General features: G+C 29.7%; 4 protein-coding genes and 2 long non-coding RNA genes across 11 annotated transcripts in view; 3 read left to right on the top strand and 3 right to left on the bottom strand.

Moving 5' to 3' along the window:
- Window positions 1-23,684: 23,684 nt before the first annotated feature.
- Window positions 23,685-25,197, top strand: GONST4 (golgi nucleotide sugar transporter 4). Its single transcript, XM_028060362.2, has one exon. It carries the CDS (start codon window positions 23,940-23,942, stop codon window positions 24,990-24,992), a length of 1,053 nt encoding a protein of 350 aa, XP_027916163.1. The 5' UTR covers window positions 23,685-23,939; the 3' UTR covers window positions 24,993-25,197.
- A 4,101-nt stretch (window positions 25,198-29,298) lies between these two features.
- On the bottom strand, window positions 29,299-41,946 carry LOC114176243 (protein argonaute PNH1-like). Of its 4 annotated transcripts, none has more exons than XM_028061213.2 (24): window positions 41,705-41,946; window positions 40,775-40,932; window positions 35,085-35,388; window positions 34,785-34,993; window positions 34,520-34,666; window positions 34,261-34,394; window positions 34,007-34,116; window positions 33,762-33,868; window positions 33,538-33,676; window positions 33,333-33,449; window positions 33,002-33,109; window positions 32,845-32,916; window positions 32,622-32,741; window positions 32,284-32,443; window positions 31,880-32,001; window positions 31,640-31,777; window positions 31,421-31,563; window positions 31,099-31,161; window positions 30,893-30,956; window positions 30,647-30,782; window positions 30,300-30,373; window positions 30,052-30,146; window positions 29,943-29,974; window positions 29,299-29,769 (listed from the first exon to the last, which is right to left on the bottom strand). In XM_028061213.2, the coding sequence occupies exons 3-24, from the start codon at window positions 35,349-35,351 to the stop codon at window positions 29,618-29,620; spliced, it is 2,709 nt and encodes a 902-aa protein (XP_027917014.1). In that variant the 5' UTR covers window positions 35,352-35,388; window positions 40,775-40,932; window positions 41,705-41,946; the 3' UTR covers window positions 29,299-29,617. The 4 variants fall into 4 exon arrangements, with proteins under 4 accessions (XP_027917014.1, XP_027917015.1, XP_085527340.1 ...); XM_028061214.2 differs by having other exon boundaries at window positions 35,085-35,369; XM_085671214.1 differs by having other exon boundaries at window positions 35,085-35,691; window positions 40,775-41,938.
- On the top strand, window positions 29,372-30,011 carry LOC146887989 (uncharacterized). The gene is made up of 2 exons (XR_014993845.1): window positions 29,372-29,513; window positions 29,657-30,011. It is a non-coding gene; the product is annotated as an uncharacterized LOC146887989 (long non-coding RNA).
- A 6,125-nt stretch (window positions 41,947-48,071) lies between the features above and the next one.
- On the bottom strand, window positions 48,072-51,042 carry LOC114177520 (uncharacterized). The gene is made up of 3 exons (XR_003603142.2): window positions 50,602-51,042; window positions 50,456-50,525; window positions 48,072-48,447 (listed from the first exon to the last, which is right to left on the bottom strand). It is a non-coding gene; the product is annotated as an uncharacterized LOC114177520 (long non-coding RNA).
- Window positions 51,043-59,160: 8,118 nt separating this feature from the next.
- LOC114179118 (RNA-binding (RRM/RBD/RNP motifs) family protein) lies at window positions 59,161-63,180 on the top strand. 3 transcript variants are annotated; one of them, XR_003603431.2, is made up of 10 exons: window positions 59,161-59,457; window positions 59,607-59,705; window positions 59,828-60,306; window positions 60,417-60,483; window positions 60,611-60,664; window positions 60,969-61,037; window positions 61,124-61,189; window positions 61,295-61,363; window positions 61,710-61,846; window positions 62,772-63,180. XR_003603431.2 is itself a non-coding variant. In XM_028065339.2 (9 exons), exons 1-9 carry the CDS (start codon window positions 59,347-59,349, stop codon window positions 62,862-62,864), a joined length of 1,107 nt encoding a protein of 368 aa, XP_027921140.1. In that variant the 5' UTR covers window positions 59,161-59,346; the 3' UTR covers window positions 62,865-63,180. The 3 variants fall into 3 exon arrangements, 2 of the variants coding, with proteins under 2 accessions (XP_027921140.1, XP_027921141.1); XM_028065339.2 differs by lacking the exon at window positions 61,710-61,846; XM_028065340.2 differs by lacking the exons at window positions 61,295-61,363; window positions 61,710-61,846.
- A 6,306-nt stretch (window positions 63,181-69,486) lies between these two features.
- The window catches only part of LOC114175700 (Homeodomain-like superfamily protein), a 2,856-nt gene continuing 253 nt past the window's right edge, over window positions 69,487-72,089 (bottom strand). The window contains exons 1-4 of the mRNA XM_028060485.2: window positions 71,787-72,089; window positions 70,845-71,459; window positions 70,485-70,561; window positions 69,487-70,278 (exon numbers count right to left, since the gene is read on the bottom strand). The exon at window positions 71,787-72,089 is cut by the window's right edge and continues 253 nt beyond it. Of these exons, the coding sequence (XP_027916286.1) occupies window positions 69,808-70,278; window positions 70,485-70,561; window positions 70,845-71,459; window positions 71,787-71,976 (1,353 nt within the window). The 5' untranslated portion in view covers window positions 71,977-72,089 and the 3' untranslated portion in view covers window positions 69,487-69,807. The remainder of the gene's footprint in view (window positions 70,279-70,484; window positions 70,562-70,844; window positions 71,460-71,786) is intronic.

The following is a 72,089-nucleotide window of genomic DNA, read 5'->3' as shown; positions in this document are numbered from 1 at the left end:
ATTTTGTCACAGGACTGAAAATTATGGAAAGCATTGAAAGACCACTTAAGTTATATTGTGACAATAAATCAGTTGTATTGTATTCCAACAACAATAGGAGCTCGACTAAGTCGAAGCACATCGACATTAAGTTCCTAGTTGTTAAAGAAAGAGTACAGAGTGGACAGATTTCCATAGAACATTTAGGGACAAACTCCATGATTGCAGATCCTCTAACTAAAGGACTTCCACTTAAGGTCTTTCATGAGCATGTTGCTTACATGAGTGTTTTACAATTTGAGGAATCTGAGGTTTAGTGGGAGATAATCATTTTTATATGTTTTATGTTCTATGTTTAATTTCTTGTATGCATACATTAAACTTTCAGACATATTTGGTTATTTATATATGTTGTTTTAATTTTACACTTTGTACATTAAGTTTTTATATTGATCTCATTAAGTTAAAGTTTGGACCAGTTGAAAATAGATGTGTATATACAGATCACCTTCACATAATTTTTCATGCTACACATTTCATGATGAATCCATGTCATTTGGTTGTGTCAGAATTAATGATCATTGTTGGTTTTAGTTGCGTTTGATGCAATGAAAAATTGGTTTGGTTCTACATACTGATATAATCAATGGACGAGACTTTTGGAGTATGCTCGAGTAATATAATGGCAATTTTGAGCTCATAAAGTCTAACACATTTATAAGGTTGAAGGACATATATATTTGTGACTAGTGGGATTAGGGCCATTATTTATAAAGCCAAATAATAAAGTGATCTGACTAAATTAAAGATTTGGCTAAAGGCATATGTCATGAAAATAAATATTATGTAGAGACCACTTAGTAATTTCTAATTTGATGAGGGGCCAAATTAGAAATACTAAAACTTAAGTAATTCAGTTTATAAATGGTCGTGGTCCTCTTCTGAGAGCACACACAGAGTCATAACATACTCTTCCTGTTCCTTTCTCCCTATCCCCGTCAAGAGAGAAAATCAAAGGGAAATCAATGTGCTCTACAGGAGGAAGATCACTGCGCATATAGGAGTGCTCTAATATTATCATTATGGCCAATTCAGGTACGCTTCCGTTTACTATCTACAACATGATTATCAGTATGGTTATGAGATATTGTTTGAGTTTATGATTGATTATTAGAATCAATATTATGATTTATATTATGTTTATGTACATGAATGTGCGTTTATGTGCGTAAAAGTGTGATTATGTGCATGAAGATGTCAGAATCAATAATAGGATCATATTCTGCGTTTATGCTTTCAATAAAAAATAAATAAATAGAGAAAGCTATAAGCTGACACGTGGCACAGAGTTAACATTGTCCGTGATGCACTAACAAAAATGAGGACCCAATTGGGATGACTTAAAATCTAATGAGCCAATTGAGATTTTGGATAAAAAAACAAGGATGTTCCGAGAGTTTAATCCTAAAATGAATGAGTTACAACAATAAAATCTGGGTCTGGTGGTTGTTAGGAAAGTAAACTTGATAGTAGACTTGTATTGTCTTAAGTCTCAAATCTCTTTCTAATCTCAAGTCTCTACTTTTTCACAAACCTACCAGAGTTTATTTTAAGATTCATTAATAAAAATAATTAAAAAATTATTGTTCTTTTCAATTTATAGTAAGTATTTTTTTCACTAAACTTGAATTATCTTTTTACAAAAACCCAACTTTGAATTATGCTTCAATTAATTTATTATCCACAAAAAGTACTGAACATTAATCTAATTAATAGTTTTGTAGAAAAATTTTCATTTCTAGTCAAAATATATGCAAAAAAAAACTCTAAAAACCTATAAATATAAAATTACCAAAAATAAAACTGGACAAAAGAAATGCATTTCTAATTCTAATACAAATACTAATAAATAGATGAAAACAACACCAACACAACTAGAAAGAAAAAAATATACTAACTAGAAATGAAGATGAAAAGATTGGTACACACTGACAACATGAGATTTAAGGAATGCAATATGCCAAAATCTTAAAAGATAACTCAAATAGAAAAAAAAATAAGGTGAGACAAGAGAAGTCACATAAAGATGAAAGAAGAAAATAGAATCAAAATTGATTATATAATATAAAGATAACTCATCCTTATCTTTTCCATAAACAAAAGTTATAATTTACCAAAAAATGTTTTAACTCATTAAATATAATTTTAATACCAATAAAAATTAACATACACTAATAATAATTTAATTAATTTGTATTCTCACACGTAAACTTATAATTAATTTAATAGAACTATATTAGTAATAAATATTCTTTTTGAGACATTTTTTTTACTTAAACATAATTTTATAATTAATTTGAATTTTTTTTCTTAAATATAATATTATAATTAATTTAATAAAAAATATTAATAGTAAAAAAAGTATTTTTGATGTTTTTTTTTTCTTTAGACACCTAAAGAAAATGACTTTATTTGCTTTATCTTGAGCGGATTATGCCATCCATTTATTTCAACGCACTTTTACTATATGATTTTTTATTGGGATAGACCCAACACTACCTCTCATATATGAATTGTCCATAAAATGTGTGGAAAATGGTAATTCATGTTCAATTTTGAAACTTGATTTTTTTTTTTTAATTATTACAGCAACAATTTTGTAATTACAATTATTAAACCACTTAAAAGCAGTTTTGTGCTGTCCAGAGTTATAGCTGTATTTAAACTAACATTGATTTATTTAAAGAGATTAACTTCAACTTTTTAAAATAGAGGACTAAATTAAATTTTATATACAATAAAAACATAGTTATTTACTTAACCTAAAAGTATCTTTCAATCATATTAAACTCTTTATCTATGTTTATTTTTTAATTGTATATATATCTGATTCAATTTTTAAGTCACTAAAATAACAGGTCAAACATCGTAAACAAAACTAAACTTCTAATATATGTAGTTCAATTATTTGAACCAAAAGTTTCATATTAAATTATTTTTAAGTTATGTTTGTTTTGAAAATGAATTTTCTTATTTTTTTTAAATTATTCATTTAAAAGTTCATACTAAATTACCAATATTTCATCTATTCGTCAGGTATAAATATTTTGTCCATATTTTAAGAGTTTGTAACCTTACCCTCAAACAGATTCTATCTTTCTTAATTTGTAAAGAATAGGATTAAAAAATTATAAAAGAATAAATCAAAATGATACTTAGCTATCTTTAAATCTACCTAAAACTTATCAAAACTGAAAATAAATTTTCCTCGAAGTATCTAGTGGCCAAAATATCATTGAATTAGGTATGGAATTGTCTGTTTCCACAGAGTCGTTTAGGAAAAAGGAACTCCCTATTTAAACTAAATATTACTTTCCTCAATACTTGTTCAAACATATATTATAGGATTTTATTTTTTACAAGTATTTTTCATTTTGTTTGATTTTATTGCACTGTACACCTTGTTATTGGACCGATAAATAGTTTTGTAATTTTGTTCCGATTGAACAGTATTTCCGTAAAGGATTTTGCAGCTTCTGTTTTCTTTTCTCCGTTACGGGTTCTTTTAGCTTCCCTTCTCTATCCGTTCTTTAATATCATTCGTGCAGAGTGCCACCTCGCCGTTGAACTCCGTTACGTGTCCTATTTTTTCTGAGTAAAACAAAACATTCGTGGGGTCCTTTTACGATGTAGTTATGAGTTTTCATGATCCATTCTAGAACTCGAATTATATTTATCTTTCAAAATTATTTCGTACCAAAGTCCATTTTGGATAACAAGATTTTTTCTTAATGGAAAATAATTTTGTAATACTTAAAGGTCAACTGATTTATGAAAAGAAAAATTGACATCTCCCCTCAAGTATACAAATTAGTAGACAATTTACCTACAATAATAATAATGATAATAATAATATTTAAATTGGTAAAAAAAATTGTTTTTTTAGTTATTTTACAATTTCATCTATTTATAATTCAAACTCTATTATTTATGTCTGGATAAAAAGTATAACTATTGTTATGTTATTAGATTATAGGAATAAAATGAGTGTTGTTTGCGGGACGGTGCATCAGCCTGCTAAAATTTGACAGATTAGGTTAGTTAGTTAATCTCCCGTCAAATGAGTAACTAATAAAATTTGTATATTATTAATTGATGTCTTATAAATTTATTTATTTATTTATAATACCAAACAATACTTAGTTGAAGGAAGTACATAAGAGACATAAAAGGGTGAGAAATGTTGGAGACACGTCATGGGTTGTTAAGCTATCCTTGGTATGCCATCATACACCCTTTTTTCTTTTTCCAGATTTAGTTTAAATCACCCTATCCTCCACTCTGTTTTCTACAAAATGGGTATCAGCTTCTTTTTGGCGATAAAGTTTAGTGATAAAAATATCATTGGACAGGACCAAATAACTAATTGGTGAAAAATATGGGTATGCATGGGTTTAGGGTTTGATTTCGGAACAAAAGAGAGAATAGTACTCCTGGTTGGGAATGTTTCTGCTAGAGGAAGAGTGTACCAATGTAGTTGAAGAGACTTACTCACACTTAAGGGAGAAATTGTTTGGAATCTAAGTATGAGTCTAAATCTTACATTGGCTAAAAATGAGATAGTAAAATATTATATAAAAATAAAAACTCATAAATCCATTGTCTTAAAATTTTGAATTGAGAGTGGTGTCAATGTTTGATGTGATTGAGCTCAGGTGATATTATATCTCTCCAGTAAAATCTCTTTGTAAACCTAACGATATGCATGGGTTTAGGGTTTGATTTCGGAACCTTAATCCTTTTACACTGTAGACACAGACTCAAATGTCGTCACTCTTCTTCTCCCACTACCTTCCAAAACCATTCCATGTTACCATAGATTCGATATGTTAACTTTATGAGATTTAGCAAGTGCTTCGTAATATGCCACCTAGGATTTGTTCTCTCGTGTCTGACGCGCACTCATCAACGTTAAGGCGCATTTCTCCACGTGCCTATCTCCTCCCTCCAGAACCTCTAAAGCAATTCACCTTAGCGTTAAAAGCTTCCAATCACTATATATATACCTCACCACCCTCAATCAATTAACCAAGCGAGTTCATATTTTTCTTACATTATTATCCTTTCCATTATAAACCATCCTTTCGCTTTTAATTTTTCTTTTCTGTACGAAGTCAAAATGGGATCTCTGGTTCACAAAACTTCGCATGACGAAGATAATGTTTACTGTGATCAAGAATGGTTTGCGTACCAACTCATGACTATGTTCGAAGCTGACGATGATGATGATAACGATGACGACGGTGATTATGATTATGCCCCTGCAGCTTAAAAGATAAGAGATGTTGGCCACAATTCGTGCTCCTGTCACAAGTTAATCTGCGAATGTATTAAAACCCTAGCTTCTTTATTTAGGACTAAAGTTGAGGAAGAAGAAACATTATATGTATGCCATAGTTTAGAGCGTTCTTAAATGCATTATATATAACCTAATTTATCTTCTTAGCTGAGAATCGAAGGAGCTACGTTAATTGTACCATGATATATAGCATACGTATATGAGAAATTGTTGCAAATATCTCACACCTTACGTTTACATCAATAGTTAGCATTAGTCAGAAATAATTTCAAATGAGATTATCAATTATAATTATATCAATAATTAAATAACTGAATTACCAATTATTTAAGGAATGCTAACATAAATTCAACATTAGTTTAATGCTAATATTAGTAAAAAAAATTGTGCTAGTTTATTATTTAAGAATATAAATGAAGTTTTGTAATCATTTATATATTACAATTGCTAGGTTTTCAAAGAAAATATATATCATAGAAATTTAGAATCAATAAGTTATGAAAAAAAAATTCATATAAAATACTAAGTGTTGGAATTTTTAGGGCTTTTGATAATATGAGATATAAGATATAAGAGATATATGTGATATGTTATACAGAAAAACATGTTTTTGTATTTTATTGATATATCCTATATATAGAGCAAAATATAACAAAATATTAAGTATAAAATATTTAAAATATCTCACTCCTAATCTAAAATAATAACTAATTTCCTAAAACTGAACCATATATTTAAAACTGAAAATTTTTCTAAAAACTAATTTAAATAGAAAAAGATATTAATAAATATTCTCAACACTAAGATACTATTTTCAATCAACATTTTAAGATAATAAAGATAAATAGGTTTATGTGAAATAAAACTCATCTATTTTATCTATTTCTAATCAAAATAAAACTTATCTATCTCTCCTTATACAGTATCTATTTTATCTATTTCTAATCAAAATAAAACTTATAACTCACTTTAATTTAAGTTTTGAACAATAGTTTAATCTTATTTCCGGTATTGAAATTTAAAGCCGTACTGTCATTTTTTTTCCGAGACAAATTTGACGTATTTGGAAGGTTAGGTAGAGAATTTGGCAGCATAAGACAGTTTCCAAATTGATGACCTAATGGGAAATTTGAAGACATCCGAAGCAATTCAATCTATTATGTGACGTGAGATCACCAGCTTTTCCTTGACATGGCCAAATGGAATTGTAAGTTCTAAAAAACATTTATAAATTCATAATTTTAAGATTTTAGATTAAAAATAATATTAATTCTTTATATAAATTACACTTCTATCATATTTAGATTTATGTAATCTTTTTTTAATAAATATCCTAAAAAAACATCAATATGCTGCACAACTTTATGACCAAACGTCATATTTATTATCTCAAGTCATCGTATTGTACAAATTCAAGAGTTAAATGAAGCCATGAAAATTTAAGTTAAATGTATTCTTATTTAAGAGTTATCATGACTTGCCTGAAATAAGTCGTTAATTAAGCAAAAGGTAACTTCTTAGACATGTAGTTTCAAACGCATATTTTTACTGGTATCATATATTATCGATCAATAAAAAAAAAATCAGCTTTGATGAAACTTTTTACGATGCTTATTATTAACAATCTAGTTGTCATATTTATGAATAATATGAATAATAAAAGGCAGAAGGAAAAGTTAATTAATTTGAAGAGATGCTTTTGGTGAAGATAACAGATGATGAAATCGAACTAATTCCCCTTGTCGCCACAGTCCAGTGGCTACAACAGAAAGGCCAAAAAGGGAAAGAAGCTAACACTAAAAAAAATCCACTAATTCACGTAAAGAACGATAAAGATTCCATGCTAATTAATTAATATAAACATGTACCTAAGTAGAGTATTAAAACACAAAGCACAAACCTAAACCAACCCTTGCCACCCTAATCTTACACTTTAAACGACCCTTGTCACCCTCCAAAGCTCCAACAAAACCAACATGTTGCTGAGTTGTGTGAACAAGAATTCCAACGTGGCTGGTCAACACAGCATCACACATCCTTGGACCGGGTCTTCCTCACACCCCAAGCATAAATCCACACACTTCCCTCGTGCCTTCCTCGCGCCAAAACGAGCTCCACACTCACCCTTCCCTTTATATAAACACCACCCACTCTCTTCTCTACTCAAACTCAACACACACCACTACTCATTTATTCTCTACTACCATTCCTCTCCTTCTTCCTCCACCATCTTACAAAAATGTCGTTCACTGCCTGCAACAAACATGCCGACGATGATCATGCAACTCGCATTGAAGAAAGTGGTTTCCACGGGCATGGAGATTTTGTGAGGTTTGTCCCGGTTATCTCTATGGAGGGTGATGACGACGACGACGACGGTAGTTACGACTACGCACCTGCAGCATAAACTATATATGTTCGGTTACCTAGTACTATCCAACTTGTAGCCACTGACATATATACTAGAATGTCTGCTTCAATTCTTAATTATTAGTTTGGTGGAAGCTATCAAATTACAAAATTACGTGTTAGGTTACTTTATGTTGATTAAATATGATGAGAAACGCAGTTCATTATAGTTTATGTTATCCACCATGGTTTTCACCTTCTACTTCAAACACCTGACGTTACTCATTGTCTTATGTATCAGTCAAGATGTCACAAATTAAATTAGATTTTTTTTTTTTCCGTTGAAGGAACTTCCATATTTATTTCTTTCCTTGTTTTCTTTATCATTTCCCTTTTGCTGCTGTTTCAGTGACCGGTCCTTGTCTATTAAATTATTAATTTGAATCCACTGAAGAACCGTCATGTCTTCACTTTTCTCTTGTGATTTCTGCAAGTTTTGGTCCTTCAACTCGTATTTCAGATAAGGCGACCACATGGGCCTGGCCCACCAGACAGAGCCCACTGTGTATACCCAGAAAATAAATGTTAGCTATTTAAGTGGGCTTTAAAACGAAAGAAGGTATATGTATGCATTCTCTCACCTTCAACTAATATAATAGCGAATCAGAAAAATTACGACTTGTACATAATTAATTGTCATATCATACTATATGACAATTTATACTTGAGGATTGCAGGGTGGAGGGTCCAATTAAAACGTGATATGTGAGTTACTGTACAATAAATGCAAGATAGTGAAATAGTAGAATAGAAAGATATGTTCAAAATGTCAGTGCTTTAACAACACAGATCCTATAACTAAATATAATAATCTGCAATACCATTTACTTACCTAAACTTTTTACACCGGGTTATCTTCATTTGTGTTTTTATAATGGAATATTAGTGTTGTGTTGTGATGCTTTGAGGTGGTTTATATCAAACTTCATGTATTTACCTCTGAAATAGACAATGCGTAGAATGATTATATAATGTTTGGTGGGACAATACTGAGAATATTGAATTTCTTTCTTTTTTCTTTTATAAATTTATTTAAGGATGAGCTTGATTTTGTTTGTGGATATACTTGCTTTTGAGATGTGGAAAAAAAGAGAGAGATAGGTCCAGAATAATCATGTTCAATTTAAATAATTTTTTCAAAATCTTATATTGGTGAGTTGAATAAATTCTTTTAGCTGAGTTCGGTTTTATTTAAAAAACTAAAACGTAGTAATTTGATTATACACGTAATAGAGAGCTTGCTTTGTTAAATTTGTAGATTTAACTATGGAATAAGAGTTATTCTCTCACAATAATAAATGGGCGAAGGCACCATTCAACAAAATATATTTTCTAAAAATATAAATTTTTAAAACATTATACGTCTATACCTATCTATATATAAACGGAATTCTTCTTTTTCGTATATATATTTTTCTTTTCAATTTTATCTTTTAAATATCTATTATTTTAAAGTGAAATTATTACATTTCAATTTTTATCTTTCAAATGATAGTTAATCAAAATTTAATTATTTTATCCTTTTATTATTTTAAATTATTATTTATTTCAATTTAGTTTTTTTTAAAATTGAAATGATTATTTACAATAAAAAAAAATACACATGTGTTTTCTACATTTCTACTTTTAGTTGAGTTTCTATCAAACTTGTGTCTACTGAATCTTTAAAGTTTCAAAACTTTTTAATTGAACCTCTCCCGGTTAGATTTTTTGGTTATCTATGTGACTTACATTATAACCTACTTAAATATTGTCACATTGTCACATGATAGATCATTACAAACTACCATAATGACGACGTTTAGAGTCAAAAGATTTGTTATTCTTAAGGCTAATAAAAATTAAAAATATTATAAAATTATATATCTTTATTTCATATTCCATAATTTTATATATTTATAATTTATAATTTCTTTTAGTTTTATAAATTTATAATTTGTATTAGTTTTAATTTTAAGAATAATTTCAGATAACGTGGTATATAAGAAGTACATATCATTGGATAGCAAACAAAAGATTGATTAGTAAGTTTAAAATAATTGTACAAAAGGTAATATGGAGTTCCCCACTCATTTGTTCATTGTTCGCCACCTAGATTGCAGATATGATTTTACTTACTTTTTTGTTCTAGTCAGCCACCTAGTGCAAGCAATAAGGATTGATTTCTGTAACTTATAATCAAATTCATTGTATAATAGAAATACATCCCATTGGATGGCAAAAAAAAAATTGATTAATAAATTTTAAAAAATTGTAGGAGAAGTAATATGCAGCTCCTCACAAATTCGTGGTATATAAGAAATACATCTCATTGGATAACAAACAGAACATTGATTAGTAAGTTTAAAAAAATTGTTGAAAAAGTAATATGATGTTCCCCACTCATTTGTTCATTGTTCCTTACTTAGATTGCAGATATGATTTGTCCTATTTCTTTTGTTCAAGCCAGCCACCTAGTGCAAGCAATAAGGGTTGATTTGTGTAACTTATAATCAAATTCATGGTATAAGGAGTACATCCCATTGCATGACAAAAAAATATTGATTAGTAAATTTTAAAAACTTGTATGAGAAGTAATACGCAGCTCCTCACAAATTCGTGGTATATAAGAATTACATCTCATTGGATAATAAACAGAAGATAGATTAGTAAGTTTTAAAAACAAAAGTACAAAAAAGTAATAAGTAGTTCCCCACTCATTTGTTCGCTATTCGCCATTTAGAGTAAACAGTAAGGGTTGATTTGTGTAAGTTATAATGAAATTCATGGTACATAAGAAGTACAACCCATTGCATGACAAAAATAGATTGATTAGTAAATTTTAAAAAATTATATGAGAAGTAATACGCAGCTTCTCACAAATTCGTGGTATATAAGAAATACATCCCATTGGATAACAAACAGAAGATTGATTAGTAAGTTTAAAAAAATGTACAAAATGTGATATGCAATTCCCACTCATTTGTTCATTATTCGCTACTAAGATCGCAGATCTGATTCTACCTTTTTTTTGTTCACACCAGCCACCTAGTGCAAGCAATCAGGGTTGATTTGTGTAATTTATAATTAAATTCAAGGTACATAAAAAGTACATCCCATTGCATGACAAAAAAAGATTGATTAGTAAATTTTAAAAAATTATACGAGAAGTAATAAGCAGTTTCTCATAAATTCGTGGTATATAAGAAGTACATCCCATTGGATAACAAACAAAAAATTGATTACTAAGCTTAAAAAAAATGTACAAAAACTAATATGCATTCCCCACTCATTTGTTCATATTTCGCAACTTAGATCGCAGTTCTGATTTTATCTATTTTTTTGTTCAAGTCAGCCACCTAGTGCAAGCATTAAGGGTTGATTTGTGAAACTTATAATGAAATTCATGGTATATAAGAAGTACATTCCATTGCATGGCAAAAAAAGATTCATTAGTAAATTTTTAATAATTATACAAGAAGTAATATGCAGCTTCTCACATATTTGTGGTATGTAAGAATTACATCTCATTGGATAACAAACAGAAGATTGATTAGTAAGTTTAAAAAAAATGTACAAAATGTGAGATGGAGTTCCCATTCATTTGTTCATTGTTCGCCACTTAGATTGTAGATATGATTTTACCTATTTTTTTGTTCAAGTCAGCCACCTAGTGCAAACAATAAGGGTTGATTTGTGGATCTTATAATGAAATTCATGGTACAAAAGAAGTACATCCAATTGCATGAAAAAAAAAGATTGATTAGTAAATTTTAAAAAGTTGTACGAGAAGTAATACGCAGCTTCTCACAAATTTGTGGCATATAAGAAGTATATCCCATTGGATGACAAACAAAAGATTGATTTGTAAGTTAAAAAAATTCACAAAAAGTAATATGAAATTCTCTACTTATTTGTTCATTGTTCCCCACTTATATTGCATATGTGATTTGACCTTTTTTTTTTGTTTCAAGCCAGCCACCTAGAGCAAGAAATAATGGTTGATTTGTGCAACTTATAATGAAATTCATGGTACATACGAAGTACATCACATTATTGCATGACAAAAAAAGATTGATTAGCAAAATTTAAAAAATTGTACAATAACTAATACGCAGCTTTTCACCAATTCATGGTATATAAGAAGTACATCCCATTGGATAAAAAGTATAAGATTGATTAGTAAGTTTGAAAAAAAATATACAAAAAGTAATATGTTGTTCCCCAATCATTTGTTCATTGTTCGCCACTTAGACCGCATATCTGGTTTTACCTTTTTTTCTTCAAGTGAGCATCCTTGTGCAAACAATAAGGGTTGATTTATGTAACTTATAATGAAATTCATGGTACATAAGAAGTACATCCCGTTGCATGACAAAAAAAAGATTGATTAATAAATTTGTAAAAAGTGTACGAGAAGTAATAAGTAGCTTCTCAAAGATTCGTGGTATATAAGAAGTACATCCCATTGGATAACAAACAGAAGATTGATTAGTATATTAAAAAAAATGTACCAAATGTGATATGCAGTTCTCATTCATTTGTTCATTGTTCGCCACTTAGATCATAGATATGTTTTTACCTATTTTCTTTGTTCAAACCAACCACTTAGTGCAAACAATAATGGTTGATTTGTAGAACTTATAATGAAATTCATGGTACATAAGAAGTATATCTCATTGCATGATAAAAAAGATTGATTAGTAAATTTTAAAAAATTGATTAGTAAATTTTAAAAAATTGTACGAGAAGTAATACGCAGCTTCTCAAAAATTTGTGACATATAAGAAGTACATCCCATTGGATGACAAACAGAAGATTGATTTGTAAGTTTAAAAAAAATGTACAAAAAGTGATATGCAGTTCCTCACTCATTTGTTCATTGTTCGCCACTTAGATTGCAGATATGATTTGACCTATTATTTTTGTTAAAATCAACCACCTAGTACAAACAATAAGGGTTGATTTGTATAACTTATAATGAAATTTATGGTACATAAAAAATATATCCCATTGGATGACAACAACAAAATTATTTATAAATTTTAAAAAATTGTACGAGATACAGTTCCTCACAAACAACAAATCCTTTACAAAGATCTTGTCATTATGGTAGTATGCAATACATTATGTGACCATATATAAGTAAAGTAACAATATAAAATAACTGTCAAGTCACATAAGTAACTGAAATATTGAACCAGAGACTTAATTGAAAAATTTAGAAAGTTTGAAAGAAAAACATAATGAAAGAAAAATATCATAATGTTATATACTATTTTTTTAATTCAAACTTGTCATAACTGATGCAACTTTTCTTATTATTTTTAATAGATTAACAAGTACAGTTTTAATTTTTTATACCCACATCTTATGATTATTATTAGGAAGATTTTTGTTGTGCTGATGCAATACATGGTACTAGACGATCAACGTGACAGAATTTTATCCATGGAAGAAGACCGCAAGAATTTGAAGACGGATAATGGGATAAGGGTTTTTTAAATATGTTTATATGCATTAATTAATATCTGTCTTTCAACGTTGATTAATTACTTTTCTTTTTTTTATAAAAATACCACTTTAATATTTGAAAAACGAAATCACTTTTAATTTGAAAATTAATATACAGTTCTTCAATTATCGAAAGTTATGATAAAAAAGTTATGCATATAAATGATGTCACATCACATTTAGTAATTTGAAACATATAAAATATAATACTTCATTCAAAACAGATAAACAATCCATGTATAAAATATATTAATAATTATTACGAAAAATAGTATTATAAAAATATATTATTTATAGATTTAAACTAAATCAACAAATTTTATACAAAAATTAATCACTACTAAAGTTCTTTAAGAACTTTCACTGCTTTAATTGATAGTTTCTCATTCTCTAGAATTATCTTTCAACATATGATTTTATTTGCTTTCATCAAATATGTGATCATCGCAACAAAAAAAAAAACACAAAAAAAAACATAAATCACACAAAAGGATAAACTAGTATATGAAAGAGTTAACCTAAAACCAACAAATCATATTTTATATATATATATATATACACACACATGTGTGTGTGTGGAGCACTATGGTCACAGAGGCTATGCCCTTCTTAAAAATTTGAATTTTTTTTATATTATTGGTATTTTAATTTTTTTTATATTATAGATATTTTAGGAGTTATATTACAAATTAATGATGATTAAATCAAATATTATATTTTTTTATAAACATAATAATTAATATTAATAAATAATAAAAATAAAAATAATAAAAAATAAAGAATAAAAATATTTATCAATATATTTTTTATGATTTTTTTCATTATGGCTTGAGTTTTTCATAAATTGTTCTCATATCTCATTCTCACCTGTTTTCTTGTGTTTTTTAAGATAAAATATCTATTATTTTTTCTCTTATTTCTCCTTTGCTCTCTTCCATTCTCGAAGAAGAAAAGAAGAAAATAATTCTTTTGTCTCAGTTGATAGTGAAATATTAGTTTAATAATTTATTTAATGGGTCTCTTTTATATTAATTTTTTATTTTATGAACATAAAAGTGTGTTTTTTTTTATAACCAGATTTTATTTGTGGTTCCATTATATGTCTTGAGTTTCTCACAAATTGTTCTCATCTCTCATTTTCACCTATTTTCTTTTGTTTCTGAAGATAAAAAGATCTATTATTTTTGCTCTCATCTCTCAACCGTTCTCTTCCATTCTCTAAGAATTAAAGAAGAAGGTAATTATCTATTGTCTCACTTGATAGTAAAATATTAGTTTAATCATTTATTTAATGAGCCTATTGTATATTAATTTTTTTATTTTATAAACATAGAAGAAAAAATATTGAACTGTGTGTTTTTTATAACTGAATTTTAAGTGTGGTTTGATTATTATTAAATTTTATTTTGACAATCTTTTAAATATGTGTGATTTCTTTTTTAGTTATCATTATACTAAATTACTAGTGTACACACAGGCGTTGTACGCATTTTTTAAATATAAATGATAGTAGTATTTAATATATTAATATTAATAGTGTAATTTTATTAAGTTAATATATAAAATAAATTTATATTTATTAAAAATAAAGTGAAATGAATAAAGAAATTAATTGTTAATGAATAAAAAAAGGAAAAAAAGAAAAAAAGATTTATAGAAAATAAGTAAAAATAACCATTAATTTAAAAAAATTTAAATAATTATATTGTAAAGGGTATAATTGATATTAAGAAATGTGGACACAAAAGAGGAAATCCTCTTTATATTGTTCTAGATATATTCATTTTTATTGTATTAGTGACAATAATTAAATATATAAAATTTGGATATATTATTTTAGCTCCTATAATAATATTTGGTCAAGATCTGCCCATATATATTTATATTGGTGAATTCATTTTAATACATACAACTATCATTGAATTCTCAAGAAACTACTTAGCATCACACCCCAAATCAGTGACGGAACTAGGATATGACAGGGGGAGCCACGGCTCCCCCATTTTTTTTTTAATTTATTTTATATATATTTATATATTTTTTAAAATTATATTATATATTATTTATATTAAAATTATATTATGAAAAAATATAATAAAAGATAAAATAAAATTTTTTAATAGAGACATTAATTTATAAAAGAGATTAGGGTTTTTTTTCTAACTATAAGATCTTTCCACCATGTAAATTATCATGAAAGTGTGTGAAGAAAGATAAATACAAAGAGATAGGTTGAGAAATAGAGGTTGGAAACACATAGATTGGGATTCATGTATACATTCTTGCATGATCTCTCACAAATCAAGGTTAGTATCTTATTATGATTTATGTATGTTAGTTTATGATTCTTTTTAGGATGTTTCTTCCAAATTAAGTTTATCCCAAATTAATATAAACCCTAATTATGATTTTAGGGATTATTTTATGAAATTGGTATGAACCCTAATTATAATTTTTCCTAAATTATTATAATCCTTAATTATGAAATTTAGGGATTTTGTGTTTTTCGCTACCTATGGTAATTTTTTTTTAAAGTTTTGAATTTATACAGTATTGCTTATTTAATTAAAGTAGTATGAGTTTTGTTATGTTTTGCATTGTGATAATTGTGATTTGTGAATATAAATTTTATTTTTTCTAAATAGGTAAGAGGTGATAAATTTATATTAGAAAGATTATGATAAAAAGTAAAAAAATTCATTCATTTCTTTCAAAGAGGAAGGTTTGTGATGAAGATGAAAAAGAAATGCATTTACGTTAACTAAACTTGAGAAATTTAATAAGAACCAAGAATTTAAGACAATATAAAACAATCCTCTAAAGTTCTCAGAGTTACATATAATGAATTTAACAATTCATTAGAACGTGATCTAGGAAAAACGACATCAAATTTGACAATACCACCAAATCAAATTGATGAGATATAAATGACTTATCTAAAATGGTATTCATGAATTGGTATCATGATATAATAGCAAATGATAGTAATATTTTTTTGAATTCTACTATTATGTGTGTTTGTTATAAGAAGAGGAAATGAAGAGAAAAAAATGAAGAGTTTTTCTTCTAAAGAAAAATTATATATAACAAATCTAATTTGGCCCCCTACAATTTTAGTCCAAGTTCCGCCACTGCCCCAAATCATCAATTCATGAATTAAAACCCCCATTGTCCACCATAACGACAATACCCGACCACATTTTTCACACGCAATCAAACAATTTGAAACGAAAAAAGGATAAACAGGCAATTGGTATGAAAACCTAGTTTCCTTTATCTGTTAATCGTGCTCAACAATTTCTACGACACCAAAAACACCTTTAGTTCTACAATATGCTTTATCCATATCTAGAAACAACACAAGAATGATCAAGACATAATGTTATGATTATTGATAAGCAGAAACTCGTAATGATGATTAAAAAGACGCATACAAGTGAAGAAGACTCACATGTAACAAAAGATATAAATAGACCAAGAAAAAAAAATGCTAAAACTCGACTTACGCGAACGAAGAAATTGATTGGTCCAAATTGAAGACCTCGTCATGAATCCTACAATTTTGGTTCTTCAATCAGACCCGAACAACGAGAAAGAATTATTAGCGATAATTTAGAAAATACTAGAAAAATAATTTTTAAAAATATGATATGTTTTAAAATAATAAAACTCATCAATAACAAAACTATTTTTCTAAAACTTGTTAATATTAAAATAATTAATTCTCACTCTTCTTAAATCATTATAATTTTTAAACTTTCATCTTCTAAATCTTTACACATATAACCCTATTTCATGTAAGTAAATTAAAATAATAATAATAAAGTGTTGTTTGACCGTATGATTTCTTATTAGTCTATTCTTTCACAAATATTTTAAAGCATAAAATAAAGAAATATATATATATATATATATATATATATATATATATATATATATATATATATATTCACTCTCCATTATAATCATTATAAGATTCAAATAAAAAAAAGGTTGTATTAACTATGAAAACTTACAATTAAAGAATTAATCTAGTAAAATTAACGGAATACTTCTAGATATAACTCCAAATGTGCATACTAAATTTATCTTTAAACTCATTGTTTTAGTGCATTAATATATATATATATATATATATATATATATATATATATATATGTGATGAATTATTAATTAGGAGTGACTTGTGGTTCTTAAATTTTAATTTAGTTTTAACTTTACGTAGTGTGCAATTAACTGTTTTGTGTGTTGACACTTTTATGAAGTACAAATTAAGTTTTTTTTTTTTTTTTTACTTGCTTGACATGTGCCATTAATTAAATAAGTGAGTTTGGAGTTGAAACTTGATTGGTTATGCACGAATATAGGCACTTAGGGATGAAGTGTGATCCTTCAACTTTAATTAAGCCTTTTATATAAGTGTGTTAAGTCTTTCTTTAAGTGTTCAATTAAGTGTATTGTGAGTTGGAATGTAATAGGCATTATTATTAACACTCAAGAGTAACATGTATCTTCAAACTTTGATTAAGTCTTTTATTAAATGCTAACTGCTCCTTGAATTTTAATTGAGTTAAATTAAGAATAAAAGTTATACTTTACGTGTTGATTATGTATTTTAATATGTAATACACAATTCTAAGAGTACTTTATCGCAGGAGTTTATGATATCTTCCAAGACTTTTATTTCTACAACTTAGATTCTTACACTTTTGGTTGTTGAGATAAATAATCCTTTTTAAACGAAAAAATAATTTTTTATGTTCATGAGGTAGAATTTTAATTTATTATATCATCTCAGCATAATCTAATAAAAAGATTTTATAAAACACTTGTATTTTAATCTTATGACATGATATATAATCTCTACAATAAAAATGCTGTAAAGCGTAAGTTATGGTTCTCAAACTAAAAAGAAAAAAGACTATATAATCATTATTAGTCTGTAAAACGATATAAATATAAAATCTTTAACATTTAATGTTTGAGTTTTTTTATTCATAATTAAAGTGAGACTTTTAACTCGAACACCTACAAATTATTGATTTTTTTTTTAATGTTTGCAATTTCGTAATATGTCTACGTAAAAGGTTATATAATTATGAATAAAATATAAAAAAATAGAGAAATTTTTTTATAAGTGGTACCCGAGTCCTAGTTTGTTTAGTGTCTTTCTCAAGCAAAAAGAAATATTTTCTATTGTGGTAAGATCTAACTATAGTTAGGGTCAGTGAAATTGTTTTGAGATAAATTAGCACGACAAGAATGTCCTACTATAGTAAAAATCTATAATAAAACTTTATTAACACTTTCTTGAGATATTATTATAAATATAAGTATGAGTTCAAAGTTTCACTTAAGTAAAAATTAAAAAGTTGAGTGGTGTATCGTCAATGATGGATCATCTTCTTTATGACATAGAAGGGTCATGAATCCCTCAATTTATTTTACTATTTATACAAATTAATATATAATTAATATATTTTATTAAATATTTTTAATTTCATACATTTGAGATCAATTTAACAAACGCACAATTTTCTTTATTGTTATCTCTTCAATGTAGTAAACTTGGATTAGATAAAAAGTACATTAATTTTAATTTTATTGCCTTTGTTTGCTTTGTTTGGGAAGTAACTTGACTTCTTTACCAAGATAAGTATAACATTGATTTCACAAAACACAAACAAGATGAGTATTAACTAAAAGTTATTAAAAATATGTTGAAAGTTACAAAAATTATGTACTTAATTTGTCTGATTGATTGATATATATATATATATATATATATATATATATATATATATATATATATATATATATATATATAATTAAATAATATCTCAATTTTTATATTTATATAAATTAATATATAATTTAAACTATTTTTAACTTTTAATATATTTTATATATTTGACGTCCTCAAATATTTTTATACATCTATATAAAATTTTGACACTCTAAAAATATTTGTTGAAGATCTTCTAGAGCCTAACCCAATATTCAAAGATGGATAGAACATTCAAATGGCGATCTAAAGTTTACACATCCAAAAATTGAACTTAAAAAAGTTTTGATTTAAATAGGTATCGTAATATATGAGATGTTTTAAAAAAAGATAAATGCTTTATATTTTGTTATTATCTTTGTATATTTGTTATTATCCTTTAATTGGAATATTCTATAATATTTATGAAAATAGACGATTTATATTTGTATTATTTATAAATAAAATGTTAGGATTTAGAGAGAAAACTATTTTGATCTTAGTGTTATTAACTTCCGAGTCAAAAGAGCTTATCGTATTTTTTTTCTTCTTCAATACAAGGCTTCATAGTTTTTTTACCGGAACAAGTGGTATATGGGAAAAACAAAACCCACAACCAATTAAGGTTTTTTGTTGAAAGTCTTGTGTGAGGTATTTTATGTGACCAATTCGTATTTCAAAAGTGATAAATTTTTTTAGTTTATCTAAGTAATTTTTTTTAACAAAGGTTATATATATATATATATATATATATATATATATATATATATATATATATATATATATATATATATATATAAATAATAGACTAAATTCATTTTTATTTATTTAAAATATTTTATTTTTTTAAATATAAAACATTTGACTTTTCTTTTTTAGATATTTTAACTTAACTAATATGTGACATGTGGATATATGTACGTCTTTTTTTTGGTTTAAAAAAATTAATTTTTATTATATTTGATAGACGTTATATATATATATATATATATATATATATATATATATATATATATATATATATATATATATTTTATCAAATAGTATATATATGTGAATGGGAGTATAGAAAACTTTGATTCAATTTGGTTTTGATTAAGTTTTCTTTTCTTTCAATAGTTGGCTTTCTTTGGGTTGCATGCATTCGAAGTCTAGACAATTGCATGAGAGCTTAGTTGAATAATTAAGGGAATACCTACTTATATATTAGGCTTGTAGATTATTTTATTTTTATTTAAATCTTTTGAACAATTCTATGAACGATCCAATAGTTAAAGGTAAAGAAAGTTGACTTGATTCAATATTTAAAAAAAAAATTGATATCGTGATCTTGAAGCGTTAAAACCCTATAATAATAAACACGTTTGAATTTTAGTTGGTGATTTTGTTGAAACTAAAATTTAGTTATTAGATTATTAGTATTATAAACTGTGGCGATACAATGAGAAGTATTGAATATTATATACGATACAACGTATTTTTTCAATAAAGTTGCATATGTAATTTTATACAATATATATTTATGTTTTCAAATAATTTATATATAAATATTGCCAATATATATATATATATATATATATATATATATATATATATATTTAAATTTCTTAATTAGAGTATATCGGCTTAAACATTAAATTGCAGTTGCAAGTATAATTTATTTTTGCCCGAAATGGACCAATAGCCATATTTAATGACTTTATTCTTGAAATAAATAATTTTGAGAAAGGAAAAACAGACAACAGTTATGTGACCGAAGAATGGTACACCAAAAGACCCGTAAGAATAACTTGGACTATTATTTTAAGGGAAAACTGAAACAAAATACTATAATGTACATCTAAAAATAAAATAAAAAATGTCATAATATATATATATATATATATAATATAATATAACAAAAATTGTAGTGATAGGTCCATTTTTATCAGTATTCATAATCATGATAAAATTATTAAAATAACGAATCTCAATTATTAAAATATTAAAAGAAACTTGGTTTGTAATCAAGACCTCCGACTGAATATGGATATTTATAAATTCCAAAATAATTGAAATATTAAATGAATATGGAGATGCCAACGTATGAAAAACGAAAAGGAGAAGGGGTAGAAGAAAGAAAATGGTGAAAAAGTATTTAACTTTTTAATATATAATTTGTAATTACTAATTAAAAAACATAGAAGTGTTGAATTTTGGGTGGCAATTACTATCCCAGTGGTTGCCAAATCGATACGGCAGACACGACTTCCTACTTAATTTATTTACCACAAGTGGAACCCTAATTTGTTCATAGAAGAAAAAAACAAACCTGAACGATGTCAAAGCAAAGCACTAAAATATAACCTTTTTAGCTGTTCGAGGATATACACGTTTTCAAATTAGTAGATAAATATAAATAAATAAAAAGTAACTCTGAAAATATTTTATATATTTAATATTTATTTTTTATAAGTATATATATATATATATATATATATATATATATATATATATAATTACCATTTAAATACAACTTAGCTTCTTCTATTATAGTTTATATTAAATTACATCTTAATAATAACATATATTAACTTATTTAGAAAAAAGACAAACTATTTTCAAAATTTCAATTTATTGATATTTAATTACTAACTTAAGATAGTGACGTACATTGAAAAAAGGTCGAACATTCTGCTTGAAGATTCATTATACCGATATATATATATATATATATATATATATATATATATATATATATATATATATATATATATATATATATATATATATATATATATATGACTTTAGGGGAGTTTAAAATTGTGGGAAAGTAATAAGATTTTGACAGTAATTATAATGGAATTTAAAACAGTTGACAATTCTAAAAGGGTTCAAATTGCTGGTAGTTGCACACTATTCTAAATTCTCAATAGCATGTAATCAAAATAGTAACTGTAATTTTGTAAATCTCGGGGGAGCTTACTTTTCAGAAATTAGTTTAAATCAGACTACATTTACCAAAAAAAAAAAGTTAAATTGTTAGTAATACATTTAATGAAATTTAAGCCATAAAATACACACACAATAACCTCAGCTAATGTCTTAAAATTATCATATCACCACCAAACGAAATTTAGTAGTAAAAATTTGTAGGTAAAAAAATAAAGAATGATAATTAATAAATAAGTAATAAATTATAAATAGTATACTAAATAATGAGTATTACATAGTAAGTAATAAATAAAAATATAAGTAATTTAAAAACAATTTTAATTAAATAATAATTATAAATAACAAGCAATGAGTTTTAGTTTACATATAATAAATAAAAATGATGAATAGTAAGAAAAAGTATTAAATAAATAATACTAAATAATAATTAATAAGTATCAATAATAATAATCACAGAAATCAATAAATACTAAACAATAGTTAACAAATAATAAAAATTAAATAGTAGATGATAAGCTATAAATAAAAAACTATATGTATAATATAACTAATACATGATGACTGGTAAATAGCAAATAAAAGCAAGAAATAAAAAAATCAACAATATAATAAATCTTTAAAGGTAAATAATAAATTTAAATGTTATGTAGTATAATAAATAAAGAATAATAATAATAATAATAATAATAATTAATATACTACAAATTATAACAAACAATAAAATAATAAAATAAATAATAAATAATAAGTACTGATCATAATAATAAACAATAAATAGTCAGCAGTCAATACTAAAAAAATAAAGTCAACAGCAAATAACCCATAGTCAATATGAATAATACATGCCAAAGAATTAGTTAATAAATTAATAAATTATTAATATTAATAATAAAAAGTAAAATAATAAAAAAATTAAATAATAATTAAGATATAGTAATAATGAAAACCAGAAAAAAATATTAATTAATAAATACTAAGTAATTAGTTTAACAATAGTATAAAAAACTCAACAATAAATATTAATAAACTCTAATTTAAATTTTCTTACCTCTTTACCTCCACCACATCTTGAATCTCTCTATTTCTTTATCCCATTCCATAGGAAACAAATGCTACAGAAAATCTTTAATTTATATAATTTTTTTTTACTAATTCATTCTTGTTTAATCACTAATGTATTTTAAATTTTCCTTTTCCAGTCGCATGCTTTGTCATCGCAAGAATTTTTTTTAAAGAATAATAGAAACTAAAAACAAAATGTTTGGATGAATGAATATTAAAACAATAATATAAAACTATATATTAATTAAAACTATATTTTATTTTTCTTGATATAATATTATTTGATTTATAAAAATTATGTTATAGACGCACTAAAAGGAATCCAAAAAATCTCTTACTCCTACCCGTTACTAATAATCCATTATTATTATTAATTGTATTTTTTATAATTCATTATTTAAATATAAAGAAATTAATAGTAAAATAATAATATTTATTTTTAACTAATTTGTATAAAAAATAATGATAATTAATTATTTTATATTTTTATATTATCAATTTTATTATTTAAATGTTATATATAATTTTACATTATTATACTTTAAATATAATCATGTAATAAATTATTTATTTAAATATAACAATTATTATATTTATTTTCTTATTCGATTGGAAAAATTTAGAAAAAACAAAATAAAATAAAAGGATAAATAGAAGAAGAAAAAGTGTTGTGGATACAGTGAAAGAAAAACAAAATAGGAATTTAGGTATGCAGATATGAAGATCTGTTTCGTTTTGGTCTTTCCCTGCTTCTATGGTACCATACAAAGTCTGAATTGGAAAGAAAGAAATAAGTGTGGCTGAGTGGGTGCAGTAAATAATTGTCCTCTTCCCCCAACACCCTCTGCCACTGCATTCACATTCACACACTCTCTCAGATCTATATATTAGGGCGTCGGTGATCCATTCCCATTCCCACTCGCATTCCATTTCTTCATAATGTCGTTGGGTCGATTGGATTCGTGGAAGCAGCAGTACTACACCACCACCGGCGTGGTGGTGGGTTACGCACTCTGCTCCAGTCTTCTCGCCATTATCAACAAATACGCCATAACCAAATTCAACTACCCAGGCCTCTTAACTGCGCTACAATACCTCACCTCCGCGCTCGGCGTCTACGTCCTGGGGAAGCTAGGGCTTCTCCACCACGACCCCTTCACAATCCCCACCGCAAAGAAATTCTTCCCCGCCGCCCTCGTCTTCTACCTCGCCATATTCACCAACACCAACCTCCTCCGCCACGCCAACGTCGACACCTTCATCGTCTTCCGTTCCCTCACCCCCCTCCTCGTCGCCCTCGCCGACACAGCCTTCCGCGCCCAGCCCTGCCCCTCCAACCTCACCTTCCTCTCCCTCCTCCTCATCCTCGCCTCTGCCATCGGCTACGTCGCCACCGATTCCGGCTTCACCCTCACCGCCTACTCATGGGCCTTCGCCTACCTCATCACCATCACCACCGAGATGGTCTACATCAAACACATGGTCATGAACCTCGGCCTCAACACCTGGGGCTTCGTCTTATACAACAACCTCCTCTCCCTCATGATGGCGCCATTCTTCTGGTTCCTCACCGGGGAAAACGTCCAGGTTCTCGCCGCCCTTAGATCCGGCATCTTTGACCCCGCCGCCTTCTACGCCGTCTCGTTGTCTTGCCTCTTCGGATTGCTCATCAGTTTCTTCGGCTTCGCCGCCAGAAGGGCCGTTTCCGCCACGGCGTTCACCGTCACCGGTGTGGTCAACAAGTTCCTCACCGTGGCGATCAACGTCCTCATTTGGGATAAGCATGCTAGCCCTGTCGGGTTGGTTTGTTTGCTTTTCACCATTGTTGGTGGGGTTCTCTATCAGCAGTCCGTCAGTGGGCCTGTCAGTGCTCCGGCCCAGCCCAAGCAGTTGGATATCGAAAACAGCAAAGGTGGTGGCATTGGCGGCGGCGATGACGATGATGATTTGGCAGGTGAGAGTGATGGGACGGGTAAACTTATCTCTAGATGAGCATTTGTACCATTTGTTTCATGTTCAAGCTGCATTGACTGTATAATTATTGTCTTATTTTAACAACGTTAGGGAAATTTTATGCAATGTGAGAAATTGTTTTCACAATGATGTGGAATTTCAATTTTGCTTGTATACTTCTCCCAGTTTTACTGTTGTTGTGATTTTAATATATGGCTAAATATGGCTGGCTGTTTCATTTCCATGGTCTCCGTCTTCAGTACTTTGCTATCTAGAACGAACTGTGATATTCATCTGTTTCAACTTTCAAAATAGATTACCTGGTCCTTTCTGTTGAATAATGTAATCATCATACTTCCAGACTGATGAGCGATAACTTTAAACTTAGTAAAGCTAGTTATTTCCCCCCAACGACCCCAAGTTATAGATTTAGGCCAGATTTGTCAATCTCTTCTTTTTCTTTAGCAAATTTGCCTCTGTTTGGACCATGTGCTCCGTTAATTACTGGCCTTGAATTGTCTGAAAAACCCGCGTCCTGTTTTCCTTCGGATTTCTGCTCAAGTAATAAGTGGGATTTAGGTCTAGTTTTGATATACTTCTGAACAAGGAAATAAGTAAATAAAGTGAAAAAGGTTCGTATATAATTATAAATTTCATTTTCCTTCTTATTTTTTGAAGTGTTGTTTAAGAAATTTACCTAAGCAGACTCTTAGTCCACCTTTAACCGAGTTAGTTACACCGCTTGTGTGTGATTCAACACAACTTGATGCTAATTACTAAGCTGCAATCCCACAACTGAATGCTCTGTTTGGCTGAGAAAAGAGAAATAGATGAGATATAATATGTTAGTGAAGTGGAAATAAATGAGAAATAAAGAATGATGAAAGAGATAAAAAAAAATGAGCATAAACATGTGAGAAATAGTATAGCCATTCCACCACTTAAAATTATTTCTCTTCATTTTCTTCCTTAGGCATCTTCATTCAATTATTCTCCAAATCAAATCAAGTGTAAGATAAATGGAACCTGCTGAGAAACGGTAAGTAGATGTTAAAACAAAATACAAAGAAGTGTAGTAGAGAAACTCAATCGTTTAAATGTAGATATTGGGAAGCTATATGGCGCATGATTTAGGGACTGTAATGTCTACCTGGGTATTGTACTTTAAATATTTGATCTATTTTGTTCTCCCCTTCAGCTACTGACTCTATCATTAAGTTACTACTAGCATCTGAAATTCTTCTTAGAATGTGTTTTGGTCAATTACTGGCTAATTCAATTGATGATATTCATTTCCAATATCATGCACAACAAAGTCTTTTGGCGAGTGGTTTTTATATGGAGCACCTCTCATGTTGGACAAATCCCCATGTTTGATACACGATGCACTGACTTTTTTATTTTAAAAACAACTTAACACAACTAGCAATCTCTGATTCAAGATATACCAAGTTATTAGAATTAATTATAAATCAAGTGTTAGAAACACTAAAGAGACAGATGTTATTCCATTTTTTTCCGGGGTTGAATTTGTGTTTTGGTGGTGAAAGCTTCTGATACTCAGTTTTGATAGTAGTGTTGAATTATTGAACCCTCATTGGCTGTCTTTTGGACAAGGAACTCTGTTAAGGACTTGTTTCCACCAGTGATTAGTAATATCAGATTACATTGGTGTTGTGGTCCAGAACATCTCATAAAACCTTGGTTTCATGAAATGCTATTCAAATTTCATGATTAATTTGATGAAAAGTAGCTCATTGTTACATGCCACTGCCTATTCCCTTTGGTGTTGCACTGTAACGTGGAAATAACACCACGCAATTCTCAATTGACCCCGAAGGTTTTCTGATAAGAGGCTTCAGCTTCCAATTACTTCTGCTCTGTTATCACTTCTCCTGTAGAGCACGGTTTAGTCTTTGATTTCCATTTTCATAATACCGGACATGGAGATAGCGTCTTCAAACCGCTCTGCTAAATTATTTCGTGCTTTTAAAACCATGGAATTGTATTGTACTACCATGCAAGCCATGTGAATGAAAAACATTAGTGCTGAATCTCTCTGCTCTCAAACAGATCACCACAGAACTTGACTTGCAGTTCCTTCCAAATCACATAGATACTTCATTTCAAGATGAAATGCCTCACAGTCTGATATTTTCACAGATATCAATAATAGTTGCATGTCAATAGCATAACCAGGTTATACATTATAGAATTGGAGGATCTCCATAAATCGCTCACCAGTTTATTTTGGGAGGAGAGCTATGAGATTTCAGCCTCTGAAGTTCAAACAGTGGGTTGTCTTTGAGGAAGGTATTTCTAACATCCCTCTGAGAAAATTGGAATTCTCTAAAATTCAACAACTTAGACTAAACTGTTTGAGCATTACTTAAGGGATTAGGAGGATTGACTGAGAAAATTGGCATCACTATGCCTATCTCTATTCAGTTATTGATTTGCGATTTCCTTCTTGATTATTCTTTTTATTAAACCAGAGATTATTCAGGTCAAAAGTCTAAATTGGTGACCAAATCCTTTTCTATACTTATGATGACGCGTGGTAGTATATTATAAAAGTATCAAATTTTATCATTCGGAGAGTAATTCAAGATTTTATAGATGTATCCATAAAATGTTTTTAAATTTTTGAATAAAATTATTAAAAAAATTACTCTTTAAAACATAGATTAATTAATTAAAGTATAACCTAAAATAATTGCAATAAGATTTTAATTCAAATAGAATTATTCATTTAAAAAAATAAATTTAAATAAATTATACCAAAAAGTATAAATTCAAATAATTCATCTTCTTTGATAACAACTCTAATTCCTAGTCTAAATAAAAAATTATAAAATTAGATTTTAAATAATTCTTCTACTGATAATTTTTTTATTAGTATTTTTTCTTTCGTTACTTAAATTTAAAATATCCAAACAAAATATCCAATAACGAGTAGCAATTAATAAGGTTGCAAATTAAAATATTTGTAATTGTTATCTCTAGCATAAATAAAAAACATTTATATCCATAGCTAATTTTATCTGAGTGTAAATTTTTCTTGTCACCCTTACTAGTAACATGATATAACTTTTTGTTAAAAGAATATAAAATTTACCTATTAGATATATGATAATGTAGCTATTCATTATTGAGATACTAAGATCCTGATTAATCAATTATCAGTCGAAGTTTATTAATATGTTTATCTTGAAAAATATATTGTATTCTCTTATAATTTGACTATTATATGTGACAAACTAATAGATTTATTATTCTTTTTTTCATGTCTTTTTATTATCTTATGGATTGTTACTTTATTATTAGGAGGTTAAAAGCTTATATAAAAATGTAATCATGAAAAGGAGTGACATTTATCTCATACTCATGCCTATTCTATTACATATTATTATTGTTATTTTGATCTCTTATTAACTTAAGTGTAAAAAAAATATTTTACAAGTGAAATTTCATTTGATGCTCAAATATCACCTACCAAAACTAGTTTCTAAGTAGTCCACAACTCAACAATGAAGTTCTAGCCTTTCCAATAACTAATTAAAAAACATTCACATTTAAGCAAGAACAAGTAGGTTGGGTATGAGTTTAAATAAAATGCATAAAATCTTGATTCGATCTTTAATCCCTTCATGTTAAACACAACTTTGTGGCCAAGAGGTTCAACAATAATGTCATGGCTGCCTTCACATTAACGTGGGAGATGCACTCACTCATATAGAAAAGTACAATAGGGATTCAATCATAAGGTTGTGATTAGGTCCACATTGGTGTGGGAGACAAGACACTCATACTAAAAGGTTCGAGGAGAAAGTTGAGTTTGTGTCCACATGAAAACTTGTCAATTTACCTTTTATTGGATATTTGATCTTTGTTTGTTGAACATTGAGTACCTTGAATCTTATTTTGGCGTCATACCTTGAATCTTGAGCATCACTAGATCAACTTCAGCCCTTGAGCAATTATTTAAAAACAAATACAAAAATATGTTTAGCTTGGCTAGTCAAATTGTGAATCTGTAACTTGGCCTTGCACTTTGAACAATTATTTATTAAAATATGAAAGTGTGTTTAATTGTTCTTCAGGCCTTGAGCAATTTATCTAGAGCCCTGACACCTTGAACACCTCTAATAAGCCCACAATAAATAATTTGCACTTTATTTTTAGTTTAACATTAAATAGCATGCTTCAATTGGTTTTCAACAAACAATTTGCACTAGTTTTTTCTTGGTTTAACACTAAAACGTGTGTTTTAATTGCATGCAATAAACAATTTGTATTGATTTCTTCTTTGTTTAACGCTAAATAATGTGTTTCAATTGGACTGTAATAAGTAATTTGCATCAATTTATTCTTGATTTAATACTGAATAATGTGCATCAACCAACCTACAATAAACAATTTGTACTAATTCCTTCTTGGTTTAACATTAAGCAAGGTGCTCCAGTCTACACAATAAGCTTCCCTAAGCACTAGAAAGACTGAAAAACAACCTAGACTTGGTCAAAAAATTCCATGCAGAGAATCATGAATTATGAGCAGGTTAGGTTGTACATCTTGAACTTTCTCACTTCGATTAATTTCAATTTTCTTTTCCTACATATGCTGCTGTTTCTCTACGTGGAAGTCTCTCTATCGGTTCTCGTTCAACAGTAAAACATGACATTCTTCACCTTCTCTTTCAGAGCTGGTAGTGGCCGAACCGACTCATCTTTTGATCTAGCAATCTCATGAACATCTGGTTCCATGTAGAAACGAGCTCTGTATGCTGCCAAGTGAGCATAGTACGCAGGAGGCACTGGACACATAGCATACAAATTATTAATACCCAAATTCCAAGATTTTGTTTTTGTTAAACCAAATGTGTGTATTGTATGAGGAGTTTGAGTGACTCCTATGAAAGATTAAAACAGGTAAATGATGATGCAACTGATACAAGTACATATGTTACGCTAGAGACAAAAGACTTACCTACAGAAACAGACCGTGTACATCTTGCATATCTACAATCAAAATAGTAAGATTATTTCACGATAATAATGGAGCAACAAGTTTTAGATGATTGAGAGAGGTTATTTACGTGTAACACAAGTTGTTGGTCAGAGATTGAATCTCATCGGCAGTGAAATTGTTCTCGTCCCACAGAACATGATAATGAGCTGGTCTACTTGTACCCTGTAAATTGCATTTATGTGAATCTCTTTAACATCTCATTTTTCTTATAATCTACTCCAAGAGAGGAATATCTTATTCTTGTTTCTGTATTGGAACAAAATCAAAGTTCAACCTAACACTAACATATCCCTTTAGTGTAGCCACACGTGATACCTGAATTCCTGCATGACTGCATAAATAGAAATCGAATTCCGTAGGATGACAGATCTTAGAATCCACCACGGTACCTACATTAAAAATCAAAGTTGTTATGTAGTCGGAGAGATATGTTATTTTACATTAAACTTTTACAGCAAATTATAGGAAGACAAGAGAGGGAAAGTGTGTGATAAGATAGGCGATGTGATGGAAAGAGGTAGAGAAAAGAATTGTGTGGAGATTGTTGCATAAATAACATTTCTTTGTCAAGCTATCTTGGTGTATGTCCTGTTGGATTTCACGAACATCCTTAGATTGGTGACATGCTCTAACGATAGAAAATGGAAGTTAAAATTTTTTACCTGGTAAGATATTCCCACTCTTATCAGTGCTGTTTCTGTCGTCATGATTGTTTGAGAAAAGTCTGGTGTGATGCCGTTTTTGAACCACAACAAATGTTACCGGAGGTTGGTAACTCGGTTCCAAAGATGCACAAGCCTACACATTAGCAATGAAAGCATGAAACAAGGTCAGAGTGTGTTTCTAGCTGGCATTTATCGTCCAAGAAAATGTAAATAAATATAACTGCAATCAATATATCCAAGTACCTTACGAATGGCATCAAGCTCATACAACAAAACTTGGTAGAATTGTCCTTCACTTACTCCATCCCTGTAAATATATTTAATGACTATAAATAATATAGACCATCCTCCATTTTTCAACTTGTATGACTGTAATATGTCCAAGTCCCTAGCTTTCTCTGCAAGAACACCTTTTTTTTTTCTCAAATATTAGAACAGACCAACCTTACCTGTAAAATATTATTCTCAATGGTTTTTGTCCGGTTGCTTTCTTAAACGAGAGTAACAGCTCTCTGCAGTAGAACAGAATAGTATGATTCAAGATGGTAGCTGATGTCGAAGAACAATTACAGGTAATCAATGCAAAACCATCAAGTGAAAAAAGCTGGAGCAAGAACCAAGACCTTTCTCATCAGCCAATTTAAACAATGTAAACAAAGACATTTTCAGGCTTAACAAGACAATCAAGTCAATACCAAAACAAAATTTGGAGGCAAGCGTGACCTCCCATTTAATCCAAATATGAAAAATGGTCAGGCTGCTACTAAGTACCTGATCATGCCACCATAAACTACACCATGATGAGGATCCTTCCAACACTTAAAAAGATCTTGAATGAGTTCCTCACGATGAGGCTGAGCACATACTAATCCTGCATACTTTGTTACTTCCGGCCAGTCCTGGGAAGCTACAACCTGAATAACAGTAATCAGAAGACTAAATCTATGGCAAACTATAAGTTATAGCCTATAGGACTTTGGAAATACTTACAGCAGCAATGGATGGACAAGGGTCCTCTCCAGATTCTGGATGAGTCACATCAGCTCCAAAAATTATTGTTGGAATGTCACTAACCAATGGGATCCTCCAACTTAAGGCATCCAAAAGTACTGTGTTCCTTCCTCCCAACTAAAAGTTTATGTAAGAAAGATTAAGTGAAAAATGTAAAAGAGAAAGGTGGGCGAATATTATTGAGTAGCAAGTAACCTCTCTCTTAAGTTAAGAACAGACCTTGACATTGATCTTTAAGGCCACATTTGCCAGATACTGTCTATTGATCTTGAATACGTGTTTTGAAAGACAGCACTGAGAAATCAACCCCAGATCTGTTTCGCAGATTCTTTTGAGATCACCTGAAAGAAGAATTTGATTTTTAAGTGCAAGCATGACTTTATGGAGAAGGTAAAATGCTCAGGCGCTTTTTCTTGGAAAGACAAGGAATGTAGTAGCAAGATACTAGAATCTCTTAGAGTGCAAAAGTTCCAATTTCACATGCATGTAAGACAAAGAAAGCTGATCTAGTAGTGAGGTACTACTAGAACCTCTTAATATATCTATATACACCTCTACCATGGTAGCTATGCTCATGAGCTGATGCTAATGATTGGACATATTAGAGTGACTTGGAATCATACCATACAGAGAGCCGTTATTATCTGGAAGAATGGCAATTAGCAACTCTAGTTCTTTCCCACCAAGTTTATCTCGTACAGCAGAATGTACGTACTTCAAGGCTTTCTTTACCATATCAGGTCTTGCTGTGTATATAGGAATCACAGGGTCTAGACTAAATTCCTGTGAAAAGAAAAAAAAAATGTATACAAGTCTACATGATAAATTGATAATGATATATAGAATAACGAGAAAGAATGGTTATAATTGGAAAAGTGATGTGAATTGCTAGTGCTGCTCAAACAAGCAGTCTCAAATGTAAAACTTCTCAAAATGGTATAACCAAAATTTGAAACTTTACCATGCCTGAGATTTGGCACATTTGAACCAACTGTTGGCAAAACCCGCGAGCAATTTCTTGGATACTTCGTGAGAAATTGATACATGCCCAATATCTTACAGTGCTTCCGTTTATAACTTTCTACATTGAAATAACAAAATAAATTCAGCCTAGAAGTGGGAACGATAATTTTTACTTTAACGTGATCAAATTATAACCATGATTTTTTAATGTATGAGCGAACCTTGTTCATCATGTTCCATTGACCAACTTGTGGCAAGTGTTCTTTCTCTCTTCCAGTGTCGTGATATTTCAACTTAGAAGATAGAAGAGCCAAAATGTACTATCAGCAGAATGCCAAAAGCTAAAAATAATTGACCAATTTAACTATAGGAAATTACCCATGGAGCAGGAAGAACCCGAGCTTCAACTGATGCAAGTTTGCTGTCAATGCTGATACCAAACTCCTTTACATAGGGATTATACTCATAATTATTTTCTTGAATTGTCTGGTAGTACATAGAGAAAGTCATAAATTAATCAAACCAAACCACAATACACATAATTTTTCTGTTTGTAAAGAGAATAAATGACTGAAAAAGAGAACTTAAAACAATTGCAATTTATCACACATGTCACTGCTCTTCAGTTTCCAATTAATTCTGACAAAAATAAAAGTATAAAGAAGAAAATAAAGGTTGGAGAGTGATATCAAGAATCCATGACAATGACCTGTAGAATGTCTGTCTCTTGTTCACGTGGTCTCTGGCATGAGACCTTCAGCAGAGAAGTTATCTGCTTTTCGTTGAGCCCTTTTGTATATCTCTGACCCCCAACTATCTTACATGCCTGGGATAAGATTCACGACGAATTGTTCACTAAAAAATAAAGTACAAAGAAAAAAAAAATGGTTCAATAAATTGAAGGAAGAGCTTACCTCCATAGGCAAATAGTTCACCTTCTTTTGACTTCCTACTTGAAGGCAGGGTAGATGAGAATATATAATTGTATATCCATACATTTCTTGAAAGTAATCAACTACTGATTTCATGTTCATTTTCTCATCGACAGGGAAACTGTTGGGAATAAAAAAGACAACAATTCCTTGAGAGGTAAATCTAAAAAATTCCATTTTCCACTGCAAAAGTTACAAAACCATACTTGAGCTCCCTTGTAGGTTGTGATGTCAATCCTGTAATTCTGTACTTCCTTCGAAAACTTCCTCTATGTGTAACTTCCACTTTCACACCTCTTAAGGCTTTCTTAATCTGCATTAGTGACACCAATGATATTTTGGTCAGATCTGCTTAACTATTTCTCATGGTTTCCACTTATTTCGTTCAACTCGTGAGGATAATAGTGTCTGTAAATACAAAGATTGCTAGCTTCCATAGTAAACTCCATACCTTGACACGATCCGCATCTGACAGTGGCTTTGAGAGCACGTCTTTTCCCAAAATTTGAGCAACAAAGTCAATTACAGGTAGTGGTTCAATAAACGCCATTGATGACATGTCTGAGACAAAGAAGCATAAAAATCAAAAGGAAAAAGAAAAGAAGCGTTTTAGTATTTACTGTTGACAAATTATTATTATGAGTGACAGTATTAAAAAATCTCAGCTTGATAAAGTAAAATTAAAAAAAAAAAAAGAACTCTCACCAATATTAAGGGACAATCCCATCTGAGTAGGCCTAATACTTTGGTAGAAGCCACGCCATGATTCCAGGCCACCACCTAATTGCTGTGGTTTTCTTAAATCCGGAGAATATAGAAACCTCCCAATTGAGACGAAGCTAAACATGCAACAGAAGCAAAATAAGACCCAAGAAACATTGAAACAAGAAGATAGTAGCAATAGCTTCCTTCAGTTTAAGAGGAAGCAATGTATACAATGTTAAAAGAACAACCACAAATGCACCTCTGAGCTGCAAGCTCCCTCAATACAATGTCAATGACAGTAAGCGCCTCTTGCGGGGTGTCCACTTGTTTCCCACTCAGAAGCTCACGTAATTGATGCATGCTGACACGAGCTGCAAACTTTATCACCACTTCAAATTCTCTTTCCCTGGCAAGAGTGATTGAAACTCTTTTTTAATAACTCAAAAGGCAACTTTCAAGCTCCAAAAGTTTGGGGAGCTGTTAGGAACAAAACATCATGACATAGCTAATGGAACAATCATCACCTGGTACCACCAGTACCCTCATCATCCTGGCTCAATACTATGGAGAACTCTTTGGATGCAAAAGGAAGCAAGCCAGCAGTGTAGAGATTTCTTCCTCCATCATAAACAGGAAGCCTCATCCCCAAGTCAGTGTTCCTGTGAAGCCTCACCAACTCAGATACGATGGCTTTGCTTGTTTTACGAGAGGTAACTTCAGGTGTTATTGTAACCTTCACAAAACACACACGATAACCTCAGTAAAGACTCAAATCAAATTATTAGTCTGTCTAGATTGTATGTTTACCAGAGAGGTGGACTTACATTGTAATGGCTCAAGTCAGAAGCTGATATATCTGCCAGAAAATGATTAGCTTTGACCAGACACTTTGTCCCCAGTTGGCCATAGCCAGGTCTGGCAGGAAACACAAGACTTTTGCAAGCAGAGGAAACCAATTGTGAGTCAAGTCCTGTTTCTTGTAATTTATCTTGTTTGCATTGGCTTCTTCTTCTTCTATCTTTTCTTCTAAGGTCTTTTGATCTGTGCAGGGCCCTCCTAGATTTCACTTGATCCTCCGCTGGATCCTTCATTGCACTTGCCAAATAGTTCTGAAGAAAATAAGGAAGTCTGAAAAAAGTGGAGTTGGAGGAGCAAGAGGTGAGAGATTAGAACAAGGGATAAACTAAAAGGTTTATGGCAAAGCAGGTTCCACGTTTTTACTGAGAACCATAACTCGGCTTATATGCACTTGTCTTGAAGGAAGACAAGTGTTAAAGAAAGTACAAGAGTGGGAAAGGCATGAAGAGGCCTTGTAACGGCTGAAAGCTGAAAAGAAGGGAAAATAAAAAATAAAAAAAGAAGAAAGGTATGGCATGGCATCAAATCTCGACAGTGTTTCATCTTCCCCTAGGCGCTGTACATTCTCTGAAACTGAAAGTGAAAAGATGGGGAGAAAAATAAAGTGACGTGCATACATGCAAAAGAACCAACAATCTCCTATAAAATTCTAATAACCATAGTTGCTCCCATTGGAACAGTGTGATGGCCTAATTTTGACTTACCACTCTCTCATGTTTATGGGCACATACAATAATAAAAAAACTTTGCCCTCAAGTCCCCAACACCAACACCACCACCATCTCCACTTTCCTTAAAAAAATGTAATGTTCCATAAGCTGAGAAGCACATGAAAGAAAGAAAAAAAAAATGGTTGGGGTGGAGTGTAGTTAATTATTTGTGGGGGAGTCGAAAGGGGGTTTAATTTTTGTGGTCCCAAAAGGATGTTTGAATTTTACCCTACTCCAAGTTGTTGGCAGGAGAGTTTGTAAGATTGCATGTATAAATACCCTTTTCAGCGAGCACAAAGGAGCTTTAACTCCTTCCCAAGTTGAATTACAACGACAGAACGGGACCCTAAAGCAGATTGAGTAAGCACACCACAGCACAGCACAGCACAGAACAGAAGGAGGGTAGCAGTAGCAGAGACAAGAGGCATAAAAAACAGGAACAAGGAAGGAGTCAAAACAAAATTTGAAGCTTGGTTGTGCTTGGATATCCGGACAGTATGCATGAACATGCCATAATGGCTGCCTGCCAAATGCCAAATGCCAATGTCAGTTGTACGTGCACCCCAAGGGTAAATGCTGCAAAAAACAAATAAATTCGATTTTCGCCCTTTTTCTCTTTGTTTTTCGATGGGGTGATGGGGGAACTAGGGATACCCAAGAATGGTACAACTGATAGTAACTCTCTTCAACTATTTCGGATCATTACAAACACACCAAGAACAATCATGTGTCCTGTCCCTTTCACTGGCTTCACACGACAGATACAACATCTATATATAAAATCAATAACTCCTTCCCTAACAAAAAATGTTCATCATAAATCAACAACACCACCCATGTGAACACTTCCATGCCCCATATTAATTCCTGAACCAAACCTCACTGTATGGCAACCAGCAAAGGTTTCAGATTTTGTTCCTATGACAACATTATTGCTGCTGCTGCTGCTGAGGAGAGAAAAGAGAATTAATGTTGTTATTGGATGTATTGGTAAGACGCATTAATTTTCATACTCATGTTCTTCTGTCTGACTGCTTCTTTGGTCAATGTGATTTGATTTCTTTCGATTTTGTCACATCTAAGCTGTAAAATTTCCCTCTGCCCATGCCCACCATGCCCAGGGCCCCCTCCTCCAACCTTCTTCCTCTCTAATTCTCTCTTATTGTTGCCTCAACTTCACTTCTCATTTTATTCATCTAATCAAACCAACCAAACCAGAGAGGTAGAAGATCCTAGTAATTTTCAACCATCGTCAAACAAAATTCAAAGCTTATAAAAGTGTTTAGACAAAACTATTTCCTACCAGGTCATGTACTAAAAAATCCACAAAAACAGAAACCTTCGCCAGAGACCTACTGCACCCTACAAACAAACCCCAAACCACACCTCTCTTACCTACAATCGTTTTCACCATGTCACGTGACCAACTGACCATTAGACAAAAGACATGATTTACATGTAACTCATACTTACCACAACCATGTCTTCATGTAATTGCTGTTATTAAATGCATTATTATCTCTCTCTTTGGATGGATGCTTTTGTAATAACGTTCGGCTTTAGAAATATCTGACAACAAATTAAAATTATTTTTTGCGTTCATTAACGATAAGTAAAGGATTATTTTCTCAAAAGATTGAGATTTATTTAAACAGTTGACTATTTCGATAATTTTTTTTCACCTATATTTATTTAGATTCGAATTTCTAAATACATATTTGAAAAACAAAAATTATACGTCAGTTATATCATCTTATATTGATTTGTCATTGCTATGAAAATATTTGAATATGACAATTAAGGTTATTTTATCTACTTTTGTATACTTTACCAAGGTTATTCTTATTCTTTTTCTCATATAATCTAATCAACATTTGTCCTATCACACGTGAACAAAACTAACCTCGTCATCTTCTATCATTTTGCAATACATTCTCAACCTAACATATAATTACACGTCAATATTTTGTTTTAGTAAACAATCACTCTGGCCACTAAAGGTGGCAGATGTAATTATACCAGTTCCTAAAATAAAAATGTTAAATAAATTCCTAAACTAGATTACCATCATTTTAATTCCTAAACATAAGATAAAGTAATTAACTTCCCGTTATTTCTCAGAAAAAGAATATGCTCTTTCCTGAAAAAAATAATATGGTTTGAACACTGAAAGTAATGGTTGTAATGAAGTAGATTTTTCCACTTTGGTTACTGGATTTGTTTCTGTGTTTGGCTATGTAAATTTGTGATGTTTAAACTTGAAAAAGTAAAGAAAATTGAAAAGGGAACCGTACTTTGACAGTGGAAATGCTAAAAAAGAAGAAATATATATTAATTTAATAAGAAAAATGGAAAGTGAGTTGTGAAAGTGTCACTATCGTATGATATTTTGTATATATGATATTTTGCATTGTTTGCCTGATCGAGCACCAACTCCTTCACCTAAGGCGATCTTACTAAGATCATGATGAAAAAAAGATTCCTGGCCCAGATTCGTTTCGTTGAACCCCAAGGAAGGATCATATTCATATAGGTACGACAAAAAAACAAAAAAGGTGTTTTAAAATTATAACATTTATGCTGTGAAAAAAAATTAACTATGGGTTTGATAGGGATGAAAATAGAGAATCAAAAGAATGAAAATCACCAAAAAAAATGTTTTACAGGCTTCCATGGAGGAATTTTGTAAGTTAAGATTCATGATTGTTGTAACTTTGTATGACACTACGTTGGGAAAATGTTTGGCTTAATTTTAGCTGTAATTTTTGTTTTTAATTTGTTATGACTTTAATATCTTGAGTTTTTATTATCTGTAATGTTAGTGTTTCAATTTTTTTTTTTGTTTTTATACTTTTGATCCTTCATTTTTAATAATATGTAACCATTGTAAAAATATATTAAATCTCTCTCACTCAAGTTACATTTGGTAATAAGGTAAAAGAGAAAGTTATGAGAAACGTATGGTTTTTCTTCAATACGATGGTGTGATGTTTAAAGTAACAGAAAGTTACAAACAGGGAAGCTTAAATTTAGATAAACTTATTGATAAGTAAAAATTAAGAGATTAAAATTGTATTAAAAAAATCAATATTAGAATTAATAAATGATTAAAAGTTAAGGAACTAAAATTACAGAAAAAAATGAAAAAAAAAAGTTTATATAATATACGACAAAAATTCCTATTACTCAACATTGTCAAGATTTCTCAGGGAAAAGTTCTATCTATTAGAAAACTTATGATTGATATTAAACATTTTGTCGTCTATAACATCTTCGTATTAAGTGTAAAGGGAAATAATGTTAATATTTTATATTTTTAAATATTGTATAGACTTTCTCTCTATTCACATAAAAAATTATTGCATTGATTGAATCAAATAAATATAACTAAGTAATTTAGAATTTGTAGTCCTATTTTGTAAGAAATTAGTAATATTAAATGAGCCTAACTATCGTTTACAATAAATTTGATTTTTTTATAAAATTAAAATTAATAGAAAAATAGGCCGAAAAATATTTAACCAATATTAAAGCATATATATAATAAAAATTTAATATAGTCATAATACCTGAAATTCACGGTGATCACCATTACGGAATATAAAAAAGGCTTTTCTTTAGGGAGCACACATTCAATATTGACTTGAAAATTAATAGAAACACTAATTCATTCTATTAATTTTGTTTAATGTTTGGGTAAGAAAAATATTTTATTTTTATTTTATAGTCCGATAAAATATTATTTTTTATTACACCTGTAACTATTAATTGTGGAGTAGGAAATAAAAAGTAAATCTAAATGGGAGGAAATTTGATTAATAAACGATAACTATGAGTGTTTATTACAGTTTTATAAAAATGAAACTCGTTATTTAATATTTCAATAAATGTGTCAAAAATAATTAAAGAAAAATATTACAAAAGTTAATTTCAAACATATATGATTTTTAATATATTGATAATTCAACACATAAAACGGAGAAAAATTATATATTTTGGTAAAATAAGTCATCCTCTAATTTAGTATGTAGTTTTTATTTTGTTTGTATTCGTGTGTAAGCTTTAAAAGTATTAAATACACACTGTTAAGTACTTTGATTACTTGAAAAATAAAAAGTGGTTAATAATTTCGTTTCAAATATCATAATATTTTTCTTTTTCACTTCAAAAGCATACTTATTTCCTTAACCTATACACTCGATGTATCCAAGAAGAAAATATTACTAGTTTTTATGTGAATGAAGTAAAAGATACTTTAATTTTATTTTATAAAAAAATTTAAAGACCATATATTAGACAAATTTCGAAGAAATAAATCATTTATTTTATATATATATATATATATATATATATATATATATATATATATATATGTCTTAAAACATTTTGTATGTTATATATAAAATCATCTGTCATTGCATATATGATTTTATCTAAAGTTTAGCTAATTTTAGTCATAACATGTTCTCAATTAAATAAATAAATAAATATATATATATATATATATATATATATATATATATATCATATTATATTATGTGTTGTGAATTATTTTGAATTTAAATTTAGCATAAGATTGAGCAGGTGAAATACTAGTTGTAGGAGAATATTATTATTGAAAGAGATATTTTGGACACGTAATGCAATGATGACAAAATGACTAAGTGAGACCCTACTTCCATTACCCATCCATGAAAACAAACAAGAACAGAAGAAGGAAAAGAATAATTCAGGAGAGTCATATTAAACCAAACTGTCTTACTAGTTTCTGGGTTATGAACTTTGGTTGAAACACCATACATGGACATGAAACAGCTAGGTGCATATAGGGTATAAAAGAAATAGCAAAATATTGTTTTGAAGTTAAAAGATATAGTTATGAGTATGACTAGTCTGAATGAGAAAGAAAAAAAATGGAGAGAGAGCATAGTAAGTAGAAAGCAAACCTTGTGCTTTACGCCATGTATCTTATGCACCAATCCCTGCCAATTGTTGTAACTGCTGCCTTTGCTTTTAATGTCTGCAACTGCGTGCTCTAATGCTCTAACTACGCCAAACTTCAACTATGAACTCGACTTTTCAACCTCCAACTTCCCCTTTCAACCTACACATAATATTACATACTGTAAATGGTTTATACTATAACAAACCGGTTTTCATTTAAGGTGTTGAAAGACACGAGTGTGAAGCGCATGCAGCTAGCTACGTAGACTGCTAAAACTGGTTTATCACGTTAAAGACACGGGACAATACATTAGCGTATATGGGAATAATGAAGCTATATATGCTAACTCTATAGCCTCAATATCTGATACTCTGAATTGAAAACTTCATTCATGTACAAAGGCAACAACTAGAGTGTAGAGTATACTTTCTTTTCTTGTTTGGATTCAGTGAAACAACAACCTCAAAAAGCAACGTTTGGGAAAGCAGAAAAGTAAATTGAAACATGTATGAGAAACTGCGAAGGAGTAAACGAGATTTTAGAATTGGTTGAGGTTGAGAGAAGGAAGATAGATTTGGGGAGGTGAGAGGAGAGGAGACCAGGTGTTTATTAGGGATGGTTCACTTTCTGCTATTGATAAAGCATGTATCAAAGAACACTACTCTAAGAAAACAGTACTCTCCTCACTCAGTGCCTTTAAGAAAGGAGAATCAGAAGTGAAACCGGTTTTGAAAGCGTGCCACTGATTGTCAAAAGGGGGGAACACTACGAGACCTTTTACCTTTTGGGAACCATAAAAGAAACGTATAGCTATAGCATTGCATGATGTGTATGTATATAATATTAAAACGAATAATTGCAGAAAGGAGGATTTTGAATTTTGATGATTTATAGTAAGTATATGATTATGCATGTGGTGAGTGGTGCCTACTATGTGTGCTGCAAAGGTTAATTTGAGTGCAGTTGTATAGGTGGAAGAATTGCAGGTAAGTGTGGTTTTATTGGTTTGTGAAATGTGTAGCTTAGAGATGTTGTATGAGAAAGAGTTAAAGGAGGAAAAGAAAGGTTGTGTCAGCTTCTTTGACGGAAATATGACCGGTCGGAAATTCAGATTCCGGGGACTATGTGTCAGTAAAGTGAGAGAGAAAGAGAAAAGAGGAGAGGGTGAAGCACATGTGCATTGCTGGGTCGAACTTTTATAAAGGAAAGGGCACTGCATACGAGAACCCCACCCTCGTTTTTTTTTTCATCTCCATCCAAATCTCTCTTTTTTTTTTTTTTCCTTTGCTCTTTTAAAAAATATTAAAAAAATAAACTAAATATTTTCGTAGTATTTCACTGTATAAAATGTTATATATTTTTCCTTCTCATTATGTGGTGCTTTACCTTAAATGGATGTTACGTAAGATATGCATGAAGTAATGTGAAGGATTTGTATTTTCTTTGCGAGACCACGTGGCGAGTGAAGTTAAAAAATGTATTACTGAATGGTATATAATATACTATAGTTGCAGTTATTTACACAAAAAAGAAAGTTTCTTATAAAAGAGGGTTTGATTTGATCGGTTAGACTACATCATTACGTGCAATGGGAGTTTTCAATTTTTGTCAACTTCGATTCAATGGGAGATTACAACGATTGATCTCAAAAGAAATTAGAAGAATGGAGTCTTATACTTAAACCAGAAAGTATTGTGCAGAGAAAAAGCTTATATTTTGTCACAAACTAACTTCTGTGCACACACTTTATATTTTTCTTCAGTCGACAAACTTATTAAAATTTTCAATGGATCTATAATATATCTATTTCTTTTACATTTCAATTTACATGAATGGAAATTGTAAAATAATCAATAAATACATAGTTCATTTTAATTAAATAAATAAATTTGAAATTTCAGGTACGAACAGATAATGCAGAATAAAATTAAAATAATATTTTTTGAAATACTTTAAGAAACACAAAGTGATCTGTTACTAAACTCTATTTTTATTGGAATTGTGTGTAAGTCGAAGTCGAATAAAAATATATAAGAAGAATAATATATATATATATATATATATATAAAGTGAAAAGATTTATTTATTCATTACTTAATATTGTTGGTTAATCTCAGCAATTAAATCCTTTACTTTCTTGTTAATAAAGAATTAATAAAAAATTAAGATGTTGTATTTAAAATCTTGTAAGTAAGATCTAAAGTAGAAATATTGTGTATGGTTGGAATCCAAATGGCAAAAGAGAAAAAAAAAAAAAAAAAAAAGAGTATCATTTACCTTGAAATCTTCACCCATTTTTACATTTGTTACGGTGGTTGGGCCATGGGCTTTATGAATCTTCTTTCATGAAGAAGCATAAGTCTGTAGAATAATAAATATTCACGTTAAGGAGATATTTAAATAATAAGGAGACATTTAATTGTTACGCACTGACACGTCTTAACACTAATGATTTTTTACTAGATCAAATAATATACTTAAATCAATTATAATTTTAATATGTAATTTCAATCTATATTATAGTTCATTCTTGTAATATAAGTCCATTATATAAATGTTTTAATCTTAACGAAGCTAATTATGTTTCACCTATAATCAAATTGATTGAGTAAAGAATAAAAATAGGTGAAGTATAAATTTAAAAGTATTAAAAAATTTAAATTTGTTTAACTTTAGATAACATAACTTTTCATAAAATTATACAATTTTAATCCTTTTAAACAACATATTTTATCATAATTATTTTAAATTTTATATAATTTTTTTAAACTTTTTTATCTAATGAAAATATATCTTTGTATTCATAAAACGTTTTGAAAGTGTATGACGTGTAATATTTTATTGTAAAACATAATCCAAAAAAAAAACACCACAAGAGACGATAATCCATTGGTGAACTCGCCATCAACAAAGTTAAAAGTAAATTACACATACTATTTATTTTGAAAAAAAGAATTATATCTCTCACCTTTTATTTTGACTTTTATACATTCTAGCATTAAATGCCGACCACAATATTTTTTTGTGAGAAAACCTCGCAGTAAATTATCACATAATCCAACTTTAGTTGGACATATTTACACATAATTATTTTTTAGAAAGTTGATTGACTGATTTGACTGGTCTATTGAGTGTTAACTTCAAACAGGTAAAGTATTACAATTTTTAAAAGGTGGAAATCAATAAGAAAAACTAATCAAATCAGCGTGGAATAAGTAAAAACTAGAGTGAAAAATAGGTTTGAAATGATATTTTATATTACACTATTTTTAATCTTTTATTACTATTATCTAAAGTACTCTTAAGACAAAATTAAAATATATATATATATATATATATATATATATTTATTTATTTATTTATTTAAGGATTTCACAACATAAACTAGTTTCTTATAATTAAAAATTATAATCTTATCATAATGTATATTCTTTTATTACTTAAAACATTTTGTTAAGGATATAATTTATTAGGATATGGTTTAATTTAGGATTAAATATATTTTTAGTTTTTAAACTTTTAGTAAAAATTGAAATTAGTTTTTCTTTATATATTTTGTCCAATCTAATCTCTCAACTTTAAAAAGGGTTAAATATGTTTCTGATCCTTCAAGTTTCAGTGAAATTTGAAATTAGTCCATCTTCAAAACTTTCGACCAATTTAGTCCTTTTAACCAAATTTGGTTAAGTTTATCTAACGTTTCAAGTGCATTTAACGGTAGTATTTGAATTGTTTAAAAAAATTTGGTAAGAATGACTAAATCCATGTATTTCTAAAGATGAAAAACTAAATTTGTATAAAATTTCGAAGAGGGACTAATTCCAAAATTCACTTAAACTTGACCAAAAACATATTTAACTCCTTTAAAAATACTTGAATTTAGTCATTTTAACCAAGATTTATTAAATTTATTTAAGGTTTTAAATGTGTTTTTCAACTAATATTAAAATATTGAATAAATTTAATAAAATTTGATTAAAAAAATTATATCAACATAAATCTTAAGTCGAGAGACTAAATTGAACTAAAATTTATAAAATAGACTAATTACAATTTTCACTATGTAAAATTTAAGCGACAAAAATATATTTAATCATGTACTTTATACCTAAATATAACCATAATGTAATTTGTGAGAGGAAAAGGGTAATCGATGCAAATAGAAAGATATATTTTATTTAATGTAGTACATTAAGATTTAGAGTTAAATTAACTTTACGTAATAATATTTGAGGAAAAAATTATTTTTGGAATAAAAAAGCTACATAATAATTTAACGAAAAAGAAAAAGGAATCTTAAATTAATCTATTTAAAACGAAATTTTGAATTATAATATAAAAAAATGATATAGAAATGAGAATGAGAGAAATTATTCAGGAATAAAGAAGGTAGTTTTGAAGTCAAAGGGAGAAATGATTGTGTTTGTTTTAAAAGGTTGCGGAATATTGGACGCAGCTTGACCCACCAAAACGTGAGAATGATTGACAAAACGTTGCAATCAAAAGGAACATGCATGTCCATAAAGGTGAGAATGATTATGAGGGGATCCGTCAATCTCACCATAACAGTCATTAGATGCTCTTTTCTTCAAACCACCACTTCACTCATTAGGCTTCATCATTTATCATCACCGCTTCACCTTCTCTCATGGCCAAAACATCATTTAACTTATTACTTCAAAATTTAATTGTACATTCATTACAAATAAAAAAATTTGAACACAATATAAATATAAAGACAAAGACTAATAAAAATATTATCTTTAAAATTGTAGGTAAAGAATAGTGCTAATTTTTAACACGTGAGTTAAACTCATATCTTATTAGTGTCGTATCTTTTCAACAATTTTTTTTCAAAAAATTTAAAAAATATCAGTTTGTATGATCGACTAAGAAAAACCCCTCTGTATGGAAGGTATTCGTGACTTAAATTTTTTCTCCTTGAAAAAGAAATACCAATGTGAAAGAAGAAAAATTGTGATTCAATTCCTTCCTTTAACAAAAGAACTAACTTAATATTTGTTGATAAAAAAAAAAAAAACTTTATCAAATAGTTTTCAGAAAAATCATGGCCCTAATTCTTTAACCTTTAAACATTTTCCTTTTACCGACATTCTTTTCACCTTATAATACATCCAACGCAGTGGGCAACCTATTATTATTATTATTATAATTTCTTTATCAACGGTGATTGATATCAGAATTAAGATGTGTTATGTTATGATTGCATTTTGTTAATCAGAAGCCTGAATTAAACTATTTAATCAAAGAAACCAGCTCCTACACAAATAAATTATGCCACCAACACTGACATATTCAACCAGCTGCAAGGAATATTTCGAAACACTTGAATTCGTGCAATCCATACTCCAAGAAACCCTATTTCAACCCACACCAATCTGTAAAATGCAGAAACTTATTTTTTAGGGAAAAGCGTCTTTGTTGTGGAAGAAGAAATCAATAAAATTGTAATTATATAAATATACAAAATGAAACACTGCGAACACAAAGGAACACAATTAAATTTATACTTTAAAATTATTGGCAATGATAAAACGATGTCACAAAGCACAAGGTGTCTGCAAAGGTTGTAATGTTGATAGAATATAATTAATGTAATAGTGAGCAGAAAGAGAGGTTTTATAAGCAGAAGCCTAGCAGCGTGATGTGATTAGAGGGCAAGGAAAGGTGTACTTAGGTGTATAAAGGACAAATGATAAAGGCATTGATCTTTTAAACTTTTTGTCGTCGTTAATTTATAGGTAATGATTTCGACCGAGCAAAGCAACAAGGGTGTTAGTATGAGGTAGGTTGTTATCCATATATCATATTAGCAATCATTCTGTTACATGTCGTGCGTTGAATTACACATTTGAATTGCATTGCATATTCATTATCTCAACTTGTTGCCCTTTCTTTATGCTCATCATTTCTCACTTTAAGAAAAGGGTACAATGCAACAAAAAAGCAATAGTACCCCTGGGACACCCCAAATTCTTCATATATATTTACATTCTACAAATTTTATCTCCTTCCTATGCTTACAAAGTAACTTTCACCAACTTGTTAAAATATGAGATCAAAAATAACCTCACAAACTTTAAATTTACCTTCACAGATGAATTCAATTGATGAAATCAAATAACTCACGTGTGTGTATGTATGTATAATTTAGGATAATGATATTTTGACCCATTTCTTTTATTCATTTTAACTCGTTATTCTAATCACCTTTAAATCATCACATCACACCATTACAAAAAATCAAAATAGATAATTGAAGGACGATTTGAGTGGTGAGTTAAAAGTAGGTAAACAATGTTGGTTCTCAAGTGAGTATTCACCAAAGTTCCACATTGAGTAATATGAAAAAAAGGCAGCAGAAAAGTATTATAAAAGCAAAGAGTTGGTTTTGGAGTTGTGATCACAACTCAATAGGTCTCTTGGGTGTATGAAGGGCTTGGGTAGTTGTGTGTCATTAGAAGGTTTGCAATTTTTGCCAGAAAAATTGCACTATGAAGGGTTTGTAATTTTGGTCCACAAAAATTGCACTATGAAGTGTTTGCAGTTTTGGTCCATAAAAAATTGTATGAATGTTTGCAATTTTTGCCAGAAAAATTGCACTTGGTTTATAATACTTCTTGTTGAGTGTTTGTGGATATAGGCCTTGAGGTGCCGAACCATGTTAAATTTCCTGTGTGTCTTTATTTATATTTTTCTGTTCTTATTTGTGGGTGTCACTACAAAAAAAATGCATTTTAGCGACCACCTATTTTGGTCGCTAAAAGGTATAAAATCGGTCGCTAAATCGTTAGCGACCGAAATAGCAACCAAAAATATATAGTTGCGAAAACCCTGGTGGCAAATCAATTAGCAACCGAATTACAAATCAGTCGCTAAATAGCAACCAAAATTTTAGTCGCTAATCTGTCACTAAAAGGATTGGTCACCTTCTTCAATGGGACCAATTTAGCCACTAAATATTTGGTGGCTAATTCAGTCGCAAAAATGAAAAAAATTTAGCAACTCTCCTTTTTGGTGGCTAACGTGAAAATATTATTAAATTGTTTTTAAAAGATCAATCACTAATTTGGTCACAGATGTGATAATACAACAACCATTATTTTTTGGTCGCTAATAGATTTTTTTATTTTAATTAAAATAATTTTTAAATTTAAAAACATTTAGTGACTATTATATTTCTATGACTAAATGAATAACAAAAATGAAATTGTGATCACTTTTATTACATAATTATACCTACTTATATACAATATTTTGATCAACTTGTAAACAAGTTTTTAACTATACTATAAATACTACAAATTTAATTATGTTAAATAACAATCAACTCTTGAGATTTAATGTTATCATAAATATGAATGTCAAAATTTATGATATTAAAACGATTTCAAACATCTAGTTATGTGTAAAAATAACATCCAACACTAATAATTCAATAAAATAACAAGGAAAAGAAACGGTGGTGAGCAAAAAAAAAGCCTAATTAAAACTAAACAATTGTAGGATTTGCTTTGGATCACTTCATGGCATCCTCTTGGATTCCAACACGAGACTTGTAACAACATTGTTCCCACACAATAGCCAATACGCTCATAACTACACAGTAAATCTCCATATTCAATAATGTCACGCTTCAATTCCAATCTCGCACTGCAAAAGCATTTAATGAGTATACAACAATCAGCAAATATTATCTCATGGCCAAAAACATTATAAAATCTAACTTATAAATTTTTTCATTTAAAATAAACTCGATTAAAGTCAAGCGGCAAAAAGAAAGAAAAGTTTTATCAAGATATCAACTAATACATTCTAAATCATTTTAGTACCTCTATCACTAGCACTATATCTCTGACAAAAAATTATCCTTTATACACAACTTTCGAAAGAGATAAACAAGGAAATTAGAACAACCTTCTACCTTGGACCTTTCGAATAGTCGACCACTTATAACGACACTACTTCCACCCAACATTGAAATGGTTTCTTCACAAATTTAGGAGCAAAATATTTATTTTAGGTAACATAACTTTTGAAACAAAGCATTGCTTGCATAGATAGTGCATAATTGTGGTTAAAATATGACAGCAAAAGTAATAAAGCAAAGGAAGAAATTCAGTGTTTTTTCTTATCCAAAGAACTTCTCAATAATGAGTAGTTACTTCACAATAAAAAGACAATAAAGAGTAGTTACTTCTTTACTTTTCATATCCAAACTGATAATAGTGGTGATAAATTAATGCACTACTTTAATTCTTTAAAAAAATATTTTTGCCTAACTCATAAAGCATAACTAAACTCTAAGTAACATCAAAGTTCCCTTAGTGATCCATTTGTGTAACCATTGTATAGAACAAATTTATCAAAGTTCCCATTTTATTTTTTATTTTCTAAAATGCTATTGCCAATTAAAAATGCATAAGATGAATCAATTTAGTTACAAGCCACACCAAACTCTCAAATACTTTGGATTTGGATCACATTTTGGATACATCATATAATTAAAGGGGATGGATAACATCCTCCTTCAGTTTCAAATCCAATAGACCATTTGATTAAGACTCAATGGATCAAAATCAATCCAATTAGAAACACATATAAGATTTCATATGACCTCAAACAGAGAAGAAATAACAAATTCTTTAATATGCCACTTATTTGAAACAAAACGGAAAGAAAACATGTTTCACAATCATAAAACCTATATCAACTTTTGCTTGGGAAACACCACACCACAACGCAACTTCCATTAATTACAATTATAAAAATAATAATAGAAAAGAAAATAGACAAAAAAAACTAAAAGATGTCAACGCTAAACAATGAAAATTAACAATGAATACTAAATAAAACATAGATTTAGTGAAACACTGAAAACTATTGCAACATAAAAGGAGAAATAACTATATATTAAACTATATTTAAATGATATAAATTTAGGCCAAGAACGCTGCGTGAGGTTCTTTTATATTTAAGTCCATTTGTCAAGGTAGTATGTACTCCCTGTCACATTATATTAAAATTTCATTTTCCAACTAGCTGGCCATTTTAACCTCCAATAACTATTTAAAATTATAATCATTGATTATATTAATTCCTAACATTAAAAATAATTTAAGAATCATTTATAAAATAGTACCTCCTTCTTATTCTTTCCAAAATCATGAAAACATATCATCAACATGGTCTGCTATCCCAGACTCCCTTTAAACACTCATAGCAAATTTTTAGATTGATTTGCTTTGGAAGGTGAATGTCAAAAAGCTAGCATATAATTGTTTATTCTCATATTACATCACCATTTTCCCATCCTAGCTGTAATTGACCTACGCTCCAATAATATTTCCAGAACATCTTATATAACACCATCCAATATTTGATAATAATAGACTACTGCAACTTTCACCATTTATATAACTTGACATACAGGTCAAATATAGTCGATAAATAAACAAGCTTACTTTCTTAAAGTAGAGTATGCTTCAACTTTTTTGAGTGGATATCCAGAGGAATGAAAAGCAATCAAACAACACACTGGCCAGCTGAAATAATATATCATTCATTGTAGTTGTATAGAAGAAATCACTGTAGTCTAGTCAAAACAACTTCAAAACATATATCATTCACAAAGGTTGTGCCAAGAAATCAGAAATCTCACCCTCTCAGCTCCACAACTCAGCTGTGTCAAGAACCTCAGTTCCATCTCCTCACGATCACCTCACCTTCGACTTCAATATTGGGGGATTCATTAGGGTTTGTCAATGAAAAATAATCAACAAATTAAAGAAGGGTTTCTATCCTTACCTCGCAAATCTTGTTGAAATGGTTGAAATCAACCACAAGGTGATTTGCTTCAACCTCCACGAACGCTTGAATACAGACCCTAGCCACGAAAATCAAAATCCCAATCGGTGCGAGAGAGAAAAGGAGAAAGCCCTTGTGAGTGGTGCTTGCGACAGTGGCTTGCGACAGTGGTCACCCTGGATGAAGTCGGGAATGTAGTTGAATCCAATGTTATGGAGCATTTCCAGGGTTTCCTTGTTGATCACAATGTGGTCGGTGTTGATGGCGGAGATGTAGGGCACGAAGGGGTTGAGGTAGAACTTTAAGAAAGAAAATAGGAGGTTGCCAAAGGTCTGGGAAACACATTTGGAGATGGGATGGGCAAGATCGAAGGATTTGTCGGAAGGAACGTGAGACAGAGGGATGCGGAAAATGAGAAGGTTTTAGAGATGAGAGGGAGGGAAATAGAGTTAACTAGTGAATTTTTCTTTTTCACAAGGCGGGAAAGGGTTTGGAAAAATAAAAAAAGAGAGGGATTTAGAAATTAATTTAATAATATATAATTATTATGAAGAAATTAATTTAGTGATTAATTTTTTTTTATACATTTGGTGATTACATTTCTTTAATTGCAATTTAAATGTAATAATAATAAGTATAATATTTTTTAAAAAATTACATTAGGTTTTTTATACATTTATATAATTTTAAATAATTTTATGAATTTAAAAATAAATAGTTATCTTCAAAATTATTATTGAAATAATATATAAATATTTTAAATTTTTGCATTAAATTTGATCGAAGTTAAATAAGATTTAAGTAAAATTTAAATAAATATTTTTTATGACGATTAATTATTTGTTATAAATCTAGTTTCTAATTATATTATTATATTAATAATAAAACTATTTTGGATATGCAATCCAAGTCAGGAAAACTAATATTTTGGAAAAATCAGTTGGTCTGAATTCGACCTAACGAGATCATTTCGGTCTAATCCAAATTTAATATTTGAAACACATATATGACTCTTTTATTTTTTTTCCGAATAAACGGGATCAGGTTAGTTCAGATCGATTAAACGCAGATGGATGACGTGAGTTATCCAAATGAAATGTAAAAAATCTGAGACTAGCGAGAAGATCAGGGAAGATCGAAGTAGATCAGGGAAGATCGAAGTAGATCGGAGAAAATCTCAAATAAGATCGTAGCAGAGACGGGAAGATCAAAGAAGATCGTCAGAGCAGAATTCAAAGAAAATCTAAGTAGATCTGAAGATCAGGGAAGATTAAAGCAACCCAAAGCAGATCAAAGCATATCAAAGCAATAATAATGATAAATACATGTTTATGAACAAAATTATTTTTGAAAGAAAAATATTATGTTTGTGAATTTCTTTAGTTATTTTTTATACATTGAGAGAGCAACATACATAAATATATTAATGTTAAAATTTATACTTAATCATAAATATTTTTAAATCATAATTATAATTGTTACCACATAATTATCTTTGTTATGACTATTTGATATTTTCACCATCAAAATGTAATAATCATGACAATAACAATAATCAACATTCTAAAACTTAAGTCCATATTGAACAAATTGGAAACTTCTCAAATTATAATTTATTTTAATAAAACAAAGATTTTAGCATTCTATATAATTTAGAAACAAAACTTTTATTTCAAATTATATAGTCATCATGGTAGATATTTTTTTAATTATATTATCGATCATTGTTTTAGTTGTTACACAAATTAATATCATTACACATTTATTTAGTTATATTTTAGTTAGTAATTAAAATTTGAAACATATTTAGCGACTAAAAATTTTTGGTGGCTAATTCGGTCACCAAAAATATTATATTTAGCAACCGAAATTGTTTGGTCGCTAATTACCTCATCATACATATTTTGCGACCACCAGTTTTTCGGTTGCTAGTAAAATATTTATTTGGTCGCTAATTCGGTCACTAAATACATTACATTTAGCGACCAAAGTATTTCGGTCGCTAATTAACATATTACATACATTTAGCGACCACCAAATATTCAGTCGCTAATACAAGACCCATATTGGTCGCTAATTTGGTTGCTAAAAATATTGCTTCCAAATTGAATAAATAACAACCGATTTAGCAACTACATTTTTGCTACTGAAAAGTTCAGTCACTATTTTAGTTGCTAACCATATTGTTGTCACTTGATAGATAATCGGTTGCTATTTCAGTGGCAAATTTGCAACAAATATCGTTCGGTAGCTATTTCGGTCGCAAATAGCGACCTAATTTTTTCGGTTGCTAATTACAGTCGCTAAAAATCTTATTTCTAGTAGTGTGTGCTTCTGCTTGAAAAGATTATTATATTTAGTGCGTGATTTCTCAACAGTGGTATCAGAGCTGAGGTTCTGACCAAGGTTTCTAATCAAGGGAGGAAGAGGAGCAGTTTGGTATACTGACCAAAATCAACGTCCTTTGAAGAGAGTGGAGTTCATATGTGGCGAGATGCTCCTAGATCTACGATTTGCGACATGTGTGTGGAGGAAGTGCTCTACGGCTTACAAATATGTTTTGGTTGTTGCGTACGGTGGACTGCGATGGTTGGTAATGTTGGATCAACATGGTGAGGGTGTAGCTCGAGATCTCCAATGGTGGTGTTTTGCATGGCAAATGAGATGCTTCGTCAATAGTGGATGTTGCGTCGTTGTGTTGTGGTAGTGTTGTGGCTTGACCAAGGTGGCGTTATGATGAATTCCCTTTGAGTATCAGTGAATTGTTAGTGACAAATATGTGAAAGTTGTCGACAACGAGTCTGATGTACAAGACTGTGAGGATCGTTGATGGGAAAAATTGTCATTGTCATCGTCAAAGAGTCCTTGCAGATCACCAGTGACAAGAATGGTTCAAGCATATGTGTTGGATCAATAGTAACAAGAGTGGTTCAAGCATATGTGTTGGTGGTGTGTCAAATGTTTGTTCCATAGCATGTGAGAATTTTGGTGAAGGGAGGATATGTTGGTTCTCAAGTGAGTATTCACCAGAGTCTCACATTGAGTAATGTGAAGAAGAAGGCAGCAGAAAAGTATTATAAAAGTAAAGAGTTGGTTTTGGAGTTGTGACCACAACTCAATAGGTCTCTTGGGTGTATGAAGGGTTTGGGTAATTGTGTGTCATTGGAAGGTTTGCAATTTTTGCCAGAAAAATTGCACTATGAAGGGTTTGTCATTTTGGTCCACAAAAATTGTACTATGAAGGGTTTGCAGTTTTGGTCCATAAAAAATTGTATGAAGGTTTACAATTTTTGCCAAAAAAATTGCACTTAGTTTATAATACTTCTTGTTGAATGTTTGTGGATGTAAGCCTTGAGGTGTCGAACCATATTAAATTTCCTGTGTGTTTTTATTTATATTTGTTCTGCTCTTATTGGTGGGTGTGCTTCCGCTTGAAGAGATTATTATTTTTCGTGCGTGATTTTCCAACAAAAAAAAAAGTTGATTAAAATATCATTATCTATATTTTAATATTTTTTAGTCAAATTTTTTAGGTCGTATTTATCTCTGCATATTGACTTTAATATTAATTGTTCTTTTACAATAAATTGTTCATTTTGAACCATTTATTACAAAAATAGATCAATTTACTAATTAATTAATTGCAGGACAATTTATTAACGATTTGATTTTTTTTAACTTTTATATAATTTCTAAAGTTTTATATATTTTTAAAATAAATAAATTTTTAATAATTTGATTAAAATATTTTAAATAAAATTTTATTATTGTAAATTTTATAATAAAATGTAATAATAAAATTTAGCATATTAAGTTTTAAAATATCTAAATTTTAATAAAATTTTATTTAAAATATTTTTAATCAAATTTATTATTGTAAATTTTATAATAAAATGTAATAATAAATTTAGAATATTAAGTTTTCAAATATCAAAATTTTAATAAAATTTTATATAAAACTTTATAAATTATATAAAAGTTAAAAACAATAAGTTGAAGTCAAATCATTATTAAATTGTTCCTGCGATATTATTAATTAGTAAATTGATCCGTTTTCATAATAAATCAACCAAAGTGACCCATTTTTGTAAAAATATATATTAAAATTACAGCTAGTTTGATATCCATGTCGTGCAAAGGAAAAAATAATTAAATAAATTTAAATAATATGAAATTATAAAATAAATAATTGAACTAATATAATTAATAATAATATGAGATAAAAATTATTTAAGAAATATAGTGAATAAACTTTAAAATATAAAAAATAAAAAATAATTTAATACAATAAATTGTATAATAAACATTAAGAAAAAGTATTCAAAGAATCCATTTTGCTCGTCATCATTGAAAGTTGAATCAAGGAAAATTATATCCTTTTGAGAGTAATAGTTGATTAGTTGAAACTAAAGTTATTCTCAAACTAGAACCACAATGTCAATTTTACTTCCAATTAAAACTTGATATTGAATAATATGGAATTTCAGTCTCCTTACATGCAGTTTGGTCCTATTACAAAGATCATTTGATTGATCAACATTATGCAACATAATTACAATAACTTCTACCTTCAACTACAATTGATGTTGAGGTAATCCTAAAGAGTTGATCGAATAAAGCGTTTTAAGAGAAGAACCTTTCATATCGAACTCTGAATTTCCCTTAGTACAAAGAATTTAAACTCATTTTTCTTTTTTGTTTCATTATTCATCTATATCATTATATTTTACTTGTAAAGTAGGAAGTAAAATAACTCTTTCACTAAAATTAAAAACATTGCTCAAGTTTTCAACAATATTATAATAAACAAAATCAATTAAGTCATCAAAAACGTAATTCAGAATTTGTAATGAGAATATTTGTAAGTGCAAAATTTCATTCACTAAATGTTTTTATTGCATATTGATCTTCTAAATCAACTATCTTTTCACTGAATAGGGTAGGTCAAGATTAAAAGTGGTCCAAACCTCTTAAGTATTTGTTGTATTTAGAAATATTATAACATGAGTCATTTGTTGTAAATGTTTTAAACTTTGAAGGAATAACACTCCCATAAATTTGACCATTAGAAGGTGGAGTAGTTCACAACGTATTCAAATAAATATTTTAATGGTGCCTCCACAATCATATATAAAAGGAAAAAAAAAACTTTTTGTTTAATAAGTGATTTCATATTATACAATTCAATCTTTTTCTAAAAAAATACCGACTTCTGAATTTGGAAGTTTATTCTATATCATACAATCAGAAAGCTACTTAAAAAAATATTTTTAAATTGTATTCATCTGAAAATCATTTCCAAATTTTACGATCCACAAATGATCACATAATACAAAGTATTGCAAAAACCTTCGATAACGAACCATAAACATAGGAAGTATTAAGGAAGTAAGGCACAAGAGCGAATAACGGGATAGAAGAGAAAAATTGAAAATGATGCACAATAAATTGAGGATTAATTGGATATTGTACACCGTCTATGAAAGGTAGGAATAGAGATGATAACAAGTTGGATTGGGTATGGATAGTACCTACTTGTTATCCCACCAACAAAAAATATATCTATTACTCATTCGTTTACTTGTCGAATATTCATTTAAAAAATATTTATGGACCTTTTTAAAACTCATGGGTACCCGTAGATTTTTGTATACTCACAAATATTTAAAATATATATATCTTATAACAAGTTGGATTGGGTATGGATAGTACCTACTTGTTATCCCACCAACAAAAAATACATTTATTACCCATTCGTTTACTTGTCGAATATTCATTTAAAAAATATTTATGGACTTTTTTAAAACTCATGGGTACCCGTAGATTTTTGTATACTCACAAATATTTAAAAAATATATATCTTATAAATTTTTTAGATACAATTTAAATAAAATTAATATATATATATATATATATATAAAATATAATATAATATAATATAATATAAATTAAAGGTTTAATTACGTTTTGAGTCGCTGACAAATTTGGGAACTTTCAATTGAATTCCTAATAAATTTTTGTGGTCTATTGAGTCATTAGAATGTTAAGACCTTTCAGTTGAGTTATTGAGTCCATGTGGTAAACATTGGTTGCCGTTAACTTTGTTATGTAGTAATTATCTTGCACGGCCACCTCCTTAGCTATTGTCACATAATAATATTTTGTTACAAGAGACTGTGATGATGAGATATTTCCTAAATAGATATGGTATTTAACGAAAATTATTTTTAAATTTAATTAAAATTATAAATTTAGAAATGAGAAAATAAAACAAAATAAAAAATTATAAAATAAACAAATAGAAAATTATAAAAATATATAATTTCATAATTATGAAATTATAATATATACAATTATAAAATTATATAATTATATCACTATAAAACTATAAAATTATAAAATCATTGAAATTGTGAAATTATGAAAACACAAAATTATCAAAAGTAAATTTTTTATTTTGATTTTTTGTAATTTTATAATTTTATATTGCATAATTTTATAGTTATATATTTAATATTTTTATAATTTAAATGTTTTTGTTTAAATTTATAATTTTAATTAGGTTTAAAAATAATTTTCATTAGATACAACCCTTATATGGGAAATATCTTGTTATCACGATCTCTTGTAACAAAATATTACGTGACTACATGTAAGAAGATAACTAACACATTACAAAGTTAACAAAAAAATTTAACTGTAAAGACTCAATTTTGAAAAGTTTTAAAGTAGGGAGGACTCAATAAATCACAAAAATTTATTAGGGTCTCAATTGAAAATTTTCAAATCTATTAGGAACTCAAAACATAATTAAGCCTAAATTAAATTAAATATAAATTAACTTTTAATATTAATTAAATTTAACCTAATAAAATATAAATTAAATTTTATTTTTATTTTTTTATGAATATCGGATACTCACAAGTACGAGTAATATGATACTGCATCCGACCCATTTAAAAATGGGGTATTAAAATATCCACTACCCACTACATAATAAATATGCATGAGTACTAGCTATCCACAAGAGATCTTGTCTGCAAATATCTATGCAAGTATTTTTTATATCCATTCCTTTGAGGAACTTAAAGAGGGTAAAAAAAAAGGGTTAAATTTGTTTTTGATCCCTTAACTTTCAGTAAATTTTGGAATTAGTCTATTTCAAAACTTTGGATGAATTTAATCCTTCATCTTTTGAAATATGTGAATTTAGTCATTTTAATCAAATTTTATTAAGTTTATTTGACATTTCAAGCACGTTTCTTAATAGTATTTGACTTAACATTAAAGAAAATTGTGTCAAACAATATAAACAACTCAAATATAATCCTGAAATATTACGTACGAAACATTAAATAAACCTAACAAAATTTGATTAAAAAGACTAAATTCACGTATTTTGAAAGATAAATGAATAAATTAATCTAAAATATCAAAATAAACTAATTCTAAAATTCATTTAAAGTTAAAATTAAAGGACAAAAACATATTTAACAAAAAAAATTCCTTCATTACAGAAAAAATGGGCCGTAAAGCCCATATGCTGCAGATCATCCTTACTGAGGAAGGGATGCACGACGACGCGAAACAAGGAAAATAAATACACAGTCCACCAGTACAATAACAATACAAAATATCTAGAATTAAAAATTTAAAATAAAGGACCATTAACTCAGTCAAAGGCAAGTAAAAGAGTTGACCTAAAGTAGACTGATAAATAACTGTGTTTTGTTTCCATGGTATTGAAGAAGGTTACACAGTGAAATAAATAAATAAAAGAAAGGAATTAAAACGGAAAATAAAGTTATTTGAATTAAGTGAAAAATACCTATTTACAAGAAGAGTTAACCCGTCAAACTAATATATTTTAACAATTATAGAATTATGTATTGAAAGTTAAATGGATGATCAATAAGTAATTCAATTTACAGACCTATCTTTTTTTAATTTTAAAAATACAATATTAACATGATCTGCAATTTTTTTATCTATAAGTACTTGAATAAATGGAGTCACTTATAAATTATTTAAGATCGATTCCTTAATTCATCATTTAGATTATTTAATTAAATTATATGAGATTATTTTAATAAATTAAATCTAAAGTTGAAATTATAGACTTGTGAATAAATGATGAAGATTAATGATTGTTTCATAATCATTTAGTTAATATTAAATGCTATTTAATTTAACATCAGTTTTTTTTAACATAGAAACATTCTTGGATAAAAAGTTGATGATGAAAATTTTATTGATCTCGTTAATAGGTTGTTATTTTTTGTGTTGTCTAAATTTTGTAGCTTCACATGTTACATATTAAGTGCATTTTTAAACTAGTAATTAAATTCTAATAAAAATAGTAAAAGAAAACATTTTATTGAAACGAAAAGTTAAACTATACAAATTTGAAATTTTAACAAAATAAACACTTAAGCTTTGAATTTAATTGGATTAAATAAATGACACATGTCGAAAAAAAATTCCGAAGAACTCGATTTAGTTAGTGTTTAGAATATGATTTCATAGGACATTTAACGATATTAATTAATTAGCGTATGAAATAGAATTGAGTGAAGTAGAATGTCTGATTGACTGAATAAGGATGAGGAGATAGTGGCAGTGAGGAAGGAAGAATAAGTGAAGTTTGAAGGTTGACGCAAAGGAAGAAGAAGAACATTGATGGCATGCAAAGACAAGTAAGTAATGTAAGGTAAGCTAAGATCGACACACTGCAGAAAAGGAAAAATGACGATGGACGACGATAGCTCTATATATGTTGGGGGTCTCCCTTACGACATCACCGACGAAACCATTCGCACTGTCTTCAATCTGTATGGTGCCATTCTCGATGTGAAGGTCCATTTTTTTAACTCAATATCTTTTAGGGTTTTAACCAACTTTCTTTATAACCACCTTATTTATGTAATTCCTTTCACAAATAATCAATTCCACCTATCGGGGTTCTGTTTCAATCGCCAAGTTTTTTCCTTTTTTCTTTTTTTCAGATTATCAACGACCAACGCGGTAGGGGGAAGTGCTATTGTTTTGTTACTTTCACGAATCCTAGGTCAGCAATCGACGCCATCAACGACATGAATGGCAGAGTATGTAATTTAATCATTTATCCTCTTTTACATGTTTTAGGGCCATTAATATCTGGTTATGAATTATCATTGTTGTGCTTAGCTTGAGTTTTAGGCGTTTGACTCTCTGTTGTTCGAATCAGACCATAGACGGGCGTGTGGTTAAAGTTAATGGGGTGAGGTCTCGTGGGGGCAGGTCAAACTTTGGCAGAGAACGGTATTATTATCACAATGATGAGAGGAATGGAGATTGGGATCGTGGGAGAGATCGAGACCGAGATTATGATCATGATAATAGTGGTAGGGATGGATACAGGAATCGGAGCAATGATTGGAGTCGAGATCGTGATAGGTCTCGAGACCGAGACCGAGACCAGGACAGGGATAGAAGATTTGAGCATATGCATGACTATGATGAAGATAGAGATCCTATGTTAGATAATGACTGGAGTAGAGAGGATGATAGAGTTGAAAATGAGCAAGAACATAGCAGGGGGGATGGTGGAGATGAGGATAGAGACCACAACTTGGATTTTAACGCAGACAGGAAAACGGATAGGACAAGTGACCCTGATAGAAGTTTTGATGAGGATAGAAAAGATCAGTCAAGGAGAAACAATGAGTAAGATTTCGGTCCATTTTACTTGACATATGTTTATTTCCAACCATTTTTCTTTAGTTTACTTATGTTTCATTCATCATCTACTGGACTTATTAGTGCTTTTCCTGCAGCTTGAATGTTACAAATCAACATAGCATGGATCTTTCATCAGAATCAACTGGTGCTCGCGATGATCAGGTAATCCAAATTCCTTTAAATTTCTGAAATTTGAGAAGTTCTGAATTTCTTGTCCAGGTTGCATATTGGCATACAATAAATTGAAGCTGATTGTGATGCATTTTTTTTTTGTTTGTGTGGATTTCAGGTAGAAGCTCAAATAGAGAGCTCAACTAAGCAGCTTGATCAACTTAAAAAAGAGGTTTGTAATCTCTTTAGAGCAAACATGAATGAATGATTACAACTTGTTAAATGGTCAAGTCTATGCTAGCAAGCACTTTTATGATTGTGTGACAAATGTTTTCTTGTACTGAATAATTGCATTTTTGGGATGTGCATACAAATGCTTACGAAGACTTCTCTGAATTCCAATGTTTACTAAATACCGAGTTGGCATATCAGTTGCTTAAGTCTTCCAATTCCGGATAACAAGTCCTCCAGCCCTTTGTGTTATTTTTATTTCTGCTGTGTTGATGACTTGGAAAGTGGAATTTTTGGCTTTTCAGGTTTCTCAAATGGAAGAGGGATTGGAAGAGAAAAGGGTTCATGTTAAGGAATTGCAAAAGCAATCTAAGGTATCTGTTTGCTATACTCTTTTGATTGTCCTTACTCTGAACAAAAAATCTGTGTGATATTCTGACCTGGAAAATATTTACTGCAGAAACTGGAGGATGCACTGATCAGTGCAAAGAAAAACACTTCATATCGTCAGATGCAGTTGATAAAGGTAGTATCTAGTTGTCATAATTTTACATCAAATACTTGCAGTCTCTATACTATTGCCAAATTCATGCACTACTGCTAACATTGGGCTTGGGCAATTGATCTTCAGCTTCATAAATGTTTTCTGCAAGTGAAAGATTACACAGAAAGACTTAAAACTAGTGAAAAGGAACTTCAGGTTTGAGCCTTAACACCACGTAATTCCGATTTATGTACAAATCTGCAAAGAATGTCCTGTGTTTTTTAAAAAAATTATGACATTATACATTGTGATTTTGGATACTGCTTTTTTCAATTTGACATGATTTTGTGCATTATGTGTATCAAATTTTATGTGGAATTATGTGACAAATGCTCCCTTTATAAAATGTTTGTTCAAATTGTTGTGTTTCCTTGAATTTTGGTTGTCAACATAGAAGCATTATATAGTACAATTTGTATAAAAGATGAGTCTGATAACTTTTTTTTTTTTCTGTTGCCCCATTTATCTTTATATGGTATTTTGTCTATTGGGCCTATCATAGGAACTTGGGTATTGTGGGAGTGCCCAAGTCTCACTCAAGTAAGTACCCCTTTTCGAGGCACCAACAGGTAGTCTTGCTACCAGTTGATGAGCATTCAAACACTTGTGGATCCACCCTCAAAAGCTAGCCACTGAGGGGTAAGAACCGAAAACTGAAATAAATATTGCACTTTGCACCCATACTTCTCCATGTGAGACTCAGGCACTCCATAATATCCAAGTTCCTAGCAAACAATTTCTATCTTTTCTAAATTGTTACATTGGGGCCAAAAGACATGGATTTTATTTTTAGGTAAGAAATTTTAGTAATGCAAGTTAGAGATGTACAAATGTAAAGTAAAAGATATGCCGCGGAGGATTGGAATATACAAGAAACGTCTACTAAAGCTATTGTCACAGATAGTTATACTCCATAATAGGACCCGAAGTGAAGGGTGAAATATGTTTTTATTCGTGTGAATAGGCTAAATCTGGTTTTAGACCTCAAATATTTTTGGTTAGTTTTGAACCTCATCCATTTAATTTTTGGAAATTGGTCCCTTTTAATACGTAGTGATGATTATATATGTCTATACATGTCACCTCATAATGGTCATTTACATGGCTCGTGTAGATGCATTTTATGTGATCACTAAATAAGATTTGGATATTTAAAATATAAATAAATTTGTGAGGGCCAAACCAAAAAAAAAAAAATCTTTTTACTAAAATCATATTTAACAATATTCGCAGGGATAAAAAATATGTTTGTCTAAAAAGAAAAAATAAATGCAATGAAATACCCTGGAAAACCATTTTTTGGAGAAACCAAGGAGATGCCTGAAATAAACCTGTTGAGATTCGAAAGATCTTTGATGTTTGCTCATCATTATTGATATGAAATTATGAACACTGTTTGATGTTTGGAGTTGTCTTATAAATTTTTAAGCTCTATTTAGAGAGTTCAGTTGTTCCTATTACTCCAGTTGCTTTCTTTCCTTTCTTCTCTATCTCCACGTTCCAAATGGATGAGATGAAATCGTGATAGTAGCACGACTAAGTGTTTTCTTTTTGGGGCTTGCAGGCTCTAATTGATACAGTACTGTTAGAGATTGATGGTGATGGCGTTGGATTAAAGGATGGACAACTAACAAATGGAAGTCTTGATGCTAGGTAGTAATCTATATTTGGAAGTTTCAGATTGTGTCACTGATGCTTAAAATGGGTTTAGCACACATAATACCTTGTCTGATATGTTTTATTTTTCCTTTTGTGATTCAACAACTCTAGTTTTTACTAAATAGCATCAATAGAGTTTTGCTTATACTGTTTAGCTGTTGGGTAACTTGGTCATAATTATGGATTCACCTGTTACAAATTCACTAGATAAACAAATTGCATGTGGTACCTTTTGGACTTGTTCTAGCCAAGAAGTGTGTAGCCATGAAGTGTGGAGACCTTAGGTCAGAGAATTCAGTGTTATCTTTTGTTCATTGTTATCTCTATTTAACCTAATGTCTGATCCTTTCTGTCCTTCTCATATGAATAATCCCTTATTGGTAGAAATATTCCTTTGACATTATGATTCACTTAAACGCTTTAGCGATATTATCGAGATTGACTTATTAAGTAGACTTAAATGCTCTACAATTTTATCTTAGTTTGATTGGTGACCTTGAGAGAACAATAACTGTTTGGGTATGGTCCATATCACTACAGTACTCTATTGCATGAAGTGGTATGTTTTACCAAAAAGCTTGTATTTTGGCATGAAAAAACTGTCGAGTTGGTGTACTGCACTTGCTACTAGGCAAATGCTTATTGGCTCTGTTGCATAGGCAAATAGAGTGATAACTTTGTTGGTAATATTCTAACGTTTGAACTACTGACATCCTCACAAATATGGACTTTTATTCTTAAGAGGTCCTGAAAAATCCTTACCAAAAGTTATTGGTAGGCGTAGTTTTTCCACTTGAAGCGTTTAACCAAATTTGGTTGATGTCCCACTTAGTCACGACGTCTTAACTGGAACACTTAGTCTCAAAAAAAGAATGAAGGATCCTTGGCATGAAAGTTTTACTTGATTTGGGTAACTTATGGATTGGGCCTGTCTACTTTGGTGGTTTACTGGGACAAACGTATTCTACAATTTGTTGCTTTTGAAATTCAACATATTCCACTGCACAAAATAGGAATTTTATGTATCCAAGAATGGTTTTGATGCAGTCTTTACTGTATTAAACCATAGAAGAAATTGTAAAAAGAATACTTACAATAGGAAATAAAAACTGTTTCCTTTCAAAAACGAGGCAATTTACCTAATAAAGTTGTAGACTGAAGGGCAGGTGAGGTAGTGAATATACTATTTAAAAAATAAAGTGTGCCTTAATTTTTCTCAAGGCCTGATCATCATCAATTTTTTTCTGCCACCCTATCAAAGTTTCTGGAAATTTTTATCCGGAACAGGATTGTGATGAGTGTCTTGTGGAAAAAGTTTTTCGAAATTGATTTAATGTGTTCCAGAAGGTAAAATCCAGAATTGATGGGGTGCCAGAAAAAATTGATGGGGTGTAAGAAGTTGCCTAAAACTTATTTACTTGAAAAATACCCATACAACCAGTTTTCAATGCATTACCCTAAGACCATTCTGAATTTTCAATAAGGCAATTGCTTCGTATATGCCATCAATTTCTTTCTGCACCCATAGTATAAGGAAAATACTTAAATATCCATCACCATTGCATAACACCTCCACTTCCATTGTCCGCCATCATCACCGGACCACTACTGCAGAAGAAGGTAGAAAATACTAAAAGAATCCGTTCCAAAACAAGCTTTCCAAAATCCATTTCATGTAGAGGTGTTCTGAATATTTTATTTCAGAAAATATTATATGCATTTTGAATTCTGAAAATCTATTTCAAAAAATATGTTAAGAATGTATTTCGCGCGTTTAGGAAATTTTATTCAGAAAATTGCGTTTCAAAAATTTTGTTCCGGAAATATTATTTCAAAAATTCTGGAAAGCCTGTTTCAGAATTCATAATCCGAAAGTCACTTTTATAATAATAAAATGATCATTTTTGAAAATTGATTGGGTGCATGAAGAAATTGATGGGTTGAGGAAGCAATTGCCTTTCAATAATGGCCCCAAGCCCGTTCAGAATTTTCAATACATAGGCCTTCTGAATTCTCAATAAATAGCCCTAAGCCCATTCTGAATTTTCAATACATAGGCCGAAGCCTATTCTGGTTTCGCTAGTATTTATAGCATTGATTAATCTCTCTCTCTCTCTCTGTAATAAATATGCATATAATGATAAACATTAATTAAATATCATACAAGAAAAAAAAGTTAATACTAATATAACATTCACATGTAAATTTAAATAAAACTAAAGAAATCATCAACTAATACAAAATACTTTAAATAATTTTAATGAACTCCGTATCTTCTTCGTCCTTCAAGAGTATGCTTTCAGAATAATTAGAAATTCAAAATTTGACTCAATAAACAGAGTGAAATTCATTCTTAATTTTAGGTTACTTTTTTATTATCGCTTTTCACTACAGAATAATATTGATAAATGTATACATTTGTGTCACTACATATCATTCCGAATAACTGTAAGACAAATAACTTATGTAAAGTGTAGTGAATTGTAGCTTAATCTCAAATGAGCTTCCATAAAGGTATAAGAAACATTCATTACATTATATTAATATTTCAATTTATTATGTTTAATTTATATAACATAGAAAATACAATAGAATTAGGAACTTACGAGTCAAGTACGTGTCTCATGGTCAAAGTGTTAATTCTCTTATGTAATGAACACAAGAAATTACAATAAATGACAATGGTTGAAGAAGATCAAGTATTAGTAACTACTATAAGTTGTAATATCATTAAAGAAATGTTAACCTTTTTTTTAGAGTCATCCTACATTTAAATAAAATTAGTATACAAATATAAATCATGTTAAAATGTTACAGAAAATAAAATAAAATGATAAAATTCTCTACACATTGTTTTGTTATCTCAACCTCTTTAGTGGATAGAAGAAGTAGAAGGCAAAGATAAGAAATACCATTCACTTCTTCCCTTTTCGTAAGTAATGTCATCGATGCTGCAAGATTAAAACCAGAAGATTAACAAATTCCAACAAAGTTTTAATAATTACTCCGACACAATATCAATGATGACATATTGGTGCTAAATATTCAGATATATATTATGTAAATTTCTATTATAATTGTAGAAATATAGTTATATAATCAATAATATTTATATTACGTATATGTATTATTAAAAATATTTTTAATTATGTTTTATCATATACTCCTACATTCAAAGATTCTTTAATGTTTCTAATTTCTGTTTAATGTCACGGAGTCGTGCCCTCTTTCTGTATTGGTGCTACATATCCTATGACAATGAATACTAAAGCTTCGTTGAATTTCCAACCATAAGTAAGTGAAAGAAAAATTGCGGATGAGGAAAATTAATATCTTAAAAAGTAATTTAAGACTAATTCAATTTCATAAAATAATTTTGTAAGGTGAGTTGGTCTGACCGTGTATAATATGATAAGTTTAATAAACAATAATTTTCTTAAAAAAGATTTAATCTTGTGAAAAGAGGTTTTAAATGACTCTGATACCATTTTAAAAAGTAAACTTTTAGTTTAATTTAACTTCACAAAATTAGTTTGTAAATTGAAATTCACACCTATTTAGATACTCAAAATTCATTTTATCTCTAGTTCAACATAATATTTTCATGTTTAGAAGACCCTTCATATTGAGGATGACTTAAGTACAAATCTTCTAAAACATGACTATCATATTCAAATTCTCTAGGAAATGTGCCCTTATGGTACATAAATAGTTACCTGCTGGTTTCAAATGTTCATTCTCCTACACAATAATCTCAAAAAAACAAATTATATCTAACTTAAAAGAAAACATAAAAGTCTTACATCTTTCCATGAGAAAAACATATTACACATTAATGAATACAAATATTAGAGTAAAATAAGCATGAAAAATAAGTATTTATCACTCTTATTAGTAAGAATAGATAATAGATTTTGTTTGTTGGAAGAATGCATAAGTCATTTATTTTTTACATGCAATGTGTCAAGGATTGTGCAAAATCAATGTAAAAAATGATAGGTATTAATAATGTTCAACATTTTAAAGCAAAACATTTCTAAGAATTTTACCTCACAAAGTTGAACAATATACAAAATAGTGTTTGGAAATGTATGTAGATGACAATAGTTTGGATAATTTAGAATCATAGAAATAATATTATTATTAGATATGAAATGGCAGATGTTAAAAGGTACTTACAATGGCACAACTAAAATCATGGGATGGATTATTAACAAGTATTCAAAATTGTCATTTACATACTCAGATTGGTGATTGAGCCCTGCCTCATGCTTAAAATATTTTTGAAAATAAAATGACTTCAATACTAGGAACTAGGAAATAAGAGTATACACACAAAGGATCAAAATAGTGCAGGGATAAAATTACAAGGAAAGTGAAAAAGGAAGACAAATAGTGAGAAAAAGGATTAAATAGGTAATGAGCTTAGCAATGTTTAAGTGGATGTAAGGCAGGGGTGATATCTTGTGATGACTAAACAAATGTTTCGAAACACATATAAAGCTATGGGAAGGTGCACAAATGTTTTGTTATGCTGAAATTCTCTCCTGGACATTCATACTTTAGGGTAGACAATAGGGGGATGTTGCTGCTCTATATTGGGTTGGGGATAGTTGGAGCGAGCATTTCTTTATTTTTTTGTAGGTACGAAGCATGCAGAGGAGTGTTGTTCTTCTTTTTGCAAAGAGTTAAACAACAAAGGAGTATTGTTTATCACTTTTGCAGGGACTATGGATAAGAGAGTATCATAGTGGACAATACCAAAGTTATATGATCTATATTATGTGCAATTTGTTATGGTGCAGCAGGAAAGCCATTAACTCATCCCAATGTACACATCTCTTGAATGAGTATTCTATTATCTTGTATATGGTTGGTGTAGGGTATTTGGTTTGGCTCATGCTTACACATAACTGTGTTTTTGAGTGATTATTTTGTTAGAAAAATGATTACTCAAATAATATTAATAATAATAAAAATATGAAATAATATAATAATAATTATCAGAGCAATAATAACACTAATATATATATATATATATATATATATATATATATATATATATAAAAATAAGAGATCAACAATTATAATAATAATAATAAGAGCAATAAACACTAGAGTTCTCTCAAAAATATTTTTCTTTTTTTCTCTATAATATCTTTAAGACATTAGTGTTCATAAGGTTCAGAAATCCTTCACTTAACTCGATCAATCTGACAGATTGTTGTATCTTGAGAGAGAAACGCATATGATTTGAAACACATATGATTGTGTATTTGTTTAGTCATGTGCAATAAAGACGTTTTCTAACATATTTAACTTATTCTCATTTGAGATTTAATTAAGCTATCGTCCATCTGCTAATATATATATATATATATATATATATATATATATATATATATATATATATATATATATATATATATATATATATATAACTCAAGTTGGATCATTTTGTATTTTTGTAAAAGGGTTAGAGCATCCCCAAAGTGTTATGTTATTATATTTATTAATTGTTTATTGATAAAAAAGTGTTTATGTTTTTTTTAATAATTTTAAATTAAATTTTTAAGCGATCTTCTTCTTTTGTGTTATTAAAGTGTGATTGTGATAAATTTCACGAGATGTTTTGTTAAGATCTTGTAAGACTTAATATTTTGATTGGTGGTCGTAGTCTTTGTATTGAACGTCACAGAAGCTAGAAAGTATAGTGAAATTGGTTTCATCAAAAATAATTGATCAAGTGACCAAGTAAATGTATTCTAGGAGAATGAGCTAGTATTCAAGTTGAAGTTTTTTCTCATCTTTACTCTAATTTGTTGTAAAGCTAATATTCCTATCTTTTATACATATTTTTTAGATTAAGGAACTTAAAGCCAACATCTGTAATTTCTTTTTAAGTAACTTGACTTTCCTCAAATTATGACCTTATTTAAAAAGAAAATTGAATATCCATTTACAAAAATCTCTCATAACCACCTCTTTGAACCCAATATTTTATTCAAAGAAGTTGCTGGTCCGATATAAGGTTTCTTGATGCTGTGGTTAAACTTATGATTAGTAACTTTCAAATTAAAAATATCTGTTTTTTTTTTGCTTATAAAAACAAATGAGGTTAGTATAAAAACAAACTCAAAATCGCTTATAACAAGTGTTGTGTGTGCAGTATTTCTTTTGCATACCCCAAGAATTTCCCACAGATAAAGATTGATTGCTTTACAGAAAAAAACTGTCCAGTGATCAGCCATTAGTTCAAAGAATGAAAATCCCCAGACAAAAGGTCTTCTGTGGTTAAATATAAACGACTTTTTATTATCAATAACTATTTTTATTTAAAATTACATATATTAATAACAAAAGTCAATATTCATTATTATTAAAATGAAATTGTAATTTAATTAATTTGAGAAAAAACATTTTACAAAATCGCCTAAATGTTGTTTTGAATAAGAACATCATAATTGATTAAAAAAATTTAATGAAACCACTAGTTGTGTTTCTCTTCTTCTTGTTCTTTCTTTTTAAGCAGTTCCTTCTCCAGAACAGTCCAAGTAACAATGGAAAAATAAAAAAATCCTTTTAGTAAGGACTTTAGTGGTGGACATTGTTATTCCATGTGAAACTTAAGGGTAAATTTGTAACCCAGAAAATGCCAATTATAGGAATCCAATTCTTCCCTTGATAGTAGTACACTGATACTGATACATAGCAGCATCAATACTTTGCATCTGGTAAAGCAAAAACAAAACAAATGTCCACTTTTATGCCTCTTTTACCCTCTGCAGCAGAGGCTACCACAGAAATATATGCAAAAAGTACAGCTTAGGATATTTTGTTCTACTTAGTTTGTTTTTTTCCCATTCTTGTTAATGAATAGTTGAACATGCATGGGTAGGATGCAAGCAAAACCCTAATTCTAAAACCACTTCTCACAAACCCTAGAATTTCAGAGTGATTTCACTCCCATTGCTCTCTTCACCAATCCCTTTCCTCTCCCCTTCGTTCTCCCCACTCTCTCCCTTCCAGCTGCTACTCTCCGACTTCCCGTCCTCTATGCTCTCCGACCTCTCTCCTCCGCCGGGAACGTCCGATTCCGGCGACCCATGCCCGTGTGCCGCTGCCTTGTACATGTGTAGGTGGTGCAGCGGGTTGTGATGAGGCGGAGGAGGCGGAAGCAGCTGCTGCTGCGGCGCCGCGGTGTAGAACTCTTGCGGCACAGGAGTGGCAGTGCAGTAGTGTGGCGGCGGCGCGTGAGAGGTTGGGTGGGCGCCGTAGAGAGTTGGGGTGGCTGTGTGTGCCGCAGTGGCATATTCCGGTGGGACCCAGATTCCGCCTAGGACCACGAGTTGTGGAGCTGCTGCAGTCGCTTGAGGACTTGGACTGGGTCTTCTGGTGTGAAGCCTGTATTTCTGTTAACAGAATAATTAAGAAATTTAATTATGAATTTTACCTTAATTAATTGGTTGAAGAAAAGAACACGGTAACAAAACTACAAAAAGTTCGTTTTGGGATGCAGAACGGTAAGTCAGGGTGACAATGACAGTAATAGTACAGTAACAACAAAGTTGCCTGTCTGTCTGAACATACATGCAGAATTTAACAGAAAAACATTTACCTGCAAATGGCTTTTAACTTCATCATTGGTCAAACCGTCAACCTTCATCAACTCCCTTATCTGTTTTGGTGTTGCCACTGTCAAAAATTCAAAATCACACATAATTATTCACTGCTGCGAAATTCACATAAACCTTTTTCTTAATATATTTGGTTCTTTTATTTCCAAAGACCGTGAAAAATATTAGAAATCCCTTTCTTTATCACAACCTTTAAAGTAATTGATATTATAAAGCTAATATGTTATATTTGTAATACGCTTTCTTGTCGGACACAAAAAATTGAATATTTATCAAAGTTATACAGTTAACAAAACAAAAGAAAGAAACAATTAACTATGTTAACTTAAACTGTTATATACCTTGTGATCCACCGAGCATCTGGAGAGCATTAACAAATCGACGGTGCAAGTCTGGTGACCAGCACCTTCTAGCTTTTCTATGAGTTTGCGCAGTGGTTGTTGTTGTTTGTGCGAGAGATGATGCAACTGGGCTACCACTTTTTCCTTGATCAACCACAGCACCATCACTGCCAGAATTCTCCTTCTTATTCTGACACGAAACTCCCTTTTCCGCCTCTGCACGTTTCTTGTCCTCCATTTCTTTCTCGGAAGAGGCAAGGGCCAGTTCTGGTAGAGGCCGCAATGTAGAGCCTTGGCAGGAGTTTCTCTCCTTTGAGAATGGAAGGAAGGCTCCTCCACCGTTCCTCTGTTTGTTGTCTAGACCCAGCTTGGGGCTGATGCTGAAGCCTATATCAGCTTCTTTGGGTGATGTTAATGTTGGTTGTTGTTTGGTTCCTTCACTCGCCTGGCTCCACAGTTGCGCAGATGTCATCCAATTTGCCTTGTCAGACATGTTTGTTGCCTTCTCTGAGCTTTCCGAGGCCAAGTGCTTCATGGGTATGAATTCTTCCAGAACTGGTTTTGCACCATGGTTTACTTTAAAGGCTTGGAGTTGCTGTCTTGAAGCCTCCATGGCTGTTCCAATGAAAAGAATTGCGTGGGCAATCACTAAATTGTTTGGTGTGCACAGAAGAATATTATAGAAATAAATCATGGTTTCGTGTTCTTAACATATAAGAAGGATATGATGATGATATATAAAGGTTAATCATACATTCAAACTAGACTTTATTAGAAAATCTGAATTATAAGAAAACAAAATCCTGAAGGGGTTAAGTTGTTAGTGTTGCATATATTTGAAATAGAATCGGAAGGTTGAATCTTTAAGGTTTACGATTGTGTATGTTTATGTTGAATTAATTTAATGGTGGGTTTAATGAAAGGATGATTTGAATTGTGTACCGTTGGTGAGAAGTTGCATGCAGAGAGGAAGCTCACGCTTGAAGGCGTCAATCTTGAGACGTTCTTCCTCTAAGCGAGAGAGGAATTCTTCAAGCTTGTAGGTCTGATCAGTTTGATCTCCAAAGGATTTGAGTAGCAAGGAATAGCTTTGGGGCTTGCAATCGAGACTAAGTTCTGATGGTGATGCCATTCCCTAATTTCACGTATAGTTATAGCAACTGATTCAGAAGCAGTCACTGTTTAAGATATGTTCATGCCAAAATAGGAACAGGGTGGTATGTGGGAACAAACAAGAGCAAAAGA

The sequence above is a fragment of the Vigna unguiculata genome, chromosome 3 (genome assembly GCF_037176805.1).
Source record: "Vigna unguiculata cultivar grain cowpea cultivar isolate G323 ecotype 2 chromosome 3, ASM3717680v1, whole genome shotgun sequence".
Classification (NCBI taxonomy): domain Eukaryota; kingdom Viridiplantae; phylum Streptophyta; class Magnoliopsida; order Fabales; family Fabaceae; genus Vigna; species Vigna unguiculata.
This window is presented reverse-complemented; position numbering and strand designations above follow the sequence as displayed.

Excerpts from the sequence above, each read along its gene's own strand:
- GONST4 (XM_028060362.2), top strand. The coding sequence starts at position 23,940 with ATGTCGTTGGGTCGATTGGATTCGTGGAAGCAGCAGTACTACACCACC.
- LOC114179118 (XM_028065339.2), top strand. The coding sequence starts at position 59,347 with ATGACGATGGACGACGATAGCTCTATATATGTTGGGGGTCTCCCTTAC. Across the intron at positions 59,458-59,606 it reads GTGCCATTCTCGATGTGAAG|ATTATCAACGACCAACGCGG; the intron begins GTCCATTTTTTT and ends TCTTTTTTTCAG. Across the intron at positions 61,364-62,771 it reads CTAGTGAAAAGGAACTTCAG|GCTCTAATTGATACAGTACT; the intron begins GTTTGAGCCTTA and ends TGGGGCTTGCAG.
- LOC114176243 (XM_028061213.2), bottom strand. The coding sequence starts at position 35,351 with ATGAAGGATCCAGCGGAGGATCAAGTGAAATCTAGGAGGGCCCTGCAC. Across the intron at positions 32,444-32,621 it reads TGTGCCAAATCTCAGGCATG|GAATTTAGTCTAGACCCTGT; the intron begins GTAAAGTTTCAA and ends TTCTTTTCACAG. Across the intron at positions 29,975-30,051 it reads ACCAACAACTTGTGTTACAC|ATATGCAAGATGTACACGGT; the intron begins GTAAATAACCTC and ends TTTTGATTGTAG.